Source organism: Pipistrellus hanaki (genome assembly GCF_964339955.1).
Source record: "Pipistrellus hanaki genome assembly, chromosome: 17".
Taxonomy (NCBI): Eukaryota; Metazoa; Chordata; class Mammalia; order Chiroptera; family Vespertilionidae; genus Pipistrellus; species Pipistrellus hanaki.
In genome coordinates this window covers 3727440-3799193 of record NC_140519.1, presented here as the reverse complement: position 1 = coordinate 3799193, position 71754 = coordinate 3727440, and the positions used below count along the sequence as shown (strand labels likewise).

The following is a 71754-nucleotide window of genomic DNA, read 5'->3' as shown; positions in this document are numbered from 1 at the left end:
AGCACCCAGACTTACATCCAGGGCTCAGACCTACATCCGGGTCCCAGACATCAATGGCGGGCCCTAAAAGGCCCACCTGCTACCCAGGCCACAAACCTGGAACACAGAGTTGTATCAGATGACTAGATCTCTATGCCTTACTCCAACAACTATTCCTTAACCAAGATATTCAGGTGAGGTACCAGAGCGTCCCCAGGCCTCAAACTTCCCTCTGTGCCAATAAGAAGCTATATACTCTTGTCCCCCAGTATGTTTTACAGTTTAATGCTAGTTTTCAGAGCAATCAAGTGGTTTCAAAGAGAGGTTTAATGTGCATTTTCTTTATTTCAAAGTTATTCTGCAACGTATAATACACTTTCTTTACTATATACTGACATTGAGGTTCTCTGACAATTATGTCCTTTTTACTGACATTTCCTCTGAATTATTCGTAGTTTCTTGCAGTGTCCTATAATTAGACTTTTTCTATACTTATGTGACTTCCCCACAATGTACAAACACCTTTTGACACTTTTTTTATGAATTTGAGAGGCTATATTCACTTTCCTTCCCACTACATTTTACAGTATAATGCTACTTGTCAATGCATTCTAGTGGTTTCAAGATTGGTTTAATGTCTATTGGCTCTATGTCAAGGATATTCTGCATTGTAAAAACCATTTGTATACAATATACTGACATTGAGATGTTTTTTCCACCGGTTCTTTGACAATTCTATCCTTTTTACTGATATTTCGTCTGAGTTATTAGTGGTTTCTTGCAGTGTCCTATAATTGGCCTTCTGCTCTTCTCATGGGATTTCCCAACATTGTATGAACAACTTTCTACACTCCTGTGTACTTGAGAAGCTATATACATTGTCTCCCAATTATGTTTTACAGTTTAATGCTAGTTTTCAGAGCATTCTAGTGGTTTCAAAGACTGGTTTAAGGTGCATTTGCTCTATTTCAAGGATATCCTGCATTGTGCAAACAATTTGTATACTATATACTGACTTTGAGATTTTTTTGCCATTGATTGTTTGACAATTCTGTCCTTTTTACAGATCTTTTCTCTGAATTATTATCACTTTCTTATATTGTCCCATAATGGGCCCTCTGGTCTACTCATGGGACTTCTCCACATTGTACAAACACCTTTCTGCACTCTTCTCTGTACTTGAGAAGCTATACATATTGTCTCTCAATTATGTTTTACAATTTAAAGGTTACTTTGCACCAAGACCGGTTTGGCTCAGTGCATAGAGCGTCTGCCTGCGGACTGAAGGGTGCCAGGTTCGATTCTGGTCAAGGGCATGTACCTTGGTTGCGGGCACATCCCAGTAAGGGCTGTGCAAGAGGCGGCTGATCTATATTTCTCTCTCATTGATGTTTCTAACTCTCTGTCCCTCTCTCTTCCTCTCTGTGAAAAATCAATAAAATATATATATTTTTAAAAGGTTACTTTGCAGTGAATAATATAGTTGTCAAAGACTGGTTTAATGTGTATTTGCTCTATTTCATGGATTTACTTCCTTATACAAAACCCTTTTTATACTATATCCTGACATGGAGAAGTCTTTTCCACTTGTACTCTAACTATTGTGTCTAATTTACTGCTATATTGCACTCAATTCCTATTGTTATCTTGCAATGTCCTGCAATTGGCTTTCTTCTTTCTTTACCAGACTTACCCCCATTGTACAAACTCCTTTCTACACTCTGCTGTGAAGTTGAGAAGCTATATACACTTGTCTCCCACTATGTTTTACTGTTTAATGCTACTTGTCAGTGCATTCTATTGGTTTCAAAGATTGGTTTAATGTGCATTTGCTCTATTTCAAAGATATTCTGCAGTATACAAAACGCTTTCTATATAATGACTTTGAGATCTTTTTTCCACTGGTTCTTTGACAATTCTATTCTTTTTACTGATATTTCCTCTGAATTATTAGAGGTCTCTTGCAGTGTCCTATAATTGGTCTGCTCTACTTATAGGAATTCCCCACAATGTACATACACCTTTCTACACTCTTCTCTGAACTTGAGAGTCTATATTCATTTTCTGTTTAACTATGTTTTACAGTTTAGTGCTACTTGTCAGTGAATTCTAGTGGTTTTAAAGACTCATTTAATGTGAATTTCCTCTATTTCAAGGATATTCTGCAGTGTATAAAACCATTTCTATACTATATACTGACATTGAGATGTTTCTATCACTTGTTCTCTAACAATTCTGTCCTTTTTACTGATATGTCCTTTGAATTATTAGTGGTTTCTTGCAGTGTCCTATAATTGGCCTTCTTCTCTACTCATGGGACTTCCCCACATTGTATGAACATCTTTCTACACTCTTTTTTAAAAAAATATATTTTATTGATTTTTTACAGAGAGGGATAGAGAGTTAGAAACATCGATGAGAGAGAATCATCGATCAGCTGCCTCTTGCACACCCCCTACTGGGGATGTGCCCGCAACCAAGGTACATGCCCTTGACCGAAATTGAACCGGGACCTTTCAGTCCGCAGGCCGACACTCTATCCACTGAGCCAAACCGGTTTCAGCTCTTTCTACACTCTTATCTGTACTTGAGAAGCTATGCACATTGTCTCCCAATTATGTTTTATAGTTTAATGCTACTTTTCAGTGAATAATAGAGGTTTGAAAGAGTGGATTAATATGTATTTGCTCTATTTTACAGATTTTCTGCATTATATGAAACCCTTTCTACACTATATCCTGCCATTGAAAGTCGTTTTTACTTGTTCTCTAACTATTATGTGAAATTTAAAGCTATTTTGCACTGCATTGCTTGTCTTTCTTGCAATGTCTTGCTATTGGCTTCCTGCTTTCCTTAGCAGACTTACCCCCATTGTACATTCACCTTACTACACTCTGCTTTGAAATTGAAAAGCTATATATCTGCCAAAACCGGTTTGACTCAATGGATAGAGCATCGGCTTGGGGACTGAAGGGTCCAGGTTCATTCCGGTCAAGGGCATGTAACTTGGTTGCGGGCATATCCCCAGTAGGGAGTGTGCAAGAGGCAGCTGATCGATGACTCTCTCTCATCGATGTTTCTAACTCTCTATCTCTCCCTTCCTCTCTGTACAAAATCAATTAAAAAATATTAAAAAAAGAAAAGCTATCAATATATATCTTTGTATCCCAACTATATTTTACAGTTTAGTGCTACTTTTCAGTGAATAATAGCGGTTTTGTAGATTTGTATAATATGCATTTTCTATTTCTATTATTTCCCACATTATATGATACCCTTCATATACTATATCCTGTCACTGATGTATATAAAGTATTTTAAAAAAAAAAAACTGAGTGTGTTGCATACTCACATCTGTTGGCTATCTGCTACTCTAACCTGTAAGTAGGTGAGCTTGAATCACTGGATAAAAGAGAATCAAACACTAAGAATTCACAGAGAATGTCTAGGGATATATTTAGGAAGGTTCCTGAAAGACTAGAAATACATGTTCATAGAGGCTTATCATCAGAAGGACCCTGTTTAGTCGCTGGGAAATGGTGTTCAAAGAGCAGAGAAGTGAGTGTGGGCAGAGAGGAAAGGTAAACAGTATTGCACTCACTTCTCTGGTTTAAGGAGAAAGTTGGTGAAACATGAATTCCTTTACATAGAGCTATAATAATACATCACAATAAAATATTCAAAAGGCTTAGAAATAAAAAATGATAGTCAATCTAGTGTTCAAAGTAGTAATAATTTACAAATAGAGCTGATATATTTGGCAAAACGCTGTATAAACACTTGTAATTCACAATGAATGAGTTTGAATGACTGAAGGAATGTGAGTCAAACATTGAGAAGTCACAATGAAAGACTAGGGAAATATTTAGGAAGCTGCCTGAAATAGTAGGGAATTCATTTTCATAGATCCTTAATATCTGAAAGACAGTATTTTACCACTGGAATATCAAGAACTGAGTTGGATACTGGCTACATGTATAGTTCAGTCTGAATGTGTTGGCATATTTGAAAGAAGATGGGTGAAATACTGAAACTTGCATTTTCTTGGAGCTGACATATCTGTATGAAAATGGGAAAACTCTCAGAACTCAAAATAACAGACCAGGAAAATATCTAGGAATTTGGCTTAAACACTTGAAAGACATTTGTAGAACCTTAATGTCTCTAGTGCCATGTTGAAATACCAAGAATTTGAATTCAAAGAGCTGTGAAAGTAGGATAGTCTTTAAAATAGGGGGGGGGGGGGAATTACATTGATAGAGCAGGTATATATGGAAAAATGCTGAATGGGCTCTTGGAATTCACAATGAATGAGCTTGAATTACTGGACAAAAGAGAATCAAACACTGGAATTCAGCTCTCAGCATGAACCCCATGACCAAGGCAGCCTTCCTTCCCTCCCGACTGAAGGGAAATCATATGGTATTTGTCTTTCTCCATCTGACTGATTGCATAACACCCTCTAGCTTCACCCATGTTGTTGCAAGTGGTAAGATTTCATTCTTTTTCATGGTGGAGGAACATTCCAGGTATATACGTACTATCTGTTTTCTTTCCAATTGTCTACAGATGAACATTCTCAGGTGCCATGTCTTGGCTGTGGTAAAAATGCTGCCACGAACATAGGAGGTGCATTCATCTTTTCAAATCCACAGCTTTCAATTTTTCTCTCCTTCCTATATTTCGCCTCTACAGCTGTTGTAAAGACCATGTCTGAATTTATCAAATCCGAGATCTCCTTCAACACGCATATGTTCCACGGGGGAACCAACTTCGGGTTCATCAACGGGGCCATGGATTTTGGGGAGTACAGCAGCGTCATCACCAGCTATGGCAAGTGATCACCGGTTTGGCCCCCCTCCGGCAGTGGGGGTGCTGGAGGCTCCAAAAACATATTCTGGTATCCCTGAGTTCTTGACCCATAATCCATGCTGAGCATTGAGGATTTTCTGATCTACATATCTTTCTTCTGTGATGTTCATAATGCCCCCAACAGGCTATCATTGCAGTAGATGGGGCTGCCCAGGACCTAAAGTTCATGTACATTGACGCTTTGACTTGAACTGAGAGAGAGAGAGAGAGAGAGAGAGAGAGAGAGAGAGAGAGAGAGAGAGAGAGAGAGAGATTACAAATGGTGATAGCTAGCCCTAACAGGTGTGGCTCAGTGGATAGAGCATCGGTCTGCAGACTGAAGGGTCCCAGGTTCAATTCTGATCAAGGGCATGTACCTTAGTTGCGGGCACATCCCCAATAGGAGTTGTGCAGGAGGCAGCTGATGGATGTTTCTGACTCTAACCCTCTCCCTTCCTCTCTGTAAAAAAAAACAAAACAAAGCAAAAAACACACACACACACACACACACACACACACACACACACACACAAAACAACAACAACAACAAAACAAATGGTGATTGCTAGAAGGGCATCGATAGCACAGCTGGGCAATTAGGATGGAAGGAAGAGGAGAGTGAAGCGGAGGATGAGCCCAGGGTCCCAGCAGGCTCAGAGTCCCAGGAAGGGCAATGGGAAACACTCCTAGCTGGATTGGCATTGGTTCTGCACAGCCTAGCATTCTAGGATCTACCCTCTCAACCATCACTGCCGGCTTCTGATAATGACTGCCACGCATGTGCCAACTCCCCAGCCATGGCCTGCGAACTTCCCAGAGATGACTAAGAATGTTGGCAAATGGCCCTAGCTCATTTGGCTCAGTGGCTAGAGCGTTGGCCTACAAACTGAAGGGTCCCAGATTCGATTCCGGTCAAGGGCATGTACCTTGGTTGCAGGCACTTCCCCGGTGGGGGGTGTGCAAGAGGCAGCTGATCGATGATTCGCTTTCATCAATGTTTCTAACTCTCTATCCCTCTCTCTTCCTCTCTATAAAAAAGCAATAAAATATATTTAACAACAACAACAAAAAAAAAATGTTGGCAAATGGTCCTAGCTTGTTTGGCTCAGTGGCTAGAGCGTTGGACTACAGACTGAAGGATCCTGGGTTCGATTCTGGTCAGAGGCACACACCCGGGTTGCAGGCTCGATCCCCAGTATGGGGTGAGCAGGAGGTAGCTGATCAATGATTCTCTTTCATCACTGATGTTTCTCTTTCTCTCTCCCTCTCCCTTCCATTCTTCTACCAATAAAAATACATTTTTAAAAAATAATGTTGGTAAATGCATCCCCTTCTTCAGAGGTGTCCTATCTCAGAGACCCTCCATCACCCCTGTACGCCCCTCTGTGGTCCCCCTCTCTCCTATCCCTGCCTCCTCTTTGTCTGCCTCAGCACTTGTCAGGAAGTGAGTGTTTTATTTCTTACGTATCTGTCAGCTCCACCAGAGCACAAGCTCCCTGGGGTAGGAACCAGGTGATTTTTTTTTTCACCAGGGCACCGTCAGGCCTAGCCACGCCCCCGTCCCAACCATGCGTTGAATGGACAGCCGTGGTTGAATGAGCGGATGGATTGGCAGAGCAGGGTGTGAATGACCTATGACCCGGGGCACCTCTGCTCGGCCCAAAAGCTGAGAAACACTTACCGTCCACATTTTTAACCTTGTGTTTACCTCCCCACGTGTCAAACCAGCCGACCCAGTATTCCATAATCATAATGGGCTTATCTATCTGGAAGCAAACCAAATGAAACACCAAGTCAGACAAAAAGAAGAAGAAAAAGTCAGAAACACTGAATGCAACGGACGAGAGTCAGAGGAACTTGGGCTTCTCACTTTTTTCCAAGTCAGCCCGTGACACCTCTTGCTCCTCCGTTTCCCTAAACATCACGATCGCCTTCTGTAATTCCCAACCTGGTCCTACGCGAAGCTGGCCTGGGCAGAAACAACTTTGGAACCACAAAGACCCAACTGCAATTCCTCACGTGGAAACTGAAGCTCCAAGGTCACGTGCTGGTAAGGTCCAGAGACTCCACTCAAGTCCAGGGCTGAGCCAAATGAGCAGCCACTGAACTATACTGTCCATTAAGGACATCATCCAGAAGAATCCAAGATGGCGTGTAAGAGGGAGTTCCACTCTCCCCCTCCCTGGGCCACATCAAAATCACAACTAACCCCTTCCTCTGGTCATCTCCATTAGGTGCTCCATGAACAGAGGGGACAGAAGCAGAATGTCCTCCTTATTCCCCCCGATGAAACAGATAAACTCCCTAAAATGCTTTGGAACCTAGGTGAGGCCTCAGGGGAAAAGCTGTATAGTCTTTGTCAAGCCTCCTATCCTCATCAAACACCAGCTGTACAGGTTACAGTGGAGGCATGAGGGTCATGGCAGACGAAGGGGCTATGACTCTTCCTCTCTAAGACATCCTTACCTGCACTGTCTCAAGGTGCATGAAAGTATTCTTCTGAAATGAGTTTATATTGATGGTGGCCAGCACTGTAGAAAGAAGGGAGAGAAGCTGCAGGAGGCCCTGGGACAACTGCTGCCAGGGGAGGAACAGAGGCCCATGTCTTGCACATGGAAGAAAGTTGTGCTGAGTAGTGAGGTAATGAGATGCTACTTGTACCCATGTTGTAACGTGCAAAGGGCTGTCATTGGGCATTTGCAAGGACAGTTAAAATTAATCATATTTTGTGCAGAGAAACGGAACAGGCCAAGATCACACAAATTGATTAGGCCCAGGAATTAGACCTGGGGGTAAGAGGAGGTGGGCAAAGGGAGAAAATGGGGATGGAAAGAGACTTTACTTGGGGCGATGGGCACACTATGCAGCATGCAGGTGGTGTTTTGTTGAGTTGTGCCCTTGAAACCTGTGTGGTTCTGTGAATCAATGTCACCCCGATAATTTTAAGTACTAATAAATAAATATGGAAAGGTGGGCTGCGGACAGAAGAGCTCCCTCGCAGCTGTTGTCAAAGGAAAACAGGATGGAGGAGAAGGATGGTGTTGCTATGGGAACTCTTCGCTTTGACCTTGGGTTCTCAGAGCGATACCAACTCTCCAGGGTCCACTTTAACATGCATGGCAAAGAGAGGCCTCAGAGATGTTCTTGATTCTAGCCCTAAATGGTTTGGCTCAGTGGATAGAGGATTGGCCTGTGGACTGAAAGGTCCCAGGTTCAATTCCAGTCAAGGGCACGTATCCTGGTTGAGGGCACATCCCCAGTAGGGGGTGTGCAGGAGGCGGCTGATCGATGTTTCTCTCTCATCGATGTTTCTAACTCTATCCCTTTCCCTTCCACTCCGTAAAAAAAACAATTTATATCTATATCTATATCTATATCTATATCTATATCTATATCTATATCTATATCTATATCTATATCTATCTAGGCAGATAGATGATATAGATATAGATATAGATATAGATATAGATATAGATATAGATATAGATATAGATATAGATATAGATATATAGATGTAGACGTAGACGTAGTAGACGTAGACGTAGACATAGACATAGACATAGACATAGACATAGAGATAGACATAGACATAGACATAGACATAGACATAGACATAGACATAGACATAGACATAGACATAGATATAGATATAGATATAGATATAGATATAGATAGATATTCTTGGTTCTTTCTTTTTTTAAAATATTTTTAATTGATTTTTTACAGAGAGTAAGGGAGAGAGATAGAGAGTTAGAAACATCGATGAGAGAGCCATCAATCAGCTGCCTCTTGCACGCCCCCTACTGGGGATGTGCCCACAACCATAGTACATGCCCTTGACTGGAATGGAACCTGGAACCCTTGAGTCCGCAGGCCGACGCTCTATCCACTGAGCCAAACCTGTTTTGGCATGGTTCTTTCTGACGCTTGTTCAAAATTGAAACTGGGGGTGAAGTGCTTCCATGCTCCCTGAAAATAAGCTGAAGTGCGTACCTCCTTCTATGCTGCCTTCGAGCACATCTTTCTCCGCGTCTGAGGTCAAGAGCAGCTCCATAACTCCTCTGCTCAGCAGGGCCTGTTGAGAAAACAGAGTGAACCCCCTTTTCCTTCCCCCGTGGGACACCCGCAGAGCCTACCAGGGCCCGCAGCTGACTCAGAGGCAGCCGAGGAAGGAAGCAGGAGCACGGAGAGCAGCCGGTTCCTCGCCTGGTGAAGGAAGGCATGTATGTCCAGTCCTTGGCGAACGCACCGTACTCGTTCTCCACCTGCACCGCGATGATGGGGCCTCCCTGGCGGTACTGAGGCAGCAGAGAAAGGGGAAGTGAGGCTGCGGGTGGGAAACCCGGGGTATTGGGGGGGCTGGGAACCCTGACCCCGCTGGTGTGGGCACTCGGCTCCTAGCTGTTTCCTGACCTGGAGGCACGCACGCTCTCTCCTCTCCCATCTGATGCTCAGTCACCTGCAGACCCTTCAACGGCACAAGCAGTCCCGGTGCCCTAGTCTTTGTCACTACACCCTCAGTGTTTCCGCTCCTTCTCACACTAATTAGCTGCTTCAATATGAGAGCTCATAGCTACACTCTCACCTGCTAACACTCCCCCCATCCACTCGCCCTTCCTCTCTAAAACCAATTAAATATATATTTATTTTAGCCACAACTCCAGCTCAGCACTCACCACACACAAACATGCATGCTCTCAACACACACCGAAGGCTTCATCCTGACCAGGCTGCAAAGGACACTAACAACCTAACACTCCACTAAGTCACAACCTGTGCTCATTCACTTCCGACCTGTGCAGCCTTCGCTTTAAAAATAACACTTTTAGAAATTGGGGTGACCCTGATCAGCAAGGCTCAATGGTTGCACAGGAGGTCACGGTGCCATTCCAGGTCAGGGCACATGCCCGGATTGCAGGCTCCATGCCTAGTAGGCGGTGTGCAGGAAGCAGCCAATCAATAATTCTCATCACTGATGCTTCTCTGTCCCTCCCTCTTCCTCTCTGAATCAATAAATATATATATTTGGAGGGGAGAAAAAAAAAAAAAATATATATATATATATATATATATATATATATATATATATATATATATAATATATATATATATATATTTAAAAAGTATGGCAGATTTTTGCCGAAACTGGTTTGGCTCAGTAGTAGAGTGTCGGTCTGCGGATTGAGGGGTCCCGGGTTCGATTCCGGTCAGGGACATGTACATTGGTTGCGGGCGCATCCCCAGTACGGGGCGTGGAAGAGGCAGCTGATCGATGACTCTCTCTCATCGATGTTTCTAACTCTCGATTTCTCTCCCTTCTTCTCTGTAAAAAAAATCAATAAAATATATTAAAAAAAGAAAAGAAGAAAACAAAGGAAATTTATTACCTGTATATGGTATGGGATAGTACGGTACTTGTCAACACAAAACAGACAAACTGTGAATCCCACTGTATCAAGAATTTACTCATTTACTCAATGACAATCATGTCAACATCTTTCTGGAACATCATCATAACAATCCAATTCCTGAATTTCCTAGAGAATTTCTTGGGACTGCATTTCTTTCAGACTCAGTGGACAAAAACTCTCATGTTTTGCGTAGGGGTTGGAGGGTAGAGGGCAGGGGGTGTGCTTATTTTTGGGGGCTGCCTCATATTTCACTCAAAAGGAAACCTCAAAGTAGGTCTTATTTTCGGAGGATGTCTTACTTTCGGGGAAACAAGGTATTTACTGGTCGCTGGGCCCTGAGGGCCAGCTTTCAGTCCCATTCCCCGGGAAAGCCCTTCCTTGAGGACCAGGGACCTTCTTGCTGGCATCCAGTCCGGACCACGGGAAGATAGGGCTTATGCGGCCACCGGGACCAACATCCTCATTCGCAGTACCCCATGGCCTTATCCACTGGACCACTTCCGGGTGTTGCCTCTGGCCCCAATCCATTCTTGGCTTGGCTGCTTCTGGCAAATGATCAAGCCAGCCCCCCAAACCCCCACCTCCTTGTTTAGGTCACTGCTGCCTTGCAGTGGGCCTCACTGCCAGCAGGCCTTTACCATCCTCCCCCGGACCCCGCCCCCTTCCCCATTACCCTGGCCACAGGCCTTTCTTAGGTCATAATTGCCCTAGGTCATAATTCCCTGGTTTTCACCTGGCCCCGCCCCCTTGTTGACATGACTATCTTCAGCTGTACATCTAGCCCGCACCCTCATTAACTTGAGCACCTTCAGATGTGGGCCTGTCCCCGCCCCCTTGTGCCAGAAACACCGCCCCCTCGTTCCTAGGGCCCCACCTCTGGAAGCCTTGATCCTTGGGTGCCTAAAAGCCCAAGGACACATAGCCTTCTGCTCACTGGTTGCCTCCCACCCAGGGCCAAGTTCACCAAGCAGAGGGAGACCAGCCCCCCATTTCGGGCAGCCATGGGCCTCCATGAGCCTAAGAGGCCCCTACCACCCCCACCACAGGGCATCTCACAACGTAGTGTCCTGCGACCCCCACCACCCTATGGGCTTTGACATCGGGGAGAGAGCTGTGTTAAGACCCCAAAAACCACTTTCCACTCCGGGGGCACTGACCCGCCCCTCCTGAGGTACCATGTTTCCCGGAAAATAAGACATTGTCTCATATTAATTTTTGCTCCCAAAGATGCTCTAGGTCTTATTTCAGGGGTTGTCTTATCTTTCCATGAAGAAGAATAGGGTACACATTTACTGTTAAATGAAAACAAAGGAAATTTATTACCTGTATATGGTATGGGATAGTACGGTACTTGTCAACACAAACCACACAAACTGTGAATCCTGCTATATCAAGAATTTACTCATTTACTCAATGACAATCATGTCATCATCTTCTGGAACATCATCATAACAATCCAATTCCTGAATTTCCTAGAGAATTTCTTGGGACTGCATTTCTTTCAGACTCAGTGGACCAAAACTCTTATGTTTTGCGTAGGGTTTCGGGGGTAGAGGGGAGGGGGTGTGCTTATTTTCGGGGGCTGCCTCATATTTCACGCAAAAGGAAACCTCAAAGTAGGTCTTATTTTCGGAGGATGTCTTACTTTCGGGGAAACAAGGTATTTACTGGTCGCTGGGCCCTGAGGGCCACCTTTCAGTCCCATTCTCCGGGAAAGCCCTTCCTTGAGGACCAGGGACCTTCTTGCTGGCATCCAGTCCGGACCACGGGAAGATGGGGCTTTTGCGGCCACCGGGGACCCGCATCCTCATTCGCAGGACCCCATGGCCTTATCCACTGGACCACTTCCTGGTGTTGCCTCTGGCCCCAATCCATTCTTGGCTTGGCTGCTTCTGGCTGATGATCGAGCCAGCCCCCCAAGACCCCCGCCTCCTTGTTTAGGTCGCTGCTGTCTTGCAGCGGGCCTCACTGCCAGCAGGCCTTTACCCCCCTCCCTGGATCGGACCCCCTTCCCCATTTCCCTGGCGACAGGCCTTTTTTTTTTTATAGGTTAAAATACATTTTAATTTTAAAATTTTTATTAAATGTTAGAAGAAACATACACAATTAACAAATTTTGTATAAAAACAATTGCCAATCTTTACCCAAGTGTTATTTTTTCTATGAAGAATATGAAATTTTGTAGTGAAACAGAGTCTACAAAATATTTATTTTATGAAGCTATCAAAATGCTAATCTTAGGCAAAATAATATTAAATCTAAAATCTGTATACAAGTGAGTGACGTCTCAAACACCCGTATTCTTTGTCCCAGTGACAAATAATGGAAAAATGAACATGAAACTGACTTGCTGAGGAAAAATGTGTAAGTATTCTGTAAACTTCTCAAAATCTTTATTACTTTCATAAGCAGTACCATTACAAGGTATTGTTTATCAGACTATGTACTTTCAAATAAAATGAATGTTAATCAAATTAATTTTCTAAAAGTAGAAAATCTGTTGCAAAAGAGGCATGCTTTGTTCTAAAGTATGTTAAATAAGTTTTATTATACTGAAGGCTTATGGTATGCGCCATAAACCATATAGGAGACAGTCTCCTCAAACAGGTAATTTATCCCATTTAGAAGTGAATAACATCTCTTTAGTAGTGTTGCTGGTAAATATATATATATATATATATATATATATATATATATTCACAATATGATGGCAACCTACAAAGTGGCAGACTGTTTTGGTCTTTGTTTAAGGAGTCTGTTTAGTTTAACAAAGACTGGCTTTGAATTTTCATTTTAAAAGCATACTTCCTTTTTGCCCTACTGATACCATCCCAGAGAGCAGAATCCAAACCACCAACTTAAAAGGGATATAGCTCAATGAAGAAAGTAGTAACTGATTTACATAAAAAATTAGGAACCAAAATCATCATCAAAATATTTGAAATCATAAGAAATTTAAAAATTCAGTACTTTGAAAATTTCCCCCTGAGCTATGGATGCTTTTTCTATATAGTTGCTAGTAAAACAGATGCATTCTAGCATTCCAAGTTGTATTTATAGATATTATGATGCTTGGTGCTCAAAACAGTTGTTACGTCTTAGCACAAAATGGCAGCAATTACGTTTTATAAAAATCTTTGGTGAGATGCAAGCCTGCAGAAGCCACCGTGTTTTGTTTCTCTCCTCCCTCCTGATACTCTTAGAATCATCAAGAAATTTTCAGAGGAGAAACCACAAGACTGTAATGAAGGACCAGAAGACCATCCTGCATTGCTGCATCACCTATTGCACGTCGAATTTCCCTTAGAGTTTGATATCGCTCCAACAAGTGATCGCCACAAATGATATCTACCTGACAAGGTGGATCAAGATCCATTTTTTGTCTGAGGAATTTTTCTACATGCCCAATAGTTGCTTCTCCTGAAACTCGGACAAACTTCTCCAATGGCTTAAAATGTCCTGTGCCTTCATTAGACCAATGAATTCTAGTAACAAAGACATATCAAGTTCAGGTGGAATCCGAAACACTAATTCTAAGGCTTTTTTTAGATCTTCCTTTGCTTGATGGGACTTGCTGTGCAACAGCAGGTTTGGGTACTGCTAGACCTCTTTCTTTATAGAAATCATGCATTTGCTTTTTTTCTCTTTCCTCTAGATCAGTGTTTCCCAAACTTCTCTCATGATGAGAATCACCTGGTGGAGTTGTTAAAACACAGATTCCTGAATCCCAACTAAGAAGTGCTAAACTAGAATTTTTGAGAACATATAAAATTGCATACCTAACTTAGTGCTCTGTATATAAAATCTGTCTTAGAGCACTAGTTAAGTATACAATTTTACCTCTATGTTCCCAAAAATTCTAGTTTAGCACTTCTTAGTTGGGATTCAGGAATCTGTGTTTTAACAACTCCACCAGGTGATTCTCATCATGAGAGAAGTTTGGGAAACACTGCTCTAGATCCATCACTAATTTGTACACTATGTCTTGTAACTGCCGGTCCAACCTTATGTTATAAAGAGGTTGTGTCTGATGTACTACTATGTTGCATTTTGGACATCTGTTGCTATAGTAAAAATGTCTTACAATGCAGCTTTTACAAAATGTATGAAGACATTCTGTAATGGTAGTTGCATCTATTAAGTAACCGTGGCAAATGGAACACAAGATGTATGGGGTCAGCTCAGAGAGATTAATCAGGCGCTCTTCCTCTTCCTCGGATTCTTGCCTGCACCCCTCCAGCCTCAGCTAGAAGTGGCTCATCTCCTCCTCCTCCTCCTCCTCCTCCTCCTCCTCCTCCTCCTCCTCCTCCTCCTCCTCCTCCTCCTCCTCCTCCTCCTCCAGCTCCTCGTCCTACTCCACGAAGCGGCCCAGGCTGCACTCCCACTTCAGCTCCGGGAGCCGGTAGCTCGAGCAGCCCGGAGCCCCCGCCTCGGCCAGAGGCGGCGGACCCTCTTCGCCCTCGGCGGGCGCCGGGGTGAGGGCAGGAGGGGAGTTGGGCCGTGGGGACAGCATGGCTGCAGCTCCCTCTGCCTTGGCGGCGGCCGCGTTAGCCCTCGTCAGCACCGGGACTCCCTCCATGCCCAGGTCGGACACCGGTCGAGATAGCGCGGGAGTTGCTCCAGCCACCCCGGCCGCCCTGTGCAGGCGCTCGCCCGACAGGCCTTTCTTAGGTCATAATTGCCTTAAGTCATAATTGCCTGGTCTTCACCTGGCCCCGCCCCCTTGTTGACATGACTGCCTTCAGCTGTTCACCTGGCCCCGCCCCCTCATTGACTTGAGCGCCTTCAGCTCTGGGCCTGGCCCCGCCCCCTTGTGCCAGAAACACCGCCCCCTCGTTCATTGGACCAATGAGCGAGCAGCACTAGCCAGTCTGGCCTGTTCCTCACACAAGGGGGCCTACCACCCCACCTCTCAAGTGTTGTTCTGTGCCTAAAGGTCCCAAGTGGTCCAGTGGATAAGGCCATGGGGCCCTGTGAATGAGGATGGGTGTCCCCAGTGGGCCCTGTTTCCCCGAAAAGAAGACATTGTCTTATATTAATTTTTGCTCCCAAGGATGTGCTAGGTCTTATTTTCAGGCGTTGTTTTATTTTTCCATGAAGAAGAATATGGTACACATTTATTGTTAAATGAAAATAAAGGAAATTCATTACCTGTATACAGTACGGTAGTATGGTAGTTGTCAACACAAATCCAAACAAATGGCTGTCAGCCATGGAGTGAGCAGGAGGCTTGGCTCTGTTCCAGGCTACAAAGTTTTCATTTTAGAAGGTAAATAAGTTCCAGATCCAGGACCTCTGCTTGGGTTGCCAGGGGTGCGCCTGGCCTGAAAACCACCACAGGCCCCTTGTTCAGGCCACCCCACACCCCAGTGGAACCCCCATCCTGATTTGGGACATCCTTCAGGACAAACCAGCTGGCTTCCACCCATGCACCAGGTCTCTATCCTATCTAATAAGAGAGTAATATGCAGATTGACCATCCCTCCAACACACAAGATGGCTGTCCCCATGTGGTCAAAGATCCTGCCCCATGTGGACATACAATGGCCATCACAAGATGGCCAGCAGGGGAGGGCAGTTGTCAGGCACCAGGCCTGCAAGGAAGGGCAGTTTAGAGGGAGCAGGTCTGCAAGGGAGAGCAGTTGGAGGCGATCAACCCTGCAGGGTAGGGCAGGCTGGCAGAGGAGGTCAGATTGCACCTAGGAAAAGGAGAGAGAGGTACATAACCAGACACCTGGAGAAGAGAGATCATGGGCAGTCAAAGAAACAGCCCGCATATGAAAGAAAAGGAGGCATCACCACAAAAGGAAGTAATCAAAATGGAACTAATATGTCAGAAAAGAATTTAGAGAAATGATCATAAGGTCATTGAAAAGAATGGAAGAAAAATTCAACTATATATGTAAGAACCATGAGGAAAATAAAAAAACCAAGAAGAAATGAAAAATGACATCACTGTTATAAAGAATTCAATAGAAAGCATTAAGAGTAGACTAGAAGAAGCAGAGGACCTATATGTGAGCTAGAAGACAAGGTAGAAAAAAATTCACAAGCACAGCAGAATCCATAAATAAATAAATAAATAAATAAATAAATAAATGCTTAAAAAACATGAGAGCCTAAGGATACTTTGGGACGTGAAACAAAACAAATTCCACATAATAGGGGTAACAGAAGGAGAGGAAAGTGAGCAAAGAATAGAAAACCTGTTTGAAGAAATAATGACAAGAAAAAAATCACACAAATCCAAGAAGCTCAGAGTCCTAATCAAAATGAACCCCAAAGACTGACACCAAGGCACATGATAATTAAAATTTGTGTGCTGGAGGTGTCCACTCACAGCTCAGCCCATGTCCACTCACAGTTCTGGAGCTCTCAGAGGATATCCAACGGGTGGCAGACAGACATATTTAGCATTGCCATGGAGGCGAGAGAGTCTCCTGCAACATCCACTGTGTTCCTCAACCTTTAGCCCATCTTCTAGACCTAGACCTAGACCTAGTCTTAGACCTAGAGCTAGCCCCAGCTCTATCCCCAGCACCACCCCCTGCTCTTGCCCCTTCCACTCCCTCAGCCCCTACCCCAGCCCCAGGCCCCTTCTCCTCCCCTTCCCTCTCCCCCTGCTCTTCTCTCCCCCTTTCCCCTCCCCTGACTTTCTCACCCCTCCTCCTATTCCCTCCCCCTTCCCATTCCCTCCCTTTCCCCCTGCTCATGCCCCTGCCCCTCCCACTCCCCATGCCCCTCCCCCTGCCCTTGCACTTGCCCCGACCCCTCCCCTTCTCCTCTCCCTGCCACTCCCCCTCCCCCTTCCCCTGCTCCTCCTTCTGTCCCTTCCCTTGTCCCTCCTCCTGACCCTGCCTTGTCCCCCCCCCTCCTCCTCCCCTGGCCCTTGCCCCTGCCCCTGCCCTTGCCCCTGCCCCTGCCCCTCCCGCTGCACCTTACCCTTTTCCTGTCCATGCCCTACCCCCTGTCCTTGCCCCTGCCCCTCCTCCAGCCCCTCCCTCTCCCCCAGCTCCTTTCCCAGCCTCCAGCCCCTGCCCCTGCCTCAGCTCCTGCCTCTGCCCCAGATGCTACCCCTGCCCCTTGCCCCTTGCCTACTGCTCCAGCCCTCAGCCCCCTGACCCTACTCCCTGTCCCCTGCCCCAGTCCCTGCCCCAGCTCTGTCCCCTCCCCTGATGACGTAAACATGTCTGGCCGCCGACCGGACCCCACCCCCCACCTCCACCGCCCAGGGATCACAGGACACTTCTGGGTATTTTCCAGGCTCTGGCACCCATGACCAACAATCCAGTTGGACACCTGGGCCCTCCCCCTTGCTTTGGAGACACCCTTCCTTGTTCTCCAGAGCAATGAGCCTCACTGCCTGGGCTTCTTGCCCATCAGTCGGAGGCTGGACTTCCCAAATCAACAGAAGTTGGGTTAAAGGCCTAAAATCCACAGCCCCATATCACCATCTTCTCATAGGCTGTCTTCCATCCCAACAAGAGAACAGCAAGCAGGGGGCTGTCAGCCCTCTTTTAAGAAAGCCATGGGGGTCCATCTGCCTCGGGACTCTGCATTGTCCCCAACATGGGGGCATCTCACCCTGGAATGGCCTTACACCCAGACAAAATGGACTGTGGGTGTGGAGGTGTTTTATCTCTTTTCTGTGTCTAGCACAGAAAAGGAATTGGTCCAGTCACTGAGTAGAGGAGCTGGGGATTAATAAATAAAAGAAAGAGAACAAGATGCAGAAATAGAAGCAAGTTGGGAGCCAGGATTTGAAATCCAGGCCAGAGCTGTGTTAATCCCCAGACAACCATTTCCCTTCTTGTAGCCAACTCCAGGCCCTCCTGTGTCACTAATGGGTGGGGTGCTCTGAGGGCCAGCCTTTTGCCTCACTCACAGTAAATGCCCTACCTTGAGGACATGGACCTTTTTGGTGCCATCCAGGGTCTGGACCACAGGGAAGTGGGGCTTTGGTGACCCCCTGTGACCCTCCTCTACATTAGGTGGCCCCACCAGCCTATCCACAGACCCATGGATGGCAAACTGGCTCGCAAGCCACATGCGGCTCTTTGTCCCCTTGAGTGTAGCGGTCACATTACCGCTTCAGGCTGTCCTCTTGGCTCTCCTCTCTGATGACATAACCAGGTCCAGCTGGTCACTGGAACTCATAGCCCTTGGCCCACATGACCACATCCGGGTATTCACAAGGCCCTGATTCGCATGACCAACTTCCAGCAGTCATCTGCCCCCTCCCCCTGATGATGTAACCAGGTCCAGCTGGACAGAGAACAGACAGCGGGGCGTGGCAGCTTCATTCCCATGGTGGTGGTGAAGCCCCCAGGCCCCGCAGGCAGAGAGAGGACAGCGGGCCATGGCAGCTTCATTGCAGCGGCAGCAGCAAATCAGCCAGGCGCTGCGGAGAGTAGGAAGCCATGGGGAGTGGGCCTCAGTAAGACCTCCCCCGATGGCTCCTGGATTGGAGAGGGTGCAGGTTGGCCTGAGGGTCCCCCCTCACATGCACAAATTTCATGCACCAGTCCTCTAGTAAAATAATAAAACCATTGGTCAGTCACATGCCAAAATATTATCTTCATCCAAAAATCAAGCAATGTTCTTTTTTTTGATTTTTTAAAATATTTTTTTATTAAATGATATTATTTTTGTACATATAAGCAATGTTCTTTTCTTTTCTTTTTCTCTCTTAACAATTCTTTTAGTGAGATTCTACATCTGTGTGGCATTTGTTCATATTCTCCTTTGCTTATTGACTTGGCAAATAAGTATTAATCACTTATTACTGTGCCACACATTGTGTTAGGTGCTGGAGATGTCCTGGTGAATTAGGCGTGGTCTCTATCCACAGTCAAGATTGGTGGGTAATTGAAATGTGGACACACTATTACCAAAGAGTGTGACTGATGACAGGACAGGATACTATAGTACTATGATTTTGTTGATTCTTCTTAAAAGTTTCTTCCGCTCAATAGATTCCAGGCTGTGGCGGTTAAAACATTGCTGTTTAATTTCTAAATCAAGCATGTCAAATTTGCGGCCCACAATGAATATTTTTGCGACCCAGACAATATAACGGTATGTAAAAAATATTTTAATAAAAATTTCGTAATTTGATTTTTACAATATTCTATTATACATAATTAATAACAAACTACAACGTTAGCCAATGACTGATTACTATAATACAATCGTGTTGCATTCATTTCCCTTACATGCTTACGCTCAGGCACACCATTTCTCTCCACTAATACCAGCAGCGGATATTTTAGCAGCCGATGGCCACATCAGTAACCTTGGATTGACTTGTTTGGTGTGCGCAACAGAAAATATTTTGCTTTGGGAGAACAAGAAAAATAGGTTTATTTGTGTTACACTTATTAATTTGTGCAGTTATTCAGTGTCTGGTAAGTTAATGTTCAAGAAGAGTATTCATTTTTATTAAAATGTTCTGTTATTTTATGTTAATGATGACTCATTTATTTCAGCCCTTTGTATTCAGCGTGTCTCTATCAGAATAAACCTATCTTTCTATGGAAATCAAACTTTTGTTTGTTTGCGGCCCACATACACTTATACCTTGTTTACTTGGCCCCTGTTAGCCTTTGAGTGTGACATGCTTGTTCTAAATAGTTCGCTTTTGCTGGGCCTGCTCGGCCTTGACCCCTCACTCCCTGTGCCATTGGCCTTGCACCGTATCAGAGGAGGACCCCTTTGTTATGCTGTGTCCTGACGCTGCTGACCCACAAAAGAGAACACATGAGAAACACCATGCATTGCCTTTCCTTTAGGTCTTCAAGCTGATGCCAAGTGCACTTTATAAAAGAAAGAGTATCTTCAGAGAACAACATAAAGACCATTCTTGTTTTAAAAATATATTTATATTGACTTAAGAGAGGAAGAGGGTGAGAGATAGAAACATTAACAATGAGAGAGTCACTGATGGCTGCTTTCTGCACATCCCCTACTGGGGACCGAACCCACCTGGGTGTGTGCCCTTCCTTGACTGGAATGGAACACGGGACCCTTCAGTCCTCAGGACACTTTATCCACGGAGCCAAACCAGCTAGGGCTGAAGATGCTTCTTAACAACACAGAAGTAGCTCAATTATCTACAGTCTGCTTTTCCTCGCACAGCTTTAGATCTATGGCTCGGACTTGGACCTGCCTTATTCACCTTTCTAGGCCCTATGAGCACATAATATTGTACATGTTTGCTGAATGATTTACTGAAGAAAAATGACCAGTCAAGATCATTACTATGTTCCAATTATGTGAGGTTTTTTTTTTTTCCTTTTAAATCTGGGCATTTATATATATATATATATATATATATATATATATATATTTTTTTTTTTTTCAAAATATATTTTTATTGATTTGAGAGAGAGGAAGGGAAAGGGAGAGAGAGAAAAAGAGAGAATTATCCATGTTGGGAGAGTCCTCTAACTATAGAATTGAACTGTGAACTTCCTGGTTCATGAGTTGATGTTCAAACACCCGGCAACACCGGCCTGGCCAAATCTTTGATTTTTAAACCACTTTAGCAAACTACCAAAAAAGAAAAAATAAATAAATAAATAAGGACAGAAAGCAGGACAAGCATGGTACCCAGCAGTTTTTTTTGTTTTATGTTTTTTTACTCTATAACATGTGAAAGATATTTTAAAGCATGATCTCAAGAAAATAGTCTTTCATTTCTTATTCATAAACTTCATTACTGTCTATGTGTGAGGCACAGTTTAGTACAAAAACAAAACTAAATTATTAACCTATTTTGTGAAATGAAACCTAAATCAATTTGCATTGCTTCAATAAGCCAAACAGATATTAACAAAATCTTACCGAAAAATTATTTCCTTTTAGATGGCAGATCATCATTGAAAATGACTGGACAATGATTTTCTAGCAAAAGAAGAGGCCCCAAGAAAAAGACCCATCGCCGGAGGAATAAGCTGCGAACGTGACAGCAAGGACCCCTCCAGGAGGCTGAGCTGACCCTGAGCACCGCCTCTGGTCCGGCCTGAGGCTCTCCTCGACCCCAGGTCTTTCTGCAGAATCTGCACCTCAGGGAGGAGGGGTGCAACCCCACCCCCAGTCAGTCACCCCACTGGCCCCTCCTCCCCGGTCCGTCTCCCTCCCTCCTCCCTCCTCCCTCCTCCCTCCCTCCCTCCCTCCCAGCGCCGGCGCCTGTCCGCCCGGCAGCGCGGCCCGCACCTCTGGGCGCCGCAGCAGCCATGGCCGCGGACGGGGCGGATGAGCGCTCGCCGCTGCTGTCCGCCCCCCACGCGGGACACGTCACCCCCTCCTCCCCGCCGCCCTTTCGGGAAGGCAGCCCGCAAGGTGAGCCCGCATCGCTTTCCCACCCGGGCTCCCACCGCGGCCGGCGGCGCGGGGCGGGGGAGGGGATCGGAGCGGGCGGGAGAGGGGCGCTGTCTCCGGGGAGAGAAGTGTTGGGGGCGAAGCGGGGAGAGGGCGCTGTCCGGAGGAAGGGGGAGCAAAAGGGTAAAGGGTAAAGGCGCGCTGTTCCGGGGTGGGGGGTGGGAGAGAGGGGAGGGCTGCAGGCTGTGTGAGAGTGTGTGTGAGAGTGTGTGTGTGTGTGTGTGTGTGTGTGTGTGTGTGTGTGTATGTGGGTGAGTGTGTGTGCGTACCTCCCCTGCCCCCCCCCGCCCCCCCCCCCCCCCCCCCAGCCTCTGACCTGGGTGCGGGCGCCCCTCGCGGGCTCAGAGCGGGCTGGGCCAGGGGAGGCGGCACGCGGGTTCAGCACAAACCCTTTTCGCTGCGGAGGAGCCGGGGCGCGCTGCCCACCTCGGCCTTTGTCCTTGAAAAGCTTAATTGGAAAAAGCTGCCTCCGCTAGGTTCGCCCACCCGGGAATTCCTCAACAAGGCACAGGCTTAATCAATTTTCCTGTGCGGCCCGGAACCCTGCCTCTCCTATTCCTGCTGCTTGGGATGAGGAGGGAGATGGAAGATGGGTATTTCTGATGTATATCTGGTGAGATTGAAATGAAATGTATTGTAGTAAGTAACCCAAGTTAATACTGTGTGTATTTCTATCCATTTTCTTCACTAGATAGAATCCAAAAAGATTTGATAGCTTTTTGGGAACTGGAGAAAGAAGGATCTATTTACCAAATCATTAAATTTATTCAAAGGTCTTTGTTGTAAGCCTTTTAGTTCACTGGTGTGGGTAAAATCAGGTGGGGTCAGGAGTATGAAAATGGAAGGCAATACTTACAAAAACACTTAAGAGGAGTGAGATTGGTCAAAAACGGCTCTTGCAAATGAAGCTTAAGTGCATCTGTCTTTTCCGGATGAATGTGAGAGGTTTAAAACTTAGGAGGTACACGTCAATGTTTTTGACAATCTGCGCAGATCATGTTTCTTGCACACACTTTTCCCCAGTCCCAGCTGGGCTTGGAGCAGCTGGGGAGCAGGTTGAACTTGTGTAGTATTTAAATGTTTTTACTTAACACATGATAGCTTGAAAAGCAACTACTGAGCTTAATCCACACTTAGCAAGAAGCAGGAAAGTGAAAAGCTGTGAATATTTCAATGAGATCAATGAGTGAGAAATAAGGTACAAAATCGAACAGAAACTCACCCCAGAAATCACACAGTCCTGCTCTGGGTCAGCATTAAACTCTGGCACAGGATGCCAAGTGGAGAACTTCCTTCAATGGGCACATTTGACATTAATATCTCACTGTTATCTAAATATTATGGTCTAGAATATGTTTAACTACTTATCAGTTAATGTTTCAATTTTATCAAGCCACCCTTTTAACACTAAATAGTTGACAGTTTGTTAAAAGGAGGAGTTTGGGTTTAACTAACTTCCTATAATAGATTTCATGTCCTCTATGTCGCATCTATGTTTTTGATCAAATATTGGCTAGATTATTCCACCAAATGGTCATACTAATAGATCTGCCTGTAGACTTCATTTGTCATATATTTGTTCAATCTGATAAGACTTTTCAAACTGCAAAATAAGGTACAAGTTTCCAACCAGCCACTGAAAAAAGAAATTTCATTCCAGAAAACTTTTAAGAACCAGAGAAATTCAAGTGTTAAAAAACAGAATTGGACTGAGTACATTTTAAAGATATTGGCTTTATTCAATGATTCATGGCTCTGGCAGCATCCCATCCAGCCAATAGAAGGTAGCTCCGAGCAGCTGTGCCAATGAGAGACTGTTCTAGGTAGAAGGAGGCGGGAACAAGGAAGTCACATAGCAAAACATGGACTGGCTATGACCAGGACGCTTTCCTGGGGATGGCAGGTGACCTCACAGTGCTGGCCCGGCAGCAACTGCTTTAGCAAAAAGTTCTTTCTCCCTTGTAGCAGAATAACGTTTCTTCCTAGCTGGAAAAGGAGACAGGTTAAATGAGTAGAAACTACTTTCTTGGGGGACGGGGGTGCTTCAGAGTTCCTGTTCTTTGGCACTTTTCTAGATTTCTCTCCCTTTCCCTGGCTGCTGTTGTAAAGCTAATCTCTTTTTCTTTGTAAGAATAAAAAACGTATATTCGAAAAATAAATGTGAAGCAGAGCTCCTTTCCCTGGCTTTCGGGTGAGTTTGTTGAGTTTTGTGTGACTGCACCCCTTATTATGGTCTCAGGGACAACCTGCCTCGGGTCGTCAGCTTGGCCTGGGGGCTCACCTCTGCCAGTGCCCGGCTGGGGACCTCGGGTTGTAAGGTCACATCCTGAGATGGGTTTGCCCCCTGACCCGGCGTGGTGTTTCGTGTCCCTTTGCTCTCCCAGCCTGTGACACCGTGTTCTTGTATGGACCCTGGGTACTCTAGGCCAGTGGTCAGCAAACTCATTAGTCAACAGAGGCAAATATCAATAGTACAACCATTGAAATTTCTTTAGCGAGCCACATTTTTTAAACTTAAACTTCTTCTAACACCACTTCTTCAAAACAGACTCGCCTAGACCGTGGTATTTTGTAGAAGAACCACACTCAAGGGGCCAAAGAGCCGCATGTGGCTCGCGAGCCATAGTTTGCCGACCATGGTCTAGGAGATATGTCTACTGCTTAGAGATGTAGCCGCAGCCCTCGTGGCACCCCAACGGAACTCTTGACTCATTGAACAGGCAGATGTTGTGGGGACACCCTTCCCCCGCACTGATGCTCTGGGCTGACCCAGTGTGCTGAGGCCACCTCTCTCCAAAGAGGGAACTTCTCAGATGTTCCGCTCAGCTCTCACCTGTCCAAGTCTGCCCCGACCAGCACCCAGAGCCTCCACCCTTAGCCCAGGAGTCTGCCCGCCGGCTCCTCCGAGGGCCTGGAGCGGCTGCTCGGTAGGAGCCGGGCGTGCACCGTGGGTGTGGAGGAGCGGCGTGGGCTCAGCCTCAGGAAGCCCCCGGGCACGCTCGCGCAAGGGCAGCTGCCACCGGAGCTGTGCCTTGTGCTGGGAGCGGGAGCTCTTCCAGGCCTCATGCTCCCTCCGGCCTGACGTGTTTCCTGCACAGCGGGAACAGATGCTGGGACGTCCCTGTGCCGCCTGCTCCTGGGGTGCCTGCAGGTGCCCGCCCACAGGTGCCCGCCACCCAGGTGCCCGCCCCTAGGAGCCCACCCCCGGTGCCCGCCCCTAGGAGCCCACCCCTGGTGCCCGCCTCCAGGTGCCTGTCCCAGGTGCCCACCTTCAGGTGCCCACCCACAAGTGCTTGCTGGCCACTGCATGTCACCTGCCCGGAGCTGCAGAGCTCTGGGCTGTCTGGACTCTCTGGCCTCGGAGCTCACGAGGACTCACGTCCACTCCCGCCATTAGAAAGCTGGGGTTGCTTGGGGGCAGCCGCCAAAGGCAGCACACAGGAGAGGACAGGCGAGACTGGCCAGGTTTCCCTCCTGCGTCGATCAGACCTCGGCAGTGGTGGTGGGGCGCTGGCCCCGCAGTCCTCCCGGGAGTGGCATTGCTGCTGGTTGTTTCCAGGGGCATCTAGGGAAACCCACCACCTCTCTCTGGGGGTCAGAACCCATGGGGGCATGTTGCCGGTTGTCAAAAATGTCTGCCCCATCATACATTCAGGCCCCGGGGAAGTAACTGCAGAGTGGGTCCTTGGGTGCCCGGGCCACGGGAGTGGGTGCTGGGCCAGGCATCGCCTGTCACCTGGACCATGGGCCTCTGCACCACGGAACTCTGGACCACAGGCCTCTGGACAGGGTGGAAGTTAGAGTGGACTCAGCACAGGTAAGAGCCAGTGTCTGTGAACCCTGCGAGGTGTGGGCACTGCGTGGTCTGTCCCTCTGCCCTGACTCCGGCTGGCGAGGCAGGAAGGGACCAGGGGCTCGCGGGCCTTGACACTGGCCCCGCTCCCAGGGCACCTACAGGGCCTGCCCAGGCTGCGAGCTGCTTCGCCAGAAGCTGTTTGGCTACTCATGTCAGTTTGCTGGTTATAAGATCTGCGTTTTTTGTTGTTTCATTTTTTTTTTTAAATATATTTTATTGATTTTGTACAGAGAGGAAGGGAGAGAGATAGAGAGTTAGAAACATCGATGAGAGAGAGTCATCAATCAGCTGCCTCTTGCACACCCCCTACTGAGGATATGCCCGCAACCAAGGTACATGCCCTTGACCGGAATCGAACCCGGGACCTTTCATTCCCCAAGCCGACGCTCTATCCATTGAGCCAAACCGGTTTTGGCTGTTGTTTCATTTTTTAAAAAAACTCATTTTATTGTTTAAAGCATTACATATAGTAATACATGTATCTCCTCCCCCCGCCCCCATCGACCTTCCCCAGCCTCCTCTGCCCCCTGTCACATGCCCCCTGCCCAGTGTCTGTGTCCATTGTGCTTTTATGCATGCATACAAGTCCTTTGGTGGATCTCTTTCCCCTCCTCCACAACACTCCCCTGCCTTCCCGCTGTCATTTGACAGCCTGTTCGGTGCTTTACTGCCTCTGTGTCTATCTTTTTGTTCATCAGGTTATAATTATCTTTACTTTACATAAATGAGTGAGTTCATGTAGTATTTTTCTTTCATTGACTGGCTTATTTCACTTAACATACTGCTCTCCAGGTCCATCCAGGTGGCTGCAAATGGTAAGAATTCCATAGTGTAGTTGTACCATAGTTTTTTGATCAGCCATCTTCTGATAGGCACTTAGGCTGTTTCCAAATCTTAACTACATATGGTAAATTGTGCTGCTTATATAGGGGTGCGTATATCTTTTTTAATTCGTGTTTTAGCTTCTTGGGATATATTCCCAGAAGTGGGATCATTGGGTCAAATGCGAGTTCCATTTTTAGATTTTTGAAGAAACTCCATACTGTTCTCTACAATGGCTGCACCAGTCTGCATTTTCTCCGCATCCTCGCCAATACTTGTCCTTTGTTGATTTGTTGATGTTGGCCATTCTGACAGGTGTGAGATGGTACCACATTGTCATTTTGATTTGCATTTCTCGGTTAATTGGTGACTTTGAGCATGTTTTCATGTGCCTCTTTGCCTTCCTTCTGTCTTCTTTCCAAAAGATTCTATTTAGGTCCGTTGCCCATTTTATTGGAATATTTATCTTCCTTTTATTAAGTTATTTGAGTTCCCTGTAGATGTTAGAAATTAAACCTTTATCAGTGATAACATTGGCTAATATGTTCTCCCATGCAGTGGGCTTTCTTGTTGTTTTGTTGAAGGTTTCTCTTGCTGTGCAAAAGCTTTTTATTTTGATGTAATCCCATTTGTTTATTTTCTCTTTAGCTTCCATTGTCCTAGAGGCAGTATCAATGAATAAGTTCTTTTGGCATATGTTTAAGATTTTGCTGCCTGTGGATTCCTCTAGTATTTTTATGGTTTCCCGTCTTATGTTTAAAGTCCTGTATCCATTTTGAGTTTATTTTTATGTATGGTGTAAGTTGGTGATCTAGTTTCATTTTTTTTTTTTTTGCATGTATCTGTCCAATTTTCCCAACACCATTTATTGAAGAGACTGTCTTTTAAAAAACATATAATGTATTGATTTTTTACAGAGAGGAATAAAGAGCTAGAAACATCAATGAGAGAGAAACATCAATCAGCTGCCTCCTATATACCCCGTACTGGGGATGTGCCTGCAACCAAGGTACATGCCCTTGACTGGAATCGAACCTGAGACTTTTCAGTCCGCAGGCCAAGGTTCTATCCACTGAGCCAAACCGGTTTCTGCGAAGAGACTGTCTTAACCCCATTGTATGTTCATGCCTCCCTTGTCAAATATTAAGGACCTGGGTTTTTTTAATTGCATCTAACAAGTGACACCCTTTTCAAGCCTAGACTTCAGCCAGCTGCTGCCCCTGTCCTTGTGGATCAGTGTTCTCCCATCACCGCCACACCCCTCGGTTGCTGGTGCCAGCTCTCAGAGGCAGAGCCGGAGAGGGGTAGAAGGTGGGGAGGGTGGGAAGGGGGTTCGGCAGAGGCAGAGGCAGAGGAGGCAGGAGCCTGCGCGGAGCTCACGGGCCTTCATGCAGCCATCGGGGCGGCTGAGCCTTTGGCTGCGACTTCTGCCTCTTCCCAGCGGGCTCAGCGCGGTTAGGAGCCGAGCGTCACCTGCAGGGACACTGACTGGCCACGGACTCCAGCACCGCCAGCTGCTGCCTTTGGCCCCGCCCTGGGGAGCCCTGGCGGCAGTGGGGACTCGTCGCCTCGGCGGGGGGCCGAGGGCAGAGCCCGAGTGTCCGCAGCCTGTGGTCCCAGCACAGCACGCAGCCCGATAGCGGGCGGTGGGCTCAGTGCACGGGCTGAGGGCCCGGAGCCCAGCGCAGTGCGCTTCCTCCTCGGCCTCGGCTTCAAACCAGGACACGGCCTGGTCCAGGCGCCGTCTCCTCCAGCCCCGCTTTCTCCGCCCGCCGGTCCTCAGCCTCCCCGCCCCGGGTGGACGGCTGAGCGGGCACACAGGCCCCGGGCTCCCCGGGTGGGCGGCTGAGTGGGCACACAGGCCCCGGGCTCCCCGGGTGGACGGCTGGGCGGGCACACAGGCCCCGGGCTCCCGGGGTGGACGGCTGAGCGGGCACACAGGCCCCGGGCTCCCCGGGTGGGCGGCTGAGCGGGCACACAGGCCCCGGGGCTGAGCTCGCCTTGGATCCGGGGAGGAGGAACAAAAGGCAGCTTCCCTTTCTCTGTCTCTCCCAGCCGCCTCTTCACAAACAGCCCAGGAGGAGGGAGCAGGGCTTTCCTGCAGGCTGCCCCTGACCCTCCCCTGGGCCTCCTGCAACCATCGCAGCCCCAAGCTCCTCTCGTGTTACCTGACGGCACGTCAGTTTCAGCACAGGCTATATAGAGTCTTCATACAGTGGAATATTTCTTGGCCATAAAAAAGGAGGAAGTCTTACCTTTCGAGACAGCATGGATGGGTGGACCTGGAGAGAAGTATGCTAAGTGAAATAAGCCAATCAGAGAAATGCAAATGCCATATGATTTCACTTATATGTATAACCTAATGAACGAATATAAACAGACTCAGATACAAAACAGGCTGACAGCTGTCAGGCAGGAGGGGTGTTGTGTGGGGCTGGATGAACAAGGTGAAGGGATTCAAAAAGAAAAAAATGCATCCACACAGAGAACAGTACGGAGGGAAAGGGGTGGGGAGGGAAAGAGACTTGACTTTGGATACATGCACAGATGATGTGTTATAAAGTGTACATATGAAACCCAATAAATTCAATACCATATTTTAAACAAAAAGCGTGTAATAGTGAATGAGTGAATTAACTGGAGAACATTTCCACTGAAGGCACTTGTAAAGGGATGCCTGAAAGGATACCGTTCAGAATGTCCAACAGACAGTGTCAGCCTTTCCAATGGGAGGGACACAGCCCAGACAGTATGAAGTGTGGGCCAACACACCAGGATGGATCTGTAGGACAAAGGGCTGTTTGCTGTCAAATAGATAAATGAGTTTGGTGTTTGTGATGGGAAAATGTAATTTGACCGCTTGTGGGTTTACAGAATTATAATGGTCCTTGGAGTGTTTTGAAGAACATTACATATACCTTGTCATCAATATTCTTACATCCTGCCTTTCTCACAAGTCAGATTTTCTATAAAGATTTTTATTATTATGAACAGACTAGAGGCCTGGTGCATGAATTTTGTGCATGGGATAGGGGATGTCCCTCAGCCCAGCCTGCACCCTCTCCAATCTGGGATCCCTCTCACAATCCAGGACTGCTGGCTCCCAAATGCTAGCCTGCCTGCCTTCCTGATTGCCCCTAACTGCTTCTGCCTGCCAGCCTGGTCGCCCCTAACCATTCCCTGCCAGCCTGATTGATGTCTAACTGCTCCCATGCCAGCCTGTTTGCCCCTAACTGCCATCCCCTACAGGCCTGGTCATCCCTAACTTCCATCCCCTGCAGGCCTGGTCACCCCTAACTGCTCTCCCCTGTAGGCCTGGTCCCCCCGAACTGCTCTCCACTGCAGGCCTGGGTCCCCCCAACTGCCCTTCCCTGCAGGCCTGGTCACCCCCAACTTCCCTCCTCTGCCCGCCTGGTCCCTCCCAACTGCCCACCACTGCTGGCCATCTTGTGGTGGCCATCTTGTGTCCACATAGGGGCAGGATCTTTGACCACATGGGGGCAGCCATCTTGTGTGTTGGAGTGATGGTCAATCTGCATATTATTCTTTTATTAGATAGGATAGAGGCTGGTGCATGGTTGGTGGCCAGCTGGTTTGCCCTGAAGGGTGTCCGGATCAGGGTGAGGGTTCCCTTGGGGCATGGGGCAGCCTTGAGTGAGGGGCCTGTGGTGGTTTGCAAGCCGGCCATACCACCGCCCCCCCCTCCCCCCCCCCCCCCCCCCCCCCCCCCCCCGGCTCCCTAAGTTGAGGCCCTGGTATCTGGGATTTATTTATCTTCTATAATTGAAATTTTGTAACCTGGAGTGGAGCCAAGCTTTCTGCTCTAGCCATTTCTGTTGGGATTTATGTATCTTCTATAATTGAAACTTTGTAGCCTTAAGCAGAGGCCTGAGCCTGCCAGGGTGTGTGGAAAGCTTGGCTTCCTCTATTGCTGGGGGCAACCCTAGCCTCTCGCTCTTTCCAGTTCTGTGGTTGCTGCCATTTCTGTTTGAATTTGTTTACCTTCTATAATTGAAACTTTGTAGCCATGAATGGAGGCCTAGGTGGGCAAGGGAAAGTGGAAAGCTTGGCTTCCTCCATTGCCTGGGAAACCCCAGCCTCCCTCCTGCTCTCTGTGGCTGTAGCCATATTTGTTGGGGTTAATTTGCATACTCGCTCTGATTGGCTTGTGGGCGTGGCTTGTGGGCATGGCTTGTGGGTGTAGCAGAGTAATGGTTAATTTGTATATTACTCTTTTATTAGGTAGGATTGTGTTTTCATACTCTCTTCTAGTTTTTATTTTCCCTGCTTCTCTTTTTCTTCTAATCCTCTTGAACTTAAATCTGATTCTTATCTAAGTGTTCTAACAGAACCTCACCACTCCTGCTGTCTCTCCCCTTAGTAAATAATTATTCATGAAGGGAGGAAGCTGTGATTGTGGAGTGGTCTCTGGGAGAGCAGTCAGCTCTTGCCTTTGCTGAAGTGCTTGTAACACTCTTCAAAAGTCAAAACCTCTTGGCCTCACTTTTCTCTAATATAAAGAAATTAGACTGTATAATTCCTAAGATGCTTGAATTTCTAACATTATACAATTCTAAAAATTTGAGAGAGTTCATCAGGATGGAGGACTGCTCACATGTAGGAAAAATGCTCCTCAGGCAAAACCCATAAAGAAAATGACTATTGTTTAAGTAACAAGACTTTCAAAATGCATAATTTTTGTGACTCTTAATACCTACTTACCACTGGTTCTAAGATTACAGTACACTCTTTATATAGGGCAGATATTTAAATTAAGCACGATGATGATCTGCTGACCATTTGAATGTAAAAGGAGATCAAATGAACAATCTGAGTTGCTAATTATTGTAGGCTTAGTAACTGTGGAATACACTTCTGGAATTATAGGGCCATTATAAGAGAACTAGAGCCAAAACTGGTTTGGCTCAGTGGATAGAGCGTTGGCCTATGGACTGAAAGGTCCCAGGTTCGATCCCGGTCAAGGGCATGTACCTTGGTTATGGGCACATTCCCAGTGGGGGGTGTGCGAGAGGCAGCTGATCGATGTTTCTCTCTCATCAATGTTTCTAACTCTCTATCCCTCTCTCTTTCTCTCTGTAAAAAATCAATTATATATATATATATATATATATATATATATATATATATATATATACACACACACACACACACACACACAGTATAAAAAAAAAGAGAGAGAGAGAGAACTAGAGGCCCGGTGCACGAAATTCGTGCATGGGAGGGTGGTGTCCCTCAAACCAGCCTGCACCATCTCCAATCTGGAACTCCTCGAGGGATGTCCATCTGGTGGGATTGGGTCTAAACAGGCAGTAGGACATCCCTCCACAATCCTGGACTGCTGGCTCCCAACTGCTCGCCTGCCCGCCTTCCTGATTGCCCCTAACTGCTTCTGCCTGCCAGCCTGGTCACCCCCTAACCACTCCACTGCCAGCCTGATTGATGTCTAACTGCTCCCCTGCCAGCCTATTTGCCCCTAACTACCCTCCCCTACAGGTCTGGTCACCCCTAACTGCCCTCCCTTGTAGGGTTGATCACCCCCAAGTGCCCTTTCTTGCAGGCCTGGTTCCTCTCAACTGCCTTCCCTTGCAGGCCTGGTCTCTCCCAACTGTCCTCCCCTGCTGGCCATCTTGTGGTGGCCATCTTGTGTCCCTTGGGGGCAGGATATTTGACCACATGGGGGCAGCCATCTTGTGTGTTGGAGTGATGGTCAATCTGAAAATTACTCTTTAAGTAGGATAGAGACCTGGAGAATGGGTGGGGGGCAGCTGGTTTGCCCTGAAGGGTGTCCAAGATCAGGGTAGGGGTTTCCATGGGGCGGCCTGGGTGAAGGGCCTGTGGTGATTTTCAGGCCAGCCACACCCCCTGGCAACCCAAGTGGAGGCCCTGGTGTCTGGAATTTATTTATCTTCTATAATTGAAACTTTGTAGCCTGGAGTGAAGGCCTGAACCGGTCAGGGCTGTAGAAGCTTGGCTTCCTCCATCACCCAGGGCAACCCTAGTCTCCTGCACTTCCAGCTCTGCAGCTGCCACCATTTCTGTTGGAATTTATTTACCTTCTATAATTGAAACTTTGTACCCTTGAGTGGAGGCCTAGGCCCACCAGGGTATGTGGAAAGCTTGGCTGCCTCTATTGCCAGGGAAGAGGCCCCCACCCATGCACCAAGCCTCCCTCCTGCTTTCTGTGGCTGCAGCCATCTTGGTTGGGGTTAATTTGCATATTCACTCTGATAGTCTGGTGGACGTGGCTTGTGAGTGATGGTTAATTTGCATATTACTCTTTTATTAGATAGGATATAGAGTTACTAGAGGCTTGGTGCATGAATTCGTACTCTGGTGTGATCCATCATCCTGGCCTGCACCCTTTTACAATCCGAGATCCCTTGGGGGATGTCCAAGAGCCAGCATAAATACAGGCAGTTCTCAGTTATGTCAGACTTGATTTACATCATTTCATTGTTACTTCGCCATCTCCCATTTACAGTATTTATATAAAAAAAAATGTTCCATCATTTCCTTGTATGTACATATGTGCTTTATGTTTTTTATTATTTATTTACCACAAGTAAAGGTCTTTTATTTTAAAATAAAAGAAAGGTTATCTTTCTTTTATTTTTTTATTTAATACTTATTGTTCAGATTATTACAATAGTTTCTCCTTTTTCCCCAATAGCTCCCCTTCACCCAGTTCCCACCCCACTCTCTGTTCTTACCTCCCCCCACTGTCCTCATCCATAGGTGTATGATTTTTGTCCAGTCTCTTCCTGCACCCCACACACCCCTTTCTCCCCAAGAATTATCAGTCCACTCCCTTTCTATGCCCCTGATTCTATTATATTCATCAGTTTATTCTGTTCATCAGATTTTTTCATTCACTTAATGTTTAGGTTCACTTGTTGATAGATATGTATTTGTTGTTCATAATTTTTATCTTTACCTTTTTCTTCTTCTTAAAGAATACCTTTCAGCATTTCATATAATACTGGTTTGGTGGTGATGAACTTTAGTTTTTTCTTATCTATGAAGCTCTTTATCTGCCCTTCAATTCTGAATGATAACTTTACTGGGTAGAGTAAACTTGGTTTTAGATTCTTGTTATTCATCAATTTGAATATTTCTTGCCACTTCCATTTGGCTTGCATAGTTTCTGTTGAGAAATCAGCTGACAGCTGTATGGGTGCTCCCTTGTAGGTAACTGTTTTTCTCTTGCTTTTAATATTCTCTCTTTGTCTTTTGCTCTTGGCATTTTAATTATGATGTGTCGTGGTGTGGTCCTCTTTGGATTCCTTTTTTTGGGGGGTTCTCTGCACTTCCTGGAATTGTAAGTCTACCTCTTTCACCAGGTGAGGGAAGTTTTCAGTTTTTACATCTTCAAATAGGTTTTCAGTATCTTGCTCTCTTTCTTCTACTGGCACCCCCATAATTCGGATGTTAGTATGCTTGAAGTTGTCCCAGAGGCTCCTTACACTATCTTCGTATTTTTGGATTCTTCTTTCTTTTTGCTTTTCTGGTTGAGTGTTTTTTGCTTCTTTGTATTTCAAATCTTTGACTTAATTCTTGTGATCCTTTAGTCTGGTGTTAGATCTATGTATAATATTTTTTATTTCAGTCAGTGTATGTTTAATTTCTAGTTGGTCCTTTTCCATAACCTCGAGGATCTCACTAAATGTATTGGCCTTTTCTAGAAAATTATTGAAAAACCTTACAACTGTGGTTTTGGATTTTATGTCCAGTCATTTGCTTTCCTTCATTTATTTCATTTGTGATCTGTTTCTTTGTCTCCACATTTTGGCTGCTTCCCTGAGTTGGTAGAGTAGCTTGTGTGGTAGGTGTCCTTTAGGGTGCAGTGGCTCAGCCTCCCCAGTTATCTGAGGTGGACACTCTTGATGCACCCCTTTGTGGGCTGTGTGCACAGTCTTGTTGTAGTTAAGTCTTGATTGTTGTTGGTATAACTGGGAGGAATTTACTTCCAGGCCAATTGTCTGTGAGGATCAGCTGTGTCAATGCTGGAAGAATTTCTGTGCTGGAGACACCTTATGAGACAGGATTTACAAAAGCCTCTGTGCTCAGGTTGGATTGGAGTCTCAGGGCAGAGCAGACAGCGTTGGTTTCCCCGTCAGCCCTGCCCTAAAAGGCCCCTGAGTCTTAGTGTCCCACAGTAATCGCTACAAGCACCGCTGAGAGAAAACCACCCTCAGGTTTTGCTCACTGCCCGATAGTCCAGTTTCTCTCTGAATCAGTCTGGGTCCCCAGAATCTCGCCCGGAACTGGAGTTCAGTGCAGTCTAGAGCTTTTGTCTCCCTCCCACTTGAGAAAGGTAGCCATGTACTTGCCCACTCTCCATGCACGTGCGTCTCAGTACCTCTGCCTTCTGCAGCTTCTCTGAGACTCAGTGTGCTTTTCTCTTTCCTTCTAGTTGTAGAATTTCCACTCAGCCAACTTTCCTGTGTTTCTGGATGATATCTGTTTTGTCTTTTAGTTGTTGTTTTGAAATTATTGCACAAGGCAGCAGTTCAGGTGTTTACCTATGCCACCATCTTGGTTTCTCCTCTCAATTTTTTTTTTTTTTCTGTTTCACTTCATTACTGCTGTGTCTGCTCCATGTGAGTGATGTAGGTGCTTATGTAAGTGGGTTCTGACTTACAGCGAAAATCGCTTTATGTCACATTTTATGGAACGGATGTAACCCAAGGACTGCCTGTATAGATAGTGAAGGTTTCCTTGGATAACAGTGCATGAAATATGTCCACATCAGCTTAGGGCTGAAATAATAGACAGAACATTGAGGTGATTGGGTGGAGAACAGTGTTTATTGGTGCAATCAGGCAGTGACTTCTGTTACTCTATTGCTCTCCAGACTGGATTCCATTCCGGGGCCCAGAGACTGCCTGCCTTGTACTGGCAGAGAGGCACCCTTCCAGGTGAGAAAGAGCCCTTCCAGTCACGCTCTGCGAGGAGTGGGCAGCGATAGGCTGAGTGTGCTTTCCTGGGAGAAATGCACGTGTCTCTTAAACATCAGTGACTCACTTATTTACTCTTTCATTCCTTCTTCCAGACAACAGATATTTAGTGAGCATCTCTCAGAGACCAGATGCCATGGCAGAGTCTATAAATCAGTCCAAGCAAGCCTCATGGAACTTATAATCTCTCCATTTTAGATTTATAATCTTCACTGGGTATTGTTCTCTCTCCCTCAGCTTCCCAAGTTTCTGAAATAGTAGATTTTGGCATATTTTTTTCATTGAAGGCTTTTTAAAAAAAATTAGACATTATGAAAAGTTAAAGGGAAATTATATAGTGCAAGTTTTAGAGGGAAAATTCACAGTTCACTGGCTCTGGTGCACATGTTTTGTAAAGTCACCCTGAGACTTTCTATTTGAGCCAGATCTCACCCGAGTTCTGTGTCCTTTTGTGTGATTGTGATTATGGCCTCCTTCCCTGGACTCCACGGCACTTGTTCTCTTTATGCGACTGTCCTGTCTTTACATTTCTTTTCTGCCCTACTATGTAAGATCAAGGCCTACGTTATAGGCCTGTGTCCTAAGGGAAAGGCAAGAGAAGAAGCTCGCATTCACTGGTAATGCTATCGCTCATAATTTCTGATGGCGACATTTATTGACACTCACCAGGCTGTGCGTCTCGATTGTCCCCTGAGGTGTGTTTCCTTTTGCCAGGACAACAACTTATTGAGATCTGATCAACTTCTCTGCCACTTGCAAGGCTAACTCTGTGTGACCCTGTGTCTTTAACCTGTTGGTGTCTTCTCGGTTTAGTACAATGCAGGTCACTCTGCATCACCCTCAAATTCTTCCTAGGATGGAAAGCTCTTTGTAAATTTAAGACATCTGTAGCTCCTTTCGGGTTGTGCTGGGCATTGTCGCTCCACAATGGCCAGTTCAGAGCCGTGGCTGCCACAGATGTTCAGCTTCTAATGGGTCATTTGAATGAATAACACTTGTTGCTAATCCTTTGCAAGACTGAAAAAATGTACATGATAAACTGCAATGATGCCAGGTGTTAGTATGTGAATTTATACATTCCATAATGTACTCTGCTCTAATTCATTTTAAAATGTCACAGAGCTCAGAATCCAATCCAGTGGATAGAAAACCTCTATTTCACAAGTAGCTCTTTTCACGATTAGCTATTGTGATCATATTTCGGAGCCCTTGAAAGCATCGGTTCTTTTTGTGGGACTTCAATCATGTGAAGGCCTCTCTGGCCCTAAGAGGATGCTGCACAGTGGGAAGTTCCCCTCTGCTCCAGTGAGAAGCCGTGGGGGAGGTGGGACAGGAGGTCGTCGCGGGGGAGCGGGCCCAGACTGTGCTTGTCAGACATTTGGACACGTTTGCCCTTCTGGTAGGTCAACATGGTCCTGAAACTGGGCTTCCGTCCTACCCACTCCCTCAGCCTTAGGACTATTGCAAACAGCCTGTGGATCTCTGATTCTGAGAATTTTCACACACACACAAAAACAGTAAAAACAAAATGACCTCTCTCATTATATTTATCAGTTATTACAATTTTGCTACTCTTCGCGCACACATTGTGCGCAGAGGACTGAATGTTGACTCTGATGCTGGATTACCCTAGCCGGAAGAAACAAAGCCTCCAGCGGCGGCGCTGAGCCTCAGTCCGGACCGCCCCGAACTCCAGGTTTGGGCCAGTCCCTGGGGACCCAGGCTCGGGCAGGGGGAGACGGGGCTGTGAGGTGGAGTCCTGGGAGCGCGGCGAAAGGCCGAGCCCCCAGAGTCGCGCACACTGCGCGCAGAGGACAGTCTGTTGACTCTGATCCTGGACTCCCCTAGTGGGAGGGAGAAAGAAAGCTCCAGACTGGAGGAACTCGACGAGGAGCAGGAGCCCCTGCCGGACACCGGCCAGCTGGGCGCCAGCAAGGAGCCGGGCGACGGGGCCCCCGGGGGGGCGGGTGCCCCTGAGCCTTCGACTGCTGAGCGCGGCAACGGAGCCAAGGACGGGGGCTGCTTCCTGGGCGGCGCCGACCCCGGTAACAGGCTGAAGCAGCGCAGGAGCCTGCGGAGAACAAAAGGGTGCCACAGGCCAACCTGCTGAGCTCCCAGGACAAGGAGGAAGAAACCAAAGAAGTTCTCAATGTGAAGAAATCAAGTGAGAGCAAATGATAGTAAAATTACTTAAGAAAGAATACAAAGAAGATCTTGAAAAATCAAAGACTAAGTCAGAACTCAACTCACCAGCCAACATTGCAACATAAATGCGGTTTTTTTTAAAAAAAAAAAAAAAAAAAAGGAAAAAAAAGAAAACAGAGACAGAATGTTGGAACAGTGGCGACCAGGCCTAGAGTGGCCAGGCACAAGGCAGTGGCAGCTGGGCCTGGAGCAGCAGTGGCCAGGCCCCAGAGCAGCAGCAGCCAGAACAAGAGCATCAACGGCCAGCACTGGAGCAGCCAGACCTGGGGCAGTGGCAGCCAGGCCTGAGGCAGAGGCGGCCAAGCCCAGGGTGGCCAGTCCAGGAACACCCAGACACGGAGTGGCCGGGCCCGGAGAAGCCAGGCCCAGAGCAGCTGGGTTGGGAGCAACCAGGCCCAGAACAGCAGTAGCCAAGCACGGAGCATCCAGGCTGGGAGCGGCCAGGCTCGGAGCAGCCGGGTCGGGTGCGGCCAGGCCCGGAGCAGCGGCTGCTAGGCTGGGAGCGGCCAGGCCTGGAGCAGCCGGGTCGGGTGCGGCCAGGCCCGGAGCAGCGGCTGCCAGGCTGGGAGCGGCCAGGCCCGGAGCAACAGCTGCCAGGCTGGGAGCAGCCAGGCCCGGAGCAGCCAGGTCTGGTGCGGCCAGGCCCGGAGCAGCGGCTGCCAGGCTGGGAGCGGCCAGGCCCGGAGCAGCCGGGTCTGGTGTGGCCAGGCCCGGAGCAGTGGCTGCCAGGCTGGGAGCGGCCAGGCTCGGAGCAGCAGCTGCCAGGCTGGGAGCGGCCAGGCCTGGAGCAGCCGGGTCTGGTGCGGCCAGGCCTGGAGCAGTGGCTGCCAGGCTGGGAGCGGCCAGGCTCGGAGCAGCGGCTGCCAGGCTGGGAGCGTCCAGGCCTGGAGCAGCCGGGTCGGGTGCGGCCAGGCCAGGAGCAACAGCTGCCAGGCAGGGAGCGGCCAGGCCCGGAGCAGCAGTTGCCGGGCTGGGAGCGGCCAGGCCCGGAGCAGCGGCTGCCAGGCTGGGAGTGGCCAGGCCCAGAGCAACAGCTGCCAGGCTGGGAGCGGCCAGGCCCGGAGCAGCCGGGTCTTGTGCGGCCAGGCCCGGAGCAGCAGCTGCCAGGCTGGGAGCGGCCAGGCCTGGAGCAGCCGGGTCTGGTGCGGCCAGGCCCGGAGCAGTGGCTGCCAGGCTGGGAGCGGCCAGGCCCGGAGCAGCAGCTGCCAGGCTGGGAGCGGCCAGGCCCGGAGCAGCCGGGTCTTGTGCGGCCAGGCCAGGAGCAGCAGCTGCCAGGCTGGGAGCGGCCAGGCCTGGAGCAGCCGGGTCTGGTGCGGCCAGGCCCGGAGCAGTGGCTGCCAGGCTGGGAGCGGACAGGCTCAGAGCAGCGGCTGCCAGGCTGGGAGCGGCCAGGCCCGGAGCAGCCGGGTCGGGTGCGGCCAGGCCAGGAGCAGCAGCTGCCAGGCAGGGAGCGGCCAGGCCCGGAGCAGCAGCTGCCGGGCTGGGAGCGGCCAGGCCCGGAGCATCCAGGTCTGGTGCAGCCAGGCCCGGAGCAGCGGCTGACAGGCTGGGAGCGGCCAGGCCCGGAGCTGCCGGGACCGGAGCAACCGGGCCCAGAGCAGCCGGGTGGGGTGCAGCCAGGCCTGTAGCAGCAACAGCCAAGTCCAGAGCAACTAGGTCGGGAGCGGCAGTGACCAGACCCGGAGCAGCTGGTTGTGGAAGGAACCAGAGCAACAGAGGCCAGGCCCGGAGCAGCCAGGCCGGAAACAGCTCGCTTCTCGCCTGTACCTGCCCACGGCTGCCTCTCAGACATGGCTGGAAACTTTTGCGGGAACTTGAGGGTCTGCTGAATCAAGTGATGAAGGCTTAGATCTGGATGTGTTGAGTTAGTATAGCGCTGGGGTGTTGATCTGTGAGTGCCTTGGGTGGGGCCTGGATGAGGCTGGTTGATCTATTTGGAAATGTCTTTTGTGTGAAGTGTATCATTGGGCATGTGGAGGTATTATTGATATGAGAAAATGCTAAGTAACAGATTTACTATCTGAAAAGGGATTTACTATCGGGGAAAGGGAGGGAGGAAGAGACTGAACATAAACTGTGCACCTATGGATGAGGACAATGGGGGATGGGGAGGGGGCAGAGGGTGGGGTGGGAACCTGGTGGAGGGGGGAAGAAATGAGGAACCTTTGTAACAATATGAACAATAAAGATTGATTTAAAAAAAAAAAAAGTCCAAAAGATTTAAAAAAAAAAAAACAAAAAAAACAATTTTGCTACTCTTGTTTCATCTAATTCTTCTTTTTTTTTCTTGGAGTATTTAAACTAGATCCCATACTTCAGTGAAATACTTAATTTTTAATGTTAAATAAAAATTTGAGACAAGCATTTAAGTTTATTTTTCGTCTGAAATTAATACCCTATTAGCTTTATTCCATGTTGATAAGTTTATTTTCCCTAGGTTCATTTTTGTCTTTCTTTGATTGACAACAAAACTCTATTTTGCTTGTCACAGCAGCAGTTATTATATTGGTTCTGTATAAACTCAGAATGCAGCTACACAATGTAGATGTGTGTTTATAAGCTATGTAAAAGCTTTGCTTTCGTTGACTATTTCTGTTCCTTGTAAGTCAGGTTGTTAATGGAAAGTTTTTACTTTGGCAGTTGATATTTGGGGTATAGTTTTCTGAACAGAAACCGGGTCATTGGGGTAGAGCTGGCAAGATGAGTTATCGGTCCCATGTGTGTTTCTGCTCTGAAATGATGGTAGATTGACTAGTTTTATGCATGTGACTAAAAGAAAAGGGGACCTTTTTGACAGTTTCCTATGCTTAAACTCAACATGTGTGACTGTTATCTTTTTAGCTGAGCTGCCCCCTCCATATACTGCCATTGCCAGCCCCGATGCTGTGGGCATCCCAGTGATAAACTGTCGCGTGTGCCAGTCGCTGATCAGCCTGGACAGCAAGCTCCACCAGCATGTGGTGAAATGCACGGTCTGCAATGAAGCTACAGTAAGTGGAGTTTCCACCAGTAAAAGCATAGATTGGTACCTGACATCTTCTCCCTCAAGAAAGTACTTCAACAGTGTGACGTAAGCGTGGGTGCAGGCTGGACACAGGGATGGCACATCTCTTCATCCCTGCTTTCTTCTCTCAGCTGTCTATTCCTCTTAAGCATACAAGGATCCTCCCAGTGTTTGCAGCTCACTTCATGGGAAAATGTCACAGAAAGTTTAAATTGAATGCCATTTAGCTCTTTACTTTCTAAAAAGAGACAGACCATAGACAATTATTTGTAATTATATTTGTTGTCTATTCACATCACAGTGAAATCCATTTTCATTTTCACTTAAACAAAAATACACTGAAGTTCACCTCAATTGTGGACTTTGTACTTATGTGGAAAATTACTTAAACCTATTTTATGTTTGTACGATGTCAGTGTGGCTTTTCTTATTAAGAATTTATTGACATTTGTGCCAAATCCTATATAATAAAAGGCTAATATGCAAATTGTCCCCTCTACTGGGAGTTCGACCATGGGTGGGGCCAGCCAGCCAAATTGTAGACTGCCTCCCCTTCTGGCCAACCCTCTCCCAATGCCCCCTTCCCCCAACCAGGGGCAGGCCTGCCAGCCAACCTCCCGCATCCCCTCCCTGGCTGTGCATGAATTTTTACACTGGGCCTCTAGTTATTTATAAGTTGCTTGGTATTTTATTCCATTTGCTTGATACTAATTTGGTGAAATGTTTAAAAAATTTGAAGGGAAAATTTCTTTTACTAAACTTTGGGAAGAACAATCATAATGTAAATATCTGTGTTTTCTGATGGTCTTAGGCGATCCTGCTAGCAGGTTTGTGGATCGCTGCTGTAGAGCCTAAGACTCTCCAGCACCTTCACAGCCTGGGGGCAGCCCACAGGTCCCAGGCCACAGCTGTTCTCCCCCTGGTCCTGCAGACACGCCCCCCGCTGGGCCCCCAGAGGAGGTGCTGACGTCCTGACACAGCTTCACTTCTAAAAGCAGCTTTTCTGGCCTGTGCCATAAACAAGGGCATTAAAACAACTTCAACTCATAAACAGATGGATTTTAAATCATATTAAACTAAATACACAACACACAACCCATAAAAACTTCTGTTTTTTATTATTTATTTATTTATTTATAATATATTTTTATTGATTTTTTACAGAGAGGAAGAGAGAGGGATAGAGAGTTAGAAACATCGACGAGAGAGAGTCATCGATCAGCTGCCTCTTGCACACCCCCTACTGGGGATGTGCCCGTAACCAAGGTACATACCCTTGACCGGAATCGAACCCGGGACCTTTCAGTCCACAGGCCGACGCTCTATCCACTGAGCCAAACAGGCTTCGGCAAAACTTCTGTTTTTAAATAAGTAGAAAAAGAGGAGTTTTAAAGCTTTACACTTGCATTTGCAAGTCAACAGAAAAGGCCAGGCTGCGGATACAGGGTCTCCAAATCCCTGTGCATTTAGCCTCTGCCATCAGCCTGGCTGCTGAGAAGGAGGCATTCACACAGCGGCAAGAGGTTTGACTATAATAAATTATTTCTGGACATAAAGAAAGTTGTGCTAAAATTTTTATATCATTACTAACCCTGTTGCATAAGAAATGCAAATAATTGTGAATATTCCAGAGAAAATGAATAGTATCCAATCAGATTGTCTTGTGTGGAATCAGTAACATTACAGAGGATGAAAACACGTAGGAAAAAAGGTGTTTGAGGAGTGCTTTGTATAAAACTTGCTAATGTTAATGTAGTGTGATCTTAAATTTGTGAATTGAGGAGGTGCTAGGCAACTGATGCTTTTGTGGAGAAATTCTAGAGAGAAAAGAGCAAATAGGATGGACCAGGGTTCAGCAGATTGGCTCAGTTTCACGGTAATTCATTCTCCTCGGGTCAGCCGTCTCTGAGAGGAACCTGATATTCCTGTGGCGATGGACAAACAGTCCTCACAAAAACAAAATGCAGAACAGGCTAACACAGCCCTTTCTATCAATATTTCAGTAGCTAGGATTGGAAAGAGAAGTGTGTGTGTGTGTGTGTGTGTGTGTGTGTGTGTGAATACGGACACATTTTAGCAATCTTTAGAGAACACGACATTTAAGGTGAAAGAAGAAGCCATGTCTAGGACAAGTGAATGGGAAACTGGAGAAGCACCGAGAGGAGGGGGCTCGCGGGCCATGGCAGGTGAGGAGGCCTGGCCCTGCCTCTGGGCAGCTGCCGCCCTGCGGGCTCCTGCGCTTTTCTCTCCGCCTTAGAGTGGCTGCGGGGGTCCGGGGTGGAGTGCCAGCACAGTCTTACAGATTCACTTTGCCAAGTAAGAAGGAGACCTCAGGCCTAAGGACGACGCTGCTTCCCCTTCGCACTGCCCAGCAGGTGCAGAGCCTGGGCTGGCGCTGAGACCACGCTGCACACCTTCTTGTTCAATGGCCTGTCCTACAGAGAGGAGCTGTGGTCTAGACGTGAGGTGGAATGAAATTCAAAAACAAATCTTGTCATTTGCCAAGCACACATTTGCTTAAAGGTAAATTTGGAGATACAAAAATTAAGGTTTTCTTCATAGTCTGGTCTTCTTGACATTTTAGGTAGTATAGTAAATACATTCTAGGTGTTTGTAAATTTTAAATATTCAGATTTTCTATATAATTTTTTTAAAATTTCTGTATAATGTTTAATAAAGTATAGGTGGCTTATTGCTAACTTTTATATATTTCTACCAAGATTATTTACTTAAGTTTGTTAAAATCTTTTTTATTTGAGAGAGAGAGAGAGAGAGAAACATCAATTTGTCATTCCACTTACTCATGCATTCATTAGCTGATTCTTGTTCCTGCCCTGACTGGATTGAAATCCACAACTTTGGCACATCAGGATGGCACAGTGACCAACTGAGCTACTGGGCAGGGCTAGAAGTCTTTTTAAGTAAGGTGCAGACTTACAGAGAAGTTATAAAAATAATAGTAGGTGGCAGAGAGTGCTCGTAGTTTCTTCATGCACAACCCCCACATAGTATCATCTTGTCATATCAGCTGTCTCTTTCTAAATAAACAAATTATCATTTTGCATAATATTTTAAAGTAATTGCAGTCATGATGCTTGATTACCGCTAAACATTTCAATGTGAATTTTTTAAAAATAAGACACCCAGCCCAGCTAGCATGGCTCAGTGTTTGAGTGCTGATGCATGAGTCAAGAGGTCACTGGTTCTATTTCTGGTCAGCGCACATGCCCACCTTGCAGATTTGATCCCCGGTGAGGGGAGTACAGGAAGTGGCCTCTCACTCTCTAGTCCAGGGGTCCTCAAACTTTTTAAAGTGGGGGCCAGATCACGGTCCCTCAGAGAGCTGGAGGGCCCGACTATATGAACTACTAATTCCTACTGTAACACCTTGGCTGCGCTCACTGCCCAAAAAACCTGGCGGGCAGGATCAGACTCCCCTGGGGGCTGCATGTGGCCTGCGGGCCGTAGTTTGAAGACCCCTGCTCTAGTCAATAAAAACATATAAAAATAATAATAATAGAAATAACACATTCACTTAAACAATTACAGTGCAATTATCAAGTACAGGAAATTAACATACTGTTATCTAATTTTTGACCTAATTCATGTTTGTCCAGTTATTCCATTAAAAATAAAAATCTGACCCAAAAGTCAATGTAGAAGTACATGTTGCACTTGGTTATCATGTTGCTTTGATCTCCCTTTATCTGAATGTTGGTCCTGCTTTGTCCTTTATTTCCGGGACATCTTCTGAAGTGTACAGGCAGGTGCTGTGTGAGACATGCCTGAATTTGGTTTCTTTGACGTTCCCTGTGGTTCCATTCAGGGCACACATTTCCTACTATTGTGCCCAGGAGTGACATTCTGTTCCTCTCAGTGCTTTTAAACTGATTATAAAATTAAAAAAAAAAATAAAAGAATTGCTAACATTAGAGCTATTTTAAGTTTTTGTAAGTTAGCTGGCATGGCTCAGTGGTTGAGCGTCAACCTAAGAACCAGGAGGTGATGGTTCAATTTCTGGACCTGCCCGGTTGCAGGCTCCATCCCCAATAAGGGTGTGCAGGAGGCAGCCAATCCATGATTCTCTCTCATCATTGATGTTTCTATGTCTCTCTTCCTCTCCCTTCCTCTCTGAAATCAATAAAAATATAACGTTTAAAAAATAATCAATTCTGCTATCCTAGTGAGTAAAGTTTAGGAAAAGTTCACATTTGTCATCGACTCCTCTTCGTCCACGGTTCTGAGTGAGCCTGCTCCTTCGCTGGACGGGCATGAGCACCTGCCAGCCAGACAAAGGGCCTGGTCTTGTGACCTTTTAAGGGAAAACAACTCTCATTGTGCATTAAATACTCCTCTCATATTAAAAGGCCCTTACACACTAATTTTGAAATATTTCCTTTGTTATTAACTCTCTACAGCTTCCAAATTTCATGGAGTGCTTGCCAAGAGTAGACCATTTGAAAGCATTCAGGATGCACTTGTCCTTAAACTGTAATTTGATACTACTAACCTTCGTTTTCAAAGAATTAATGCTTTTTTATACACAAACAAGCTTTGTCAGTCTGCACTTTGGTTAATTTGCTGTGTTTGTATTTCCTTTCCTTATCTAGCCAATCAAAAATCCCCCAGCAGGGAAGAAATATGTTAGATGCCCTTGTAATTGTCTCCTCATTTGTAAGGACACATCTCGGCGAATAGGCTGCCCGAGACCCAACTGGTAAGAGATGAAGATTCATTCATTCATTTATTCATTCATTCATTCAACAAGTATTTATTAAAGGCACATATGTGCCAAGCATTGTTCTAAACATTCTTTGTCCTCATGGTCATTACAGGACCTAGATTACTTTCTTGTGAAAGGAATGATATAGTTTTAAATTAATAGTCACAGGCATTTGCAAGATACAATATTCCTGAATGAGCAATAGAAGCGTTCCTGACGTACTTACTGTGCTGTAATAAACCAGTGGTTAAACTTACACATTTAAAAACAACTAATTCATCTGCCTTTTATGTAACTCATCTTCGTGTAGAAGTGTTTTGTTCTAAGTGCCGTTGTGCGCCTGCCAGGGGCTGCACTGACCTTTGAGGGCACATTCTCTGGAGTTCTTGCCAGATGCCACCATGGATGGGCCCAGGTGGTAGAATGCCCGGCCTGGACTGGTGTTTTCTATGGTTTCTGCCTTTGGACCAGTGCATCATTCGCAGCCCTCCCCGGAGGGGAAGATGCCGCCGCTTTCCTTTCTGTCCGACTGGGCAGACACCAGGGAGCCAGCTGCGCAGGCAGGTGTGACGGACAGCAGTGGAGGGGGCTGGGCAGGTCTCACTGTGTGTAGTATTTAGTGTTTGGCCACACTCATGCTGTCTTCCTAGGTAGGGAATAATAACTATTTGCTGATTTGAACTTAGAAGAACAGCAGTTAAATCATTCCCACGTTTATTAACTTAATTGCAAATGGCAGTTAAATAGTACCCAAGTGTTTTGTTTTTTTTTCCTCTGTGATTTTGGCACCAGAGTGGATTTATTAACTTAATTTTGATTAATAGAACTTATTTCCAATGCTATATTCCTAGCCCATTGGTGAGCTAATGAAGCTGTTTCCTTTCTCTTCCCACAGTAGGCGCATCATTAACCTGGGCCCAGTAATGCTCATTTCTGAAGAACAACCAGCTCAACCTGCAGTGCCAACCCAACCAGAAGGTGCCCGGGTGGCGTGTGGGCACTGTGGGAACACCTTTCTGGTGAGTGACTGACATGTCTACGTGACATCGCCTCTAAATGCTGATCAGAACCGCATGGGTCTGGCCACCGCTCATGGCCAGCTGGTCTGTCCAGAGGAAACTGACAGGGAGACTTCAGTGGAGCCTTTTTGAGAAACTTGGGCACTTGGAGGTGCAGCCGGAGTTCGTGGCAGCCACTGTGAGTCAGGCATGCGGCACCTCTGCTTGGTTTGTCTGCCGAAAGGGCCTCTCCAGGGAAGCTCCTGGGAACCCCGGGGCCTGATGAGGGGCAGAGTCTCCCCATCCTCCCCTTCTCGGTGGAGCATAAAGTGCAGGTTTATAGATTCAGAAAAAACCTTATTAGGATTTATCAGAGATTTTCTTATTTAAGAAGATAAACTTGCAGTAAAGGGGATGAACTCTGGTACCTGTAATTAGATAAAGCATTGGGTAAAAAGTTAGAAGGTAAAGTAACTAGATATGACCAAAAGTTTGTTACCACTTTTACCTTTAACCCTACACCTGACCTTTAAAGGCTAATTCCATAAGGACTCGTGTCAGGAGGGCTTCCGGCCCGGGAGCATGGCGTTCCTGGGGACCTGCGTGGGAAGAGGCCTCCTGAGGATTTCTATAAATAAAACCAGTCACTCACGGTGAAACTGCTTAAGATTCGTTTTTATTCTTCCAGTTTTTATCGTAGTAAAGTCACTTGTACACATAATTCCAAATGTCAGCTTTATGGGAAATACTGGCAGCCTCTCATCTCACACCCGCGCCACCCAGCACTTGGTCTCTCCAGCTGCTCTGCTGACATCAGCTTCCTGGGGTTCAATTGTTTGCTTATCCTTTTTCTGTCCGATGAAACGATGTAAGACATTACCTGCCTGCCCATTCATATCCTTCTGTGTTCCATCCTCCCAGGAGAGTTATATTTTATTCAGTTGATACTTAGTGTTTACAAATTTTATCATTAGATAAACAGTACTCACAGCTGAACCAAGTAATTTGCTATATTCCTCTCCAGTATGGCTTTCACATTTTTCTTGGCTTTACTAATTTTCCCTCCCCCTCTGGAATCTACGTTTCTATGGACGAATTATGAGTTCTTCCCGTTTCTTTTGCAGAGCTGGGACCCCCTCCCTTTCGGAAACACCAGGGAACCCATGACTTCCCTCCTGCCTCTCAGCTGTCACAGGCTGCCCCTCACAGTGTCTTTGTGGCCCTGGCACTGCCTCCACGGGGGTTCCCAGTTTATTCCTTCTGCTGGAGCACTTCCTCTCTCAGCTTTCCGAGAAAGGGTGTAGAAAGATAAATTTGAGCCCTTTCATTTTTTAAACAGTTTTTAATTTAATTTCACGTTCACTTTATAATTTGTTCAGATGTGGAATTATAGTTTGACAATTGTTTCCTCTTAAAATGTTTAAGGTTTGCTCCACTGAGAAATTAAATGCTCTTCTGACTCCTGACCCTTTCTCTGTGACCTTTTCCCTCTTTATTAGTATACTAGAAGCCCAGTGCACAAAATTTGTGCATGGGTAGGGTCTCTAGCAGCTGACAGCTGCCGGCCTCCCTTCCCCACCTGCCTGCAGCTACCACCGGCCGGGCCTGCCTTTGCCCTCGCCTTGGCCTGGTGCACCCGCTCACCTCCTCCACCATCCTCCTCAGGGCCCATCGGGCCAGGCTGGCAGCACCTCTACTGCTACCCATGCTTGTGCCACCCCCTGGTGGTTAGCGCACATCTAACTCGCAGTCCCTGGAACTTCCACCAATGAGGACAATTTGCATATTAGCCCTTTTATTATATAGGATTCATCTCTCCTCATTCATGTTGCTTAGGGCTCTGAATGGCATTTGAAAATGTTCTGGGGTGGGGAGGTTGTAGGGGTGGCAAGCTCTCTGTTCTCAGTAGTCTCTCCTGGTCCTCTCTGCTGGCTTTGTTCTCTCTCTCTCTCTCTCTCTGTCTCTCTCTCTCTCTCTCTCTCTCTCTCTCTCTCTCTCTCTCTCTCTCAAACATTCTCTTCCCTTTTGGCTTCTTCCTTTCCTTAGTGGGAAATAGCTCCAACTATATCTTCTAAATTGAATTCAAATTTTTAATTTCAGATGCTCTAACTTAACTTTTAATTCCCAAGAATTTCCCTGTATTCTGATTAATTTTTCATTTTAATAGAGAGCTTTCTCTTCTTTATAGCAACTTTCTGCAGCTCCTATTTTTTCCTGAGACATGTTCTTTTTATGCATTGTCTCTCTTTCTATCCATTTTTCTATCTCTTTTTCTCTTGTGATAGAGGTTTTACTCAAAAGTTTATTTATTTGAGGGCAAATCCATGAATGGAATCTCCATGCATGCAGCAGGCATTCAACTTTTTCTCCTTTTTTCTTTCCCTCACCTCATTCCTTCCCTTCCTCTCTTTCTTCTTCTCTCCTTTTAAAGAATTGTCAATTATGAGTGCCAATAAGTCTTTTTTTTATGGTAAGTTTCTATGGAAACAGTCCCAGATCTCTTGTGAAGATGCTTTCTAGGATGTGAGAAAGGGAGCAGGATGAAGGGCTCACCCACTATTTAGACAGCAGAATGGAACCACACCTGCTGCTAGAGTGCAGTCTTATTCTTGCCCCTGCTCAGCCTCGTGTTCCTCATCTCCCAAACCTCTGTTCAGAATGCATGCTCTTTTCTCGCCTGTGTTGGGGAAGGAGAGGTTCCTGACTTTGTGGTGTGAGGGAAGTTTATAACTGGTATTCCTACTATACCACCATCCTCACTTCCCCCTGAGAGGAAGCCCCGGTGCTGCTCTGCCCTGTGGGCCACCTGCTTCACACACAGGCCCTCACAGGCGGCCGCACCGTCACTGACCAAGTGGGTTGCCAAGCTTACACCAGCTTTCTAGTGTCCCAGTTCCCTTCTGATTCTCTTTGTCCTTGTGGTCTTATACATTTTTAAATTCATTCGTTATCATTTTAGTCAGGTTTGGGCAAGGAAATGGAAATGCATGCATTTGGCCAATTTATTACATTTAGCCAGAATTGCTGTGATTTTCTGACTTAGAAAGATAAAATAAATCTTCTTTCTGGCTTTTATATTCTATTGATCAAATCAGTGACAAAGTGTATGAATTAGAGAATATACTAGGTAAGTTAGAGGATATACTAGGTGAGTGCAGTTAAGTTTCTTTTAAAAATCATTATCTATTGATTTATAATAGAATGATATACTCTGTAGGTATTGATACATTTAGTACTTAGACTACATTAAATATATATATATTTTTGTTTTTTTTAATCCTCACCCAAGGATGGATATATATATTTAAGAGAGAGAGGAAGGGAGAGGGAAAGAGAAACACCAATTGCTTCCTGTATAAGGAATTGAACTCACAACCTTCTGGTGTATAGGACAGTGCTCCAATCAACTAAGCCACACCAGCCAGGGCTACTTTTTCCTTTCTTATATATAAACTAGAGGCCTGATGCACAAAGATTCATGCAAGAATGGGCCTTCCCTCCCCTGGCTTCTGGCACTGCCTTTGTTCTGGCCAGAGCCACCTTTCTGCCTTCCCATGTTGCCCAGAGGCTTCAAGAGGCTGGGGTGTTGTGGAATGCCCCTGCCCCTGGCCACTTGGCACCTGTGTATGCAAATTAACCCATCGTCTTTGTTGGATTGATTTGCATACTCACTCCTGGTTGGCCGGTTGGCTTCGTGAAGATAGGGTCAATTAGCATATTTATCTTTCAGTGTAGACAAGTCATATTTTGAAATACCATTTTAAAATCTTCAAAAGAGATTTATTTTCACTTACTTCAGTGAGGTCCTCTCCATAATTACCTTGAATTTTGCCCAGGTCTGTTTTGTATTCTAAATCCTTGTCCTAAATGCTCTATGTGGCCACATTATAAATAAGTTCATTTTATTTGTTAAAAAATCTATATTGAATGAGTTTCCGGCACAGGCTAAGTGCTAGGGAGACAGGAAGACACACTCTCTACCCTTATGGGATTTCCTAATCAAATAAGAGGAGAAAGACAATTAAGACATGGGGGTGGGGCATATCTAGGGAGGGGTTTGGGATGGGAATGGGGGAATAAGGACAATTATGTGAGACCATAATCAATAAAAAACAATAGATAAAAAAAGACATAAAATATTAAAATGTTTATATTTAATTTTTTGCATTATTATTATTATTATGCTGATCATGACCAGTCACATCCTTTTTCTTTGCCCTTCCAGCTTTAACTATCAGAATAATTCATTTGCTTACTCTCTACTTTGTTTTCCCCTAGACGCTACAAGGCCTGAAAACAATTGTGATAAGTTACAAAGTTCACAGCATTGAAAATATTTAGTTTATTTACTTTGTGGATTCCCACATTAATAGAATAAGTAGCTGCATTTCAATAATGAATCTATATACTTATGTATTTAAAAGGCGCGTCCTCAAGATTTAAAGGAAAGAAAACTTTGAAGGTACATGAAATGTTTGTATTCTTCTGGAGTGAAGGAGACATAAATCTAAAAGAAATGACCCTAACCATAGCAGAGCATTCAGTTTCCTTGTAGAGCAACCCCACTTGCGTCAGAGCCTTGGGAAAGTCATGGGAACTGTTTCAGATGGGAACCCCATGCTTCCTTTCAGAGGAGGGCGTGGTGGGGAAGCTCTCCACCCACAAGAAGGCAGTTGCCTCGGCTGTGGTCCTGGGTGATGTTTGAGCTAGAAAAACACTCTATCAGAGTGGATGGTCTTCAGTTGTTTTCTTTGCAAGCCCTCTCTCTATTTATTTTACAGTGGATGGAATTGAGGTTCAACACTCTGGCGAAATGCCCACACTGCAAAAAAATGTAAGTTCCCCGCCACTGGACATGCTCTGGGAAGTACTTGTGAACAAGTTAAGAATTTACACTTAATTAATTTTGATCTTAAGACATGCCATGAAATGAATGAATGTGTAATATATTTATACTTTTCATTATGAAAGGAAATCTTTAAACCCCTTAATATATTTCATTTTAAAATTTAAATGATTAGGCTTAATATCACTCTCTGAAAGGAAATAAATTTATAAAATTATCAGTAACCTGGTGAGAATTTGCATATGTCCTAAGAGGTTATAATCTATTACAAATAATCTAAAATTTATATTTAAATGGGCTATCATTTAGGAGAAAAGTTACTTGCTAGCTGTTCTCCTGCCTAAAGGCAACATATCAGTGGGCAAAATAGAAGATATGGTCTTTTATTGATTTCAGAGAGGAAGGGAGAGAGAAAGAGGGAGAGATATATAAACATCAATGATGAGAGAGATGCACATCCCCCTACTGGGGAGTAAGCCCACAACCTGGACATGTAATCTGACTGGGAATCAAACCAGGACCTTCTGTTTCATAGGTCAACACTCAAACCACTGAACAACACCCACAGGGTGAAGATATATATATTTTTAGTAATAGTATTTTTCATCCTCATCCAAGGAGTGAGGATATTTTTTCCACAGATTTCAGTGCGAGTGGAAGGAGGGGGGGGGGTGAGTGGAGGGTAAGAGAGAGAAGGAGGGAGAGAGAGGGAGTCGGGGAAGAGAGAGCGAAAGAGAGAAACCTCAATGTAAGAGACACACCTTCCACAGGTGCTCCAGCCTGGTGGGCAGAGGATGTACAGGATCAGACCTGAAACCCAGGTACATGCCTTTGACCAGGAATCAAAGCCAAGACACTCTGGTAAGCAGGCCAACACTCCAACCACTGAGCCATGCCAGCCAGGCTAGAAGACATTTTATTAAAGATATTTTATGGCACCTGTATTGGGAGTCCCCAATTCACCCCAAGATTCTGTGATGTTCTCGGGGGACTAATAGGAATTGCTAGTCTATATTTATGCTCACAGCTATGATTTATTAGTGTAAAGTGCACAAGCCAAATCAGCACAGAAAAAACACACGGGCCAACGTCTGGAGCATGAGAAGCAAGTCTCTAAGAGCTCCTGCCAGGGGAGGCACAGGACCCTCATGTCCTCCAGCCCCACGTCAGTGCTGCCTCCGGAGAGGCTCGGTGCAGACTCCGGGCCATGTGCTGGTTGGAGCAGGTTCCACAGGCACCTGCTGAACAGCACAAATGTAAATTCTAGAATCCCAGCAGGAAAGCAGGCGTTCAGTGCTACCACATGGATTGCACAATTAGGCATCGTAAGCTGGCAAGCCACCTAGTTAGGCAATGGTAAGATCTTTCCAGACTTTTCAAAGACTGCAGTCTCTGGCCTGATGCATTAATTGCATGCTGCACAGCCCTCGCTAGTTTGGCTCAGTTCCAGGTTTGATTCTGGTCAAGGGCATGTACCTTGGTTGTGGCACATTCCCAGTAGGGAGTGTGCAGGAGGCATCTGATCAATGTTTCTCTCCCATTGATGTTTCTAACTCTTTGTCCCCCTCCCTTCCTCTCTGTAAAAAAAAAAAAAAAAAAAAATATATATATATATATATATATATATATATATATATATATATATATATATATATATATATATTCTGCTGCACAGAATCTATGCTGGTAATAAAATTTTATTTTAAAAATTATTCTCCACATATGTGTATGTGAATTATAATTTAAGCTAAGGAAATTAAACTGGAATGTTTTGACAATTCAGTGTTGAAAATTAAAAATAGGAGTTCATAGTTTAATCTGCGTGATATTTAGTATGATATAAATATCTTATCTGTTTTAATAGAGAATCCTAAGAATGACTTCTAAGAAAAATGAATTAAAAACTGTATGAGAAGTAGAGTATATAAAACAAAACATCTCCCTTTATGTCTGCTAAAAGTGGTCCCAACTAACTATAGCCCTATAAGTCCCGGGGGAGAAACTAAGATGGCAGCATAGGTAAATGCCTAACTGCAGCCTCACACAACAATTTCAAAAATACAACTAAAATACAAAACGGACATTATTCAGAACTACAGGAAAGTTGACTGACTGGAAATTCTACAATTAGGAGGGAAGAGAATACCAGAAGGAAAATCAGAGGAGCTGTAAAAGCCTAAGGTACGGAGACATGATGCGCGTGTGTGGAGAGGATGGAGCCGGAGAGGAGGGGCGGCTGAGTGCCTGGTTGGCATTCCCTAGAGGGAAGGAGATAAAAGCTCCAGACTGTGCTGAACCCCAGTTCCGACTGCACTGAACCCCAGTTGTGGGCGAGACCCTAGGAACCCAGGCTCATACAGAGGGAATCTAAATATAGCCCTAAGACAATAATTCTTTACAGCACATTTCTAGCTTCAAAGGAACAAATATTTTCCTTTTTATTTGTGTGAAATTAAACATCTGAATTCATAACTTCGTTGCATCCAGTAGAAGTCTGTACACAAAGAGACAAAATGAATAATTCCTAATAATTACACTGAAAAAATATATATACTCAAGGGACACTTCCAGACACACACATAAGTATGTGACTATGCCTGTGTAGTAGATGTATTTTTACAAAGCAAAGAAAATTAAATTATAGGTATCTTCACGGAAAATATGACATTGAATTAAAAATTTCTACAGAAAATAAAGAGAACCCGAGCCTGCCTGTGATTGGCAGCCCTGTGCTCAGCACCAGGCATCCCGTTATAGGACCACCTGTGTGTCCCCAGATCCAGGAGTTATCCTCACGTTACAGAGGAGGAGCTTGAGAAGATTCAAGATGCAGCTGACTGCTTTTGCTTGCTTAATTAGAACGGTCGCTGATTTTGCAAGTAATAAAGAAGCATTGAATACATACCGTGTTTCCCCGAAAATAAGACATCCTCCAAAAATAAGACCTACTTACAGGTTTCCTTCTGAGTGAAATATAAGACATCCCCCCAAAAATAAGGCCCCCCCAGGCTCTGTCTCAGAATGCTATTGCTAAACATGAGAGACTTGATCCAATGATTCTGAAAGAAATGGAGTCACAAGAAATTCACCAGGAAATTCAGGAATTGGATTGTTATGATGATGTTCCAGAAGATGGTGACATGATTGTCATTGAATAAATGAGTAAATTCTTGATACAGTAGGATTCACAGTTTGTCTGGTTTGTGTTGACAACTACCGTACCATATACAGGTAATAAATTTCCTTTATTTTCATTTAACAATAAATGTGTACCGTATTCTTCTTCATGGAAAAATAAGACAACCCCTGAAAATAAGACCTATAGCATCTTTGGGAGCAAAAATTAATGTAAGACACTGTCTTATTTTTGGGGAAACGGTAGTACTCTGATTAGTTAGGACATCACAAGACAGTGTATTAATGTGAAGAACTTTCATCAGTTACTTAAGGGCAACTTACATAGAAATGCACATGGGATTAGCTCACGGGGCACTGTGAAGAAAGAACGCTGGTAGAACTGGGTCACATGCTAACCAGCACAGCGTTGGGAGGAGATGCCCCTCTCCCCCATCCCAGCACTCACTGTCGCAGCTGATTTCCTTCTCTTTGAATTTTTTCTTCATGACAAATGATGAATCATGTGTTAGAGTAAGATTCCGAGTGAAAATTTTATGTCTTAAACACAAATAACAAGTATCCTAAAGTTACTTTTAAGGTGAGGAGTTACTCATGACTGTGAAGCTGTCATGGGGGGGGGGGGGCGGGATGAGGAGGGAATAGGGGGGCGCCTGGCCCAGCTCCAGCACTCACCTCCTTTTCCTGTTGCTGGTGGCCCTCGTTCAGTCACCAGACAGCCATGGTCCCAGATGGCCAGGGAGCCCTGAGTTCCAAAATACAGGCTGAGTTCCATTTCCATGCAAGTGTCATGACAGGCTTACGACTATAGAAATGGTGATTTAATCCATGATAATGATTATTAAATACTAGAGGCTTGTGCATGAGATTTGTACACAAGGGGGGGAGAAGGGGGTGCGCGGGGGTTGTCCCTCAGCCCAGCCTGCACCCTCTCCCATCTGGGAACCCTTGAGGGATGTCTAACTGCCTGTTTAGGCCCAATCCCGGTAGGACCGAGCCTAAACGGGCAGTTGGACATCCTTCTCACAATCTAGGACTGGTGGCTCCCAACTGCTCACCTGCCTACCCTCCTGATTGCCCCTAACTGTTTCTGCCTGTCAGCCTGATAAATCCCCTAACCACTCCCCTGCCAGCCTGATTAATGTCTAACTGCTCCCCTGCCAGCCTATTTGCCCCTAACTACTTTCTGCTGCAGGTCTGGTCACCCCTAACTGCCCTCCCCTGCAGGCCTGGTCACCCTAACTTCCCTTCCCTGCAGGCCTGGTCCCTCCCAACTGCTCTCCCCTGCAGTCCTGGTCCCTCCCAACTGCCTTCCACTGCAGGCCTGGTCTTCCCCCCCGCCCCACCCCAACTGCCCTCCTCTGCTGGCCTGGTCACCCACAACTGCCCTTCCCTGCCAGCCATCTTGCGGTGGCCATCTTGTGTCCACATAGGGGAGGCCATCTTCTGTCTTGGTGTGATGGTCAATTTGCATATTACTCTTTTATTAGATAGGATGAATTCAACAAATAATCCTCTGCTAGTTACTATGCTAGAAGTAAAAGATATAACCTTGCCTTCAGGAAATTTTGTCTTGTGGGTAGAGAGAAAAGAAAAAACTATCACCATAAAGTGTTCAGTGCTTTGAAATAGGTGTGCCCCACATTCTCTGCTCTAAAGCAAATATGGATTTGAAAATCTCTGGCTTCACATCTTTTAGTAGATTCCAAATTCATGGCCATGGCATGTGTAGATTGTACACTACACAACCCATAGAGTTTGTGTGATCCTAGGTTTGGCTATCAGTGGCATAGAAAGTCTACTGAAGAAGTGCATTTTCTACTTATTAACATTAATGCACCAAATGGAATTATTATAGGCTCATTGCCCAAAATCCAAAATGAAGCTCCAAACTTCTTAATAAGGTATGTACAGTATAGGTATTTGCCTAGTGCACCTATTGATATCTTTGTTATGTTTTCTCCCACTTATACACACTACCTATGTCCCTGCCTTAATGAATTCTTCTACTTCTGTAAGTGTACAATGCAGCTCCTTATTCTCAGGCTGCTAGGCCTGGAACGACCTGGCTGACCCCTTCTCACTCCTGTAACCTGGAAAACACTACTGAACTCCACAGGAAGAGGTGGCTGCAGCAGGAGATTCTTACCTGTGCTGAACCAAGGCCTCATGGAGCAGCAGTCTACAATCCCGGGCTGCACATGTACTTTCCAATTCTTAGACACAAGAGAAATACACTTCTTAAGCTACTGTATTCTGGATTTCACTATAATAGAATTCTAGCATGTGCTCTAAATATCTCATACTTTTTAGGGTAAAAAGAATTATTAATATGATCACTTCATCAGAAATATAACTTCTGGCCCTAGCTGGTTTGGCTCAGTGGATAGAGTGTTGGCCTACACACTAAAAGGTCCCAGGTTTGTTTCAGGTCAAGGTCACATGCCCAGGTTGCTGGCTCAATCTCCAGAAGGGGGCGTGCAGGAGGCAGCCGATCAATGATTCTTTCATTATTGACGTTTCTCTCTCCCTCCCCCCTCTTCTCTTTCTCTCTCCCTTCCTCCTTCTCTCTTTCCCCCCTTCTTTCTCTTTCTGTCTCCTTCTCTTCTTCCTTCCCTCTCTCTCTCCATTCCTCTCTCCCTCCCTCCATTCCTCCTTCCTTTCCACTCTGAGATCAATAAAAATATATTTTAAAAAGTAAAAATTTTTTTTTCTTGGAAGATCATTATTGACTACATGTTTTGTGTGTGGATATAATATTTTCAATGACCAACACTTAAACTTTGTTTAAAGCCACAATAATATAGCACATATTCACTAATTATGATTGTGATTCATATTAGTCACTAAAAGTGACATTTTTCTGTATGTGGTATCTCTCAAGTTGAAGAAAGAAATAGAAGTGTGTTTGTTACTGAAGCCGTAGTAAGTCCTCAAGGCTGGCATGAAGAGCGGTTATTAAATGCTTAACGCTCCTTCTTGCTCTTGTGATTGCAGCTCCTCAGTGGGCTGTGCTCTCCCACGAAGACGCTGCTGTGCGTACGTTGCTATTGGGATGATGTGCTTCTTCATTGGAGTTGGATTAACTGTGAGTCTTACTTTCCTCTCGACTTTATCACAAATGATTGAAGAGCCCGCCTCCCCGCATACCGGCCCAGAACCTTTGGGCAATTGGAGAAGCTCAGTTCATGGACCTTTTAGCAGAGTTCACCCATCCGAGGGGAATGGTATCTCGGGACCCCGCTGAAGGATCTGTCACTGGGGACTTTACCACCCATTTAAGGGGAGCCCCTTGGTTCCACTTAATGCCAGAACCAACCTGGCCACGGCCAAAGCCAAAGCAACACTCCAACAGCTATGCAGGTCTGAAAAACCAGTCTTCTCTTTATTCAAGTAAAGCAGAGGCTATGGTCAGCATGAGGGGCTATTTTCAGAGGATGCTGAAGCTAAGCAATTGGCACGGGGTATCATGGGGAGAGAAAGGGCTGATCTGTTTTGCTGCCATTTACTTCCCAGGCTCCTTTGTTGCACCTGTCCACATATCACTCGCCAGGTGAAATTATACAGATTAAGTTCCTTTTAGAAACATGTTTTAGTGGGGCTTTTTGCTTACATCATAAAATTTGTAGTTACTGTAACTAACAGCAGCATCTTAATAACTTTAACCTGTTAGTGACAACGAAAAGCACACCAAGTCATTTTACAGGGATTTTGTAGCCCCAAGGATATCGTTCATAAAAAGCATATATGAACCAACATAAGTTCTCCAGTTGATTACTCAGGATGGTTTCTTTGAATTTTAGTGGTAATTCTAGTTTGATCCTGGGAGCATGTCTGTTAGCATCCACTGCCATTTTAAATCTCCCAACACAATTTATCTAAGCAGATAATATTTTTTAAAAGTTTCCAATCTTTTGTATTTATATTGCTTTCTATTTTAGGTTGGCACCCAAGATTTTGCAAGGCGATTTCATGCAACCTATGTTTTGTGGGCAATTGCTTATCTCTTAGGCTCGATCTGCCTTATCCGAGCATGTTACTGGGGAGCCATAAGAGTGAGCTATCCAGAGCACAGCTTTGCATAAGCTTGCTTATGAGCAAGTGATTCAGGTGAGAGTATCTAGCAGTTCTTGATAAGCTGCTCTGGACATATTTAAATCATTTATCCTCATGGATTCCATTCTGATTTATGTATAAAGTTTCAAGACTTTGGGAGTCTTTCATGAACAAATGCTCATTGCACTGCGTTATATGCAAATGGTAATTTGTTTGCTGCTAGGTTTTTGAGCTCTGAATAATAAAGCCGTGTCTTTGTGTCCTTTTACATCTCTTAAACATGTTTTGAATCTGCCACTAAGTATTAGATCACCTTTCATTTTTAAAGTTATTCCATTACTTGCTGATCTGTGAGTATTCCCAAGAAGTGTTTATAAATGTTTCTATGTATACTTACATTTTAATTAACATATCAAAATTGCCTGCTTTAAAATCTAAGCAATATGCATTTTGCTTGAACTGCTTTAAGATCATAGTGACCTTATTCAGGAAAAGAATTTGAGTGTACTTTCAAATACTTGATATCCTTGTCAGATAAAAACCATTTCTAGATACTGTTTGCTTGTTTTTTGTTGTTTGTAGAAAGATACACTATTTTGGTAGTAATTTAAAATACAATAATGAAAATATTTACTTGTCCACATTTAAAGATGATGTTGGATAAATGTGTTTTTCTCCTCAGAGATCACAGGACTTTTGTCTTATTTTTGTCTGTTGTTTTATTTGCCTATTATACAAGTTCTCGTGTAGATTTATGATTTTAATGTAATAAAATTATAAATGTATTTCTTTATCTATTTCTTTGTAATCCCAGAAGGAAACATTTTACATAACATGCTTTCTAATACTTAACCATTTCAGGAAAGATATATGTACATTTGGTTGTCCTCTTCATTAATCATGGTAAATGTTTCCTATTGGGATCATCAGGGACTACTTCTGTGTGAAAGAAGCCTGTGCATTTTATTTTAGCTAACATGTTGAGATTAGAAGCAGTTACTCTTACCATTTTTCTCAAATATAGCTGGTCAAGTAATCAAAAGTATATTCATGAAAATAGATTACAGACAAAAAAAACAACAACACAGTTCAAAGAATTCACTAGGATGAAAAATAAATTGCTTAGTTGAAAAACACTATTCTCAAGCCCTTAATGCAGAATTAGAATGAGAAGATCTGAATGAATGAATTAGCTCCTCCAGGGACAGGAACAACATGTTAATTTATTTATGTCCCTGGTAAGTACAAAAATGTGCTCACCATACAATTTGGAAGAAAATACATGTAAACTTGAAAGAGTAAGTGATAACTATACTAGTATAAATGTGGTAGCTCAGGATTACATATACCTTTGAAAGTACACTAATAAAGATTATTATTTAAAAAATTACCTTGTTATATTCAATTTAAAAAAAAAAAGATATAATTTCCAAAATTGCCTTGAGATCTTATTCTGAAGTTTTCATGTTCAAGAACATATATTTCTTTACATATAATAGTCACTTATTTTTTCTAGTATTTTCATGGTTTCGTTTTAAAAATATAGATTCCGTATTTATTTATAATATACTTTATATAAGGTATGAAATAAGAATCTAAATTATTTCTTATCTTATTGGTTAACTGGTTGTAATAGTATTATGTATTAAATAATCCATTATTTTCCTATTCATTTAAAATCTCACATTTAATTATAGGGTGGGGCAAAAGTAGATTTATATTGTTTATATGGAAAATAATACACTGGTTGATAAATAATAATAATTACAAGAATAAATTCTGTGTTTCATTTTATTGTTTGGTTCTGGACCACTGCAATAAAGTGAAATTCCATTAAAGCAAGTAACTCAATTTTTTTGTTTTCCAACGGCATATAAAAGTTTATGCTATACTGTAGGTATGAAGTGCACAATAGCATTATGTCTGATAAACAATGTACTAGTACATACCTCAATTTAAAAATTATTTATTGTTAAAAAATGCTGATCATCACCTCAGCCTTCAGCAAGTTCCAATCTTTTTGCTGATGGAGGGTCCTTGCCTTGACGTGGTGGCTGCTAAAGGTTGGGGTGGCAATTTCTCAAAATATTCCAGCACTGAAGTCTGCTGCAGCGACTGGCTCTTCCTTTCATAAGTGACTTCTCTGCAGCACGCGAGGCTGTTGGACAGCATTTTACTCACAGAACTTCTTTCAAAATTGGAGTCAGTCCTCTCAAACGCTGTTACTGCTTCACCCACTAAGTTTTGGAATACTCTACATCCTTTGTTGCCAATTCAGCAACTTTTACAGCATCTTCACCAGGAATGGATTCCTCACCGAGAAACCACTGTTGTTGCTAATTCTTCAGATGCAATTTCTCAACCATTAAACTTACATCGTGAGAATGCTGCAATTCAGGCCCATATTCAGGCTCTAATCCCAGTTCTCTTGATGTCTCTACATCTGCAGTTACTCCCTCCACTGAAGTCTTAACTCCCTCAAAGGCATCCATGAGGGTTGAAGTCAACTTCTTCCGAACTCTGTTAATGTTGATTTTTTTTAAATAAATCTTTATTGTTCAGATTATTACAAATGTGTTCCTCTTCCCCCCCTCAATTGTTCCCCTCCACCAGGTTCCCACCCCACCCTCTGTCCTTTCCCCATCCCCCATTGTCCTCATCCACAGGTGCACAGTTTTTGTTCAGTCTCTTCCCGCACCCCCACTCCCCTTTCCCCCAAGAATCGTCAGTCCACTCCCCTTCCATACCTCTGATTCTATTATATTCAATAGTTAATATTGTTTATCAGATTTTTTAATTCCCTTGGTTTTTAGATTCACTTGTTGATAGTTATGTATTTGTTGTTCATAATTTTTATCTTTATCTTCTTCCTCTTCCTAAATAACCCCCTTCAGCAATTCATATAATTCTGGTTTGGAGGTGATAAACTCTTTTAGCTTTTTTTTATTATTATTAGTGAAGCTCTTTATCTGTCCTTCAATTCTGAGTGATAGCTTTGCTGGGTAGATTATTTTTGGCTGTAGGTTCTTGCTATTCATCACCTTGAATATTTCTTGCCATTCCTGTCTGCATGGTTTCTGTTGAGAAATCAGCTGACAATCGTATGGGTGCTCTTTTATAGGTAACTACCTGCTTTTCTCATGCTGCTTTTAATATTCTCTCTTTGTTTTTGCTCTTGGAATTTTAATTATGATGTGTCTTGGTGTGGTCCTCTTTGGATTCCTTTTGTTTGGGGTTCTGCGGGCTTCCTGGACTTGTAAGTCTATTTCTTTCCCCAGGTGGGGGAAGTTTTCTGTCACTATTTCTTCCAGTATTCTTTCGGTATCTTGCTCTCTCTCTTCTTCTGGAATCCCCATAATTCTGATGTTGGTTCGCTTGAAATTGTCCCAGAGGTTTCTTACACTATCTTCAACTTTCTGGATTCTCTTATCTTCTCACTTCTGCAAAGGAGTGTCCTCTGGCTCTTTGTGTTCTAAATCTTTGTCTTGATTCTTGCGATCTTCCAGTCTGTTTTTAGGACTTTGTATAATGTTTTTTATTTCAGACAATGTTTTCTTCATTTCTAGTTGATCCCTTATTATTTCTAGTTGCTCCCTTTTCATATCCTCATAGGTCTCATTTATTTTATCGGCTTTTTTTTAGGATATCGTTGAATAACCTTATAACTGTAGTTTTGAACTCAATGTCCAATCTTTTCTTTTCCTCCATCTCCTTTCTTTGTGTCCTTCCTCTTGTCTGCATTTTAGTTGTTTCCCTGATTTGATGGAATAGCTTTGTGTGCTAGGTGTTCTGGTAGAGCCCAGTAGCACAGCTTTCCCAGTTACCTGCGGTGGACAGTCTTGGTGTAACCCTTTGTGGGCTGTGTGTGCAGTCTTGTTGTTAAGCCTTGCTTATTGTTGGTATCACTGGGATGCGTTGATCTCCAAGCCAATTGGCTGTGAGAATCAGCAGTGTCTCAGCTAGGAGGGCTTCTGTACTCCACTTGGATAGGGCGGGGTATTGGGGTGGCACAGACAATCTTTGGTTCCCTGTCAGTCTCGTCTTAGAAAAGTCCTGTTCCTGTTCGCGAAGAGTTTCAGAAGATTGGTTGCAGACACGCTCACCTCTTTGGTAAAGGCGCAGACCAGCTTTGGATTTCGGCCAGTCCCTCCTTAGAGAAAGCCAGCCTCTGAGAGAGCTTCTGTGCTCAGCCACAAATGGGGCGGAGTCTCGGGTTGGTGCAGACAAACTTTGTTTTCCCTTTGGCTCCTCCCCAAGTCCCGCAGTAATGGCCTCTGGTTTCACACACCTCCTAGAGATCTCTGCCCGCTGCCTGACAGTCTGGCCTCTCCCTGTCTGGGGCCATCTATCAGAGCAATAGGCTGATTCTATTTTCCTCCTGAACAAGAAAGCCAGCCAAGCGTTAGTTGTCCGCCCTCTCCTTGCGCCAGGAGTAATCCAGTAGTGAACTCAGCCCACCCGCCCTCTCCACACCAAGAGTAATCCAGCAGCAATCTCGGTCTGGCCCTTCCTCTCCCCGCACCGGGAGTAAGCCAGTGCCTTTTCCCTGCACACAGTTCTCCGTACCTTCAGAGTTCCTGAGATTCAGCGTGCCTTCTCTCTCCTTCCCAGACGGCAGAGCCCCCTTTCAGCTAGCCGTCCGGTGCTTTAGGGCAATGCCTCCCCTGTTTTCCAGTTCTAAATTCAAATTTGTTGTGGTAGGCTGCATTCGGGTGTCTACCCTATGCCACCATCTTGGTTTTCCAATGTTGATCTTTTGACCTATTCCCATGAATCATGAATGTTCTTAATGACATCTAGAATGATGAATCCTTCCCAGAGGTTTTCATTTTACTTTTCCCAGATCCATCAGAAGAACCACTTTTAGCTAACATGTTTCTTTCACACAGTGGTTCTTCTATGGCAGTTGTAGCCTTATCAAATGTATTTCATAAATAATAAAACTCAAAAGTCAAAAGTACTCCTTGATCATGGGCTGCACAATGGATGTTGTGTTCCCAGTCATGAAAACCACATCAAGCTCCTTGTACATCTCCATCAGAGCTCTGGCGTGACCATAAGCCTTGTCAGTGAGCAGGGATATTTTGACAAAAATCCTTTATTCTGAGCAGTAGGTCGCAGCTATAGACATTTTCTTTCTTTTTTAAATATATTTTTATTGATTTCAGAGAGGAAGGAGAGGGAGAGAGATAGAAACATCAATGATGATAGAGAATCACTGATCAGCTGCCTCCTAATGCCCCCTATTGGGGATCAAGCCTGCAATCCAGGCACATGGCCCTTGGCTGGAATCGAACCTGGACCTTTTAGAACCTAGGGCAACCCTCTCTCCACTGAGCCACACCAGGCAGAGCCCTGGACATAAATTTTCAGCAACCACATGTTATGCCCAGATTTCGTGATCCCTAAAAACCACCAGGGAGCCAAGTCTGATGCAAAAGCAAAAGAGCAGCACAAGCTCTATCCCACTTACACTCATGCCTAGCGAGGCAGAAGAGAGTGAGCTTCAACAGATCAAAGGGATTTATAGGGGTCTGGGGGAGGGGTGGTGATGTCACTGGTTTGGCTGACCACCCATTGGTTGGGTGAGGGCTAGGGTCCAGTTACACAATGACATACAAAATGGAGGATCAGAAGTTAGCCCTGCCCTGCCCTTTCATTACAAGGAGTTAGCCCCGCCCTGCCTGTTCATTCCCCCCTTGTCTTATGTGCATGAGTCAAATCATTGACTCAGCCCACTTCTTTTAAGGGCATTTGCTGTTCTGTTATCTAGCCTTACTTAGCCCTGGACTTTCTCACTGGCTTGTAAAAACATTCTTAGTTACCAAGACCCTTAGTACCACAGTTCCCATCCGTACTGCCCTTACTGAAGTCCAGTTCCCTTCCTGCAGGCATCAAGTCTCCTCCTGGCCTGTGTGGAGCCCAGGCTAGGGATCTCATAAATGAGGCCACTGGTTGCCAAGATCCAGGCAGTTTTCTGATGCAGGAGCTGGGAGAGGTGTAGCCAGGTCTGAGTGCCATCTACTTCAACAGCCGTGGGAGTGCTCAGGGTAACAGTGTTGCATCCCTTTCAGGTTGGGGTGAATCCTTGAATAGTGAACTTCTTTACCCACACTAAGTCCTGGGCTGGAAGGGGTATACAGGGTCCGCAATGGGCACTGGCAGTGCATCTGGAACAAGCTTATGGGTGGCTCCCTGGGTAAACTGCAGAGCCTATAAGGCAGGGGTCCTCAAACTTTTTAAAGTGGGGGCCAGATCACGGTCCCTCAGAGAGCTGGAGGGCCGGACTATATGAACTACTAATTCCTACTGTAACACCTCGGCTGCGCTCACTGCCCAAAAAACCTGGCGGGCCGGATCAGACTCCTCTGCGGGCCACATGTGGCCCACGGGCTGTAGTTTGAAGACCCCTGCTATAAGGACTTGAGCAAGGGAATGGTTATGAATTCCAGCTTTCAGTTTCTCCCTGACCCTGGGAAGAATGGAGGGAGGTCTACCATACATGATCTCAAAAGGGGGAACCCATCCCAGTAGGAGGTACACCTGGCCCATAAGAAGGCGAAGGGCAGGAGGTTGGTCCAATTTTCACCAGTTTGTAGGACACATTTAGTTCCTGGTCATGCCTGACATAAGCTTGAGCTATACTTTGAGATACCTTGGCTACAAAGGTGGGGCTTTTATCTGATCCTATGATTACTGGCAGCCCGAATCTAGGTATAATCTCCTAGAGTAATTTCTTGACTACTATAGAGGCAGTTTCTGTCCTAGTGGGGTATGCTTCAACCTAATCTGAGAAGGTGTCTATAAAAACTAGCAGGTACTTGTACCATGATGCTGGTGGCTTAATCTCTGTGAAATCCACCTCCCAATGCTCTCCTATGGAATTTCTCTGGGGCCCAAATTCCCAGGGGGACCCTTTTACCTTGCTTAGCATTTACCTATATACAGATAGTACTTCTAGCAACTAGGCTTTTAAATATCTTATATAAGCTTGGTAGTATCTGCCTCACAGAAGTTCAGAAGTCTTAAAGATGCTTAAGTGGGTAACCTGGTGTAACTGGGCAACTAACGTCTGACCTAGAGCTTCTAGGACCAACAGTCTGTCATCTGGTAGGGTCCACCAACCATCTGGTCCTTTGATAGCTTGCTTCTGTTCAGCCAATTCCTCCTCTTGTTTGGTGTAGAAGGGGTCCATCGTAGGTTGGGGTCCGGCAGGGTTACTAAGACTTGTAAAGGCCCCACTGGTTTTGGGGCATCTTCCTTAGCAATTTGGTCTGTGGCTCTATCTCCTCTGGCTTCAATTGTCTCCCCTTTCTAATGTCTTTTTCAGTGCACTATTGCAACTGCCTTTGGGAGCCAGATGGCCTCTCCTTTCTGGCTGCAGTTGGTAACCCTCTTTCCTGGTGGATGTCACTGTGTCCCCATCAAAGGGCCTGGATTAAGGCCAAAAGTTTACTGATGTTCCCTGTTCAGGAACTGTGCCCAAACGGTGTAATCTAGGGTGACTACTGCTGCCCCTGCATATCAGATTCCATCCTGAATGTAAATGCTCCCATCCGTGAACAGTACCTCATCTGGTGATGATGGCAGGACATCTGTCAGGTCTGGGTGAGCTGTGTCTGTTACCTTTATGCAGTCAGGAAAGGGTTCCTCTGGATCATCATCTGGAAGCAGGCTGGCAGGGTTGATGGCCAGTGTCTTATGGAACCAGATGCAGGGCTGGTCCAGAAGAGCTTGGCACTGGGTGATTCTGGTGTTTGACATCCATCTCTCTGGAGCACCTCGAAGGAGGGCCTCAACAGCATGGGGTGTTGTCCTGGCCCAGAGTCTGCTGATCTGCCTCCTTCACCAACAATGCTGTGGTGGCCACTGCCCAGAGGCACACTGGCCACCCTGCTGCCACAGGGTCTAGCCTCTTAGACAGATAGGATACAGGTCTCTTCCAGGGGCCTAGAGTCTGAGTGAGAACCTCTTTGGCAGTGCCCCTTACCTCACTCACATAAAGGTGGAAGGGCTTCGTGACATCTGGCAAGGCTAGGGCAGGTGCTGAGACGAGAGCCTTCTTTAGCTCCTCAAAGGCCCGTTGTTCCACTTCGGTGCAGTTCAGCAGCTGCGTTTCTCCAGTACGTGTTCCTTCCAAGGTCCACAGTCCTTCTTGATGTCCAAGGAAAACAGGCAGTTTGTCTGGTGGCTCCCTGGACAGATGTCTTCTTCCCATTGGCTCTGTCAAGACTGAATAGGCTGCCTCAGTGTCCACCAGGAAACTAATAGGTTTACCCTCCACTTGTAAGGTTACCTTGGGGGGGCTTAATGGAAAGGAGCCCCGGTCCTGTCAGTCTTCTTCCTCTAAGTTAAAGACCCTTGGACTCCAAGTCTCCCTTTTTGCTTCTCTAGCTAACCTGCCAAAATATTCTCTTTCAGTGCCCTTGCTTACTACAATAGGCATACTAATTCCTTCTTATTTGCTGCTGGCTTTTTCTTCCTTTCAACCCTTTCTCTGTTTCCTTTCTCATCACATGCACAACCTTCACAAAAACCTTCACTATTTCAAATTAGACTTCAAACCTCTTTCTATGTCCTTCAAAACATAACCATGCCTCAAACCTCCCGTTATTTTAAAATATTTAGAAAAGGCAGAGGGAGGAGGGAGCATGTCCAGTACCCTGTTCCCAGCCCTCCAGCCCCTTGCAATTTAAAATGCCACATTTTTCCTACAGATATGGATCTCAGATTCTGATAAGCCTAAAAAGGGGAATGGGAGAATTTCTAGCTGCGTCTTTAAGCCCCCTAACAGAACACGGTGAAAAGTGTCCAAGGAGTCGCCAGGGGTTCTTGGGTCTCATTGGGGTGCAGGGGGTCACAAGGGAATTTCCTTCTTTGTCGCTGCCACCACTACTCAAAACAACCCCTGGAGGGGATGGACGCTGGGTGGGTGGAGACAGGGAGCTTGACTCAGGTCCCAGGTGGCGAAGGAGGTGCTCCTACCAAGGTGTTTTCATCTGGCAGTCCACTGGGAAAATCGCTTGCCTCCTGCCGACAAAGGTGGCGAGGGAGGAACCGGTGACCCTTATACTGCAATCAGACTCTCTGACCTTTCTGACAAGCTGCTCTGCTTGAGTGTGTTTCCATTAATATTACTGATTTTAAAACTATAAGTTAAGAGTTGACACGCGCACACACACACACACACACACACAAGGACCAAGTGGCCCACAAAATATTTTCCTTTTCTTCTAAAGATTTTACAATGTACTGTAATCATTGATCACATCAAACTTAAATGGCCAATTGAGATAAACAGTTCTGAGACTGTTCCTCCACCACTGGGTGGCAGCAGGTGGCAGAAATGGGATTCATTTAGTTTTTAAGCTTGTTGGACAGACTTGGTGGCTTTGCCAGGCCAAGCTTCTTTCTTGTAAATAGTTAACTTTAGAATTTGGTCCCTGCTTTTAACCTTTTGGATCACAATTGTTACAACTTCATACCTTCAAATTAATAAACACAGATAGAAATTTTGTTAGGCGGGCCGATTCCCCTCTGACAGAGAGCAAGCCTGGGAAAAGGGAATCCCAGTGGCCACTCGGGATGTGTCAGAGCACTCAGCCTTAAACAAATTAAAGGTTTCTTTCTTTATTTTTTAAATCAGACCAAACAAGTAATATATTTTGAATTCTTAATTATTTAAGAGAAAACACATTTTCTCAAAAACAAGTTGCTATACTCTAGGCATGTAGTTACCACAAATTATATAACTTCTCCCCATTCAATTTGAATCTTAAACTTTCAGAGCTTGCAAGTCAAATATTTAGCAGTTATTTATTACTAAACTTTTATATTTTTGAGAATTTTTAAATCGAATAATTAACTTTAAACCTTTGGCCAATTGTCCTTTTCTGGGAAGGTCAGCTAGCAAAAGGTGAATGCAAATGAACACATTCTTCAAAGATGGCTGCTGGCGGGAATTGGATTACCTGCTCTGGGGGGAAGGGCATGTCCACCTCTTCATTAAAAAAAGGTGTAGCTTTACTTTCAGAACTTTAAATTTTTCAGGTAGCAAATCAAATACTTAGCATTTCCCAAATCAATGATAATTTTATATTTTTAAAGATACATTTCAAATAAAATATAAGGCATATTTAATTAATAGACTAACTTCAATTATCTAGACTTCATGCAAGGCATATTTAGATCAACATTTCAGTGTTATAACAATTCAATACATTTAGATTTAAGTTTTTATCATTTGATTTAGTAAACTTCTAAATTCTTTTCAAAATGGTCATAATTTTCCTGCTGGGGAAGTCAAGAAGCAAACTCTCAGCCATTATATATAAACCTGCTATCTACTTCCTGCTGGTTACTTGCCTCTGGACAGAAAATTTCAAAAGCTGCTTTAAATGCCTTGGGAAACTAGCTTGTATTTCTTTCCCTGTTCACGTTCGCCAGCCCCAAAGCCAAAAAACAAACAAACAAACAAAAAAACAGACTAGGGTTTTTACTTTGCACACAGAAAAGAGTCAAGCCCAGCTCAAAAACTATGTGCACTCATTTTTAAACTGTTCTTTTCCCCTTACATGAGTACAGAGATCCCCAATGCATCCATGAATTTGTAAAAGATTTAAGTTATTAGCTGGGGGAGGGGGTAGAGATGGTGAATATGAGGCCTCTTATGGTGGCTTTCTTGGGGAGTGGCATCCACATTGGATCACCACGTGTCTCCCCTCCTCCACCTCCTGCCTGTTCTGGGGGGAAAGAGTCAGCAATGGTCTGATAACTATTGTTAAATTTATACCTTTAAATTAACCTTAGCACTTTAAAATTTCAATTTAATATAGCAAATTTACAAACAAGAGCAAACTGAAACCCTTACTTATACTGTACAAACATACAAACAGAGAACACAGAAACAGTCAGAGGGCCCCTAAGAACAGTCTTCCAACTTCATGGAAGCAATACCGAAAGCTAGACGATGGCCTCAAGCTGACCAGTGGGAGTGACCCACCTCGTCTCAGATCCTCGAGGGAAATCAATGTCCCTCCTGGGAGGGGAATCCATGTCCCTCCCGGGAGGATCTTAACATCTTCCGAATCCTCTGGTCTGTGGTCCTCCAGTGCGTCCACCTAGACCGCGCTGGGCACTACCAGAATTTCAGAAATGAGCTCACTCAAAAGAGGAACGCATAGACACACAAACACCTACTGTGGTCAGTCAGGCTCTCTGGGTTGGGGGACCCTGGACGAGCCCCCAAATGTTATGCCCAGATTTCATGATTCCCCAAAAACCACCAGGGAGCCGAGTCCGATGCAAAAGCAAAAGAGCCGTTTATTCGGGCAGCCCGAGCTCTGTCCCACTTACACTGGTGTGCAGCAAGGCGGAAAAGAGCAAGCTTCAGCAGATCAAAGGGTTTTATAGAGGTCTGGCGGAGGGGTGGTGATGTCACTGCTTTGGCTGACCCCGATTGGTTGGGTGAGGGCTAGGGTCCAGTTACACAATGACATACAAAATGGAGGATCAGGAGTTAGCCCCGCCCTGCCCTTTCACATGTTACTTACAATTAGTGTGCTGTCCTCCAGGCTTAAGGTTCCAAGCACACAGCAAATGCAGAGGACACGTAGCACAATTCTTTAAGATCCTGGGATTTTTAAAATAGTGAGTGAGCACTGTCTTCAGCTCAAGTCATCAGCTTCCTGAGCGACACCACCCCCTCCCCCCCACCCGACCCCACCCCCAACCCCCTGCGCTGTGGAGGCATTCCTGAAGCTCTTGCTGTGAAAGCCGAGGTGGCATCTTCTCCCAGGAGAACATGTGTGGGATCCCTTAACACGACACACGTGGTTCAGGGCCCCCTCAGAGTCCAGTTTCTGGAGAAGGCCGCACACTAAAATGAAGAAGCTAGAAAATAGTTAATTTGGGAAAATGGGGGGCCAGGCTGGAGTCCACCTCTAGGGGAGGACTACCTGCTGCTCTGGCCTTTTACCATTCCTTTTATTGAGATTCTGAGACAAAGATATCTCTTAGGCAGGAAATTCCAACAACAGAAAATCAACAAGAATTTACATATGATTAACAAATTAAAGTCACCTCAACTACCACTATCTCAACTAGAGGATGAGTTAATAGCTCCGACCATTCAGAGCCATCAAGGTTGGCCAGCTCTTTTTACATTTTACTGCCAGGGACAATGTTTGGTTTCAGTTAGCCAGCTCTTTTTACATTTTATCACCAGTGACTCAACCTAGAGTCAATGAGTTAATAGCTCCGACCATTCAGAGCCATCAAGGTTGGCCAGCTCCCTTTACATTTTATTACCAGTGACAATTAGGTAGGTTTCAGTAACCAGCAAACATGTAAGTTTTCTTAATCAGCGATCCTTCCCCATTGTTTCAATCTGTATAATAAAGAGGTAATAAGCAAACTGTATGTTACAGTGTCACAGTAAGGACAGTTTGCATACTGACAGACCAGCAGGAGGGGACTTGCATGAGGGTCGCTTTCCTGCCCCGGCGCCAGAGTCCTCCTTTCCTCCAGGTGCACGGTAACAAACAACCCAGGACACCATCGCCCATCTGAGAGCACTCTGCCCGGGGACCCCCAACTCCCCCTGAGGTGGGGAGCTGACGGGGACACCCACATGGCAGAAGGCGGGTTCCCGGGCGCGGTCCGCAGACACCAACCAGGAGGTGTGTGCATCTGCAGTGACCCAGGGAGGGGTCAGCACACCAATCCAGAGGGTGTGGACCCAACACCACTAAGGAGAGTGCACAGGTGACCCCGCACCACAAGGAAGCCCTCCATTCATCTGCGGGTCCCACCCAGATGGGGGCTCGCATCCTGGGTTAGGGCTAGGGAACCGTCCTGAGGACAAGCCGGGCGACAGTGCCTGCGAATTCCAGAGGGGAGCCTAGGTAGTCGCTGGAGTCACGGGGGGTGGGGTGGGGGTGGCAGGAAAGGCTCCGCGTCCCCCACTTCAGCTCTCAAGGGAGAAAGCTCCGCACTGAACGCAGCGGCCCGCCCGCGATGGACGCCGCTGGCCCAGGCGCGGGACCCTCCCGGACTCGGAGGGGGAGGAGCAGGCCATGGTAGTCAGGCACAGCTGCGTCGTGGCTCCGGCCCTCAAAGCCGGTGCGAGAGGGCCCGAGTGCCCAAACAGAGGCCGCTAGGGGCCCAGAGAGGAAAGCAGTCAGCACTAAGGATGAAAAGCATAGGGTTTTAGTTAGCCTGCAAAAGGGTAAAAGGGTGAGGGAGGAGCTGGAGGATGGGGAAGGGGGATGGAGGGAGGGAAGAACATTTTAAAGAAGTCAGTAGAGAGCAGAATTAAAGAAGGAAAGAGGATGTATGAGTGAACTGTAGGAGCTATAATGAAAATCAAATGTAGTTGTGTACCAGGGACATATTTTTAAAATAGGAATCAGAAAAGAAAAAAGATAAGTGATAGTGAATAATTAGTCAGGTAGATAGATATTAGAACATTGGAAGTAAGTAGAGAAGAATGTATGGGAAAGACAGAG

General features: G+C 45.5%; 1 protein-coding gene and 1 pseudogene across 2 annotated transcripts; one reads left to right on the top strand and one right to left on the bottom strand.

The window, feature by feature from the left end:
• Positions 1 to 13255: 13255 nt before the first annotated feature.
• On the bottom strand, positions 13256 to 14820 carry LOC311612070 (polycomb group RING finger protein 6-like; annotated as a pseudogene). The gene is made up of 2 exons: positions 14246 to 14820; positions 13256 to 13726 (listed from the first exon to the last, which is right to left on the bottom strand). The product of its transcript is annotated as a polycomb group RING finger protein 6-like (transcript).
• Positions 14821 to 21416: 6596 nt separating this feature from the next.
• On the top strand, positions 21417 to 60841 carry PIP4P2 (phosphatidylinositol-4,5-bisphosphate 4-phosphatase 2). The gene is made up of 7 exons (XM_084864800.1): positions 21417 to 21584; positions 40326 to 40474; positions 45099 to 45205; positions 46107 to 46230; positions 50991 to 51043; positions 57188 to 57278; positions 58132 to 60841. The coding sequence occupies exons 1-7, from the start codon at positions 21479 to 21481 to the stop codon at positions 58273 to 58275; spliced, it is 774 nt and encodes a 257-aa protein (XP_084720926.1). The 5' UTR covers positions 21417 to 21478; the 3' UTR covers positions 58276 to 60841.
• Positions 60842 to 71754: the final 10913 nt, after the last annotated feature.

What these genes read in the sequence shown, in the direction of transcription:
- PIP4P2 (XM_084864800.1), top strand. Translation starts at nt 21,479, where the DNA reads ATGGCCGCGGACGGGGCGGATGAGCGCTCGCCGCTGCTGTCCGCCCCC. An exon ending in CGGTCTGCAATGAAGCTACA is followed by an intron (nt 40,475 to 45,098) that starts GTAAGTGGAGTT and finishes TTCCTTATCTAG; the next exon opens with CCAATCAAAAATCCCCCAGC. An exon ending in ACTGTGGGAACACCTTTCTG is followed by an intron (nt 46,231 to 50,990) that starts GTGAGTGACTGA and finishes TTTATTTTACAG; the next exon opens with TGGATGGAATTGAGGTTCAA.